Raw genomic sequence first — 64542 nt, 5'->3', positions numbered from 1 at the left:
AATATGCTAGGATATCATTCAAATTTATTTACTACCATATATTTAGCAGTTATCCCAAAGTACCTACAGGTACACTCCCCTTGAATGATGATGATCATACGCCAAAAGAGTTTGATTCAACGTTGGAACCCAAGTGGCAAAACATGTTGCAATACTATTTAATCAATGTTTAATCAACGCTCGTTGAACATTCAATAAACGTTGGATCAATGATGAGCGTCATTTGCCCGTAGCAGGGAGGTATAGTTACTTTGATCCAAAAGTGGTCCATTAGAGTCCAAGTAACGCTTATAATATTAACATTATCAACTTTTATTCATTATTGCATCAAGGTCGTTTACCCAGCTTTACCCTCGGAAGGGAGAGGGAGAGAGGAAGTGTGTGTCTAGCTTTTAATAACTGGGTAGCCCTGAAATAATTGGGTCGTATAATATTACTGGCAGTAATCGAGATGCAACACGAGTATAACCAATACAAACCACGAGTATAACCAATATACAGCCACGGGTATAACCAATACCAAGACCAGTAACACCGCCACACGCGTTGCGCGGTAGTTGCCAGTGAGCGTTTAATGATGAGTTTAGTTCAATTATACAAACAAACATTTGTTATGCACCCCGTATGCGGTCCGTGAGCGGTGATGGAAAGACTACAGACATAAATTTACCCGAGGGCCACCATCTCTAGTTGCGTTGACGGGGAAAAGAAACTTCAATTGCAGTTGCTAGTAAATTTCAACCTCGGTTGCTTTTAATTTCCAACTGCATTTGCAGCATATGGTGTGTATGTGCGGAGATACATGTGTTAATTGACCTTAATAACTATACGTGTTATTCTACTTATTCTACGTAAGTAGGGGCACTTGCACCCGAACATAGCAAATAAATAAAGTATACAAGGTTAGAGAATTCATACTAAAATTATAAATGGTACACTTAGCAAGAAAACCGAAGGATGCATATCGCTTATGCACGAGTAAGTAAAGCCTAACTAATTAACATTAATAATTACCCATAATTTGAGACTTCTATAGGTGTCTAGCATTACATTACGTCTAAATTATAATGAGTACCAGATCCATGCATACAGAAACATTGACAGAGTATGCATGATGAATGTGTGTACACATGCGTATAAAGTTCCAAATTAAAAGAAATCGTGGCAAGCAAATAAAAGCATACATAAGCCTATATAAGTTGAATATACAAAATAAAGTTGTCTGGCGCGAGGCTACAGTTCCGAGGCTACAGTTCCGAGGCTACAGTTCCGAGGCTACAGTTCCGGCCTTGCCATGGAGCTCAATAATCTACTCTTAGAACAATGTTATCTTTGATAGTTAATGTGGCTCTGTCACTTTATCTGATAAGTGTGATTTTCTTCCCTCTTGTCATACACTACAGTACATTACGCAACAATCATACACTACACTGAACTCCGAATTTTACCTTATACACGAAGATAAAGTAATTATCAGGGTGAAAGCGCCAAGCCAGTATGACCATATAGCACTCTAAGGGATAAGAGGAACGTTCAAAAGTGGGGATAGAACAAAGTTATGACATATAACCAAACATACCACCATACGCCACACTATACACCAAACATACCACCCCCCCCTAATGTTGTACATAAGAACATAACAAATATAAGAACATACTATGCTGCAATTGGAGGACATCAATTGTAACGCCACATACGAGTCAAGTAGGTATTGATGTGTGCAAGATCAACACACATTCTCTGAAGACTATTAGAAACGCTGTGTACAGGGATCAATGACCGAACGCGTGGACATTGCCTATCGACTATACATAACATAGCCATACGCAAATGTATAATATAATACGAGAGAGAAAGAGAGAAAGAAAGAGAGAGAAAAGGAAGGGGTAGGTGTGAAAGGAGGGATGCTCGAAGGGAAGGAGGTATGTTTTAAGACAGGGAAGGAGAAAGGGTGATAGGGAGAGAGGGGGGGGGGACAGGGGAGAGGAGAGAGATGGGAAAGATGGTGGAGAAGGGTGAGAAGGTGTGATGTTAAGGGCGAGCGGGGATAGAAAGGTGGAGAATATGGGAAAGGGGAGAATATTGAGAGAAAGTGGAGGGAAGAGGAAAAGTGGAGAGAGAGGGATGTTGGTGAGAAAGGTGGATGGGAGGAGGGGAAATGAGGAAGGGAGAAAGAAAAGCGCAGATTAGAAAGGAGAGAAGAAAGGGGAAGTTGGGAGAGAGACCCGGGCACACCCGGGTATTCCCTATAATATAATATACAAGTTCATAATTTATATTCCATATCACTTACAACCCTAATTCTGTCTTACTATTTTATTTAACACTAAATTATACGAATGAGGCTGAGCCAATCCATTGACTCCCCGCTTAGCCTATTACTCGTTACTTTTTAACTGCCTGAAATAGAGCTAGAGTTAGGACACACTCTTCAACACTATATTTGTACTGTGTTTGAGGGGGTTGAAGTTCGGGTCTTTGGTCCCGCCTTTCAATAAATTGTCAATCAACTGGTGTATAAGTTCCTGAGCCTATTGGGCTTTATGATATCTACATTTGAAACTATGGAGTCTGCCTCCACCACATCACTGCCTAATGCATTCCATTTGTTAACTACCCAGACACTGAAAAGTTCTTTCTAGTGTCTCTGTGGCTCATTTGAGTACTAAGTTTCCACCTGTGGTCCCTTAATTCGTGTTCGCCCATGCTAAAAAGTTTGTCTTTATCAACCCTTGTAAATTTCTCTAAGAATTTTGTAGATGTGATCATGACTCCCCTAACTATTCTGACTTCCAGGGACGTCAGGCCTAATTCCCGTAGCCTTTCCTCATAACTCATACCTCTCACCTCTGGGACTAGTCTGGTGGCATACCTCTGAATATTCTCTAACTTTTACTTGTGTTTAACTTGGTATGGATTCCACGCTGAAGCTGCATACTCCAGGATTAGTCTAACATATGTGGAATACAATGTTCTGAATAATTCCTTACACAAATTTATAAAGGCATGTCTTATGTTGGACAACCTAGCATACGCTACTGATGATATCCTTTTGATGTGGGCTTCTGGGGACAGGTTCGGTGTATTATCAATCAGATCTTTCTCCCTACTTGACTCATGAAAGATTTCACCTCCCAGATAGTACCTTGTGTTCAGCCTCCTGCTTCCTTCACTTAATTTCATTAATTTACAGTTACTTGAGTTAAACTTTAGTTGCCATTTTCTAGATCATTCCTCAAGTTTGTCTTGGTCGTCTTGTATAGTCTCTTTCTATCTTCCCCTTCTTGATCCTCATAATTTTAGCATTATCAGTAAACAATGAGAGGAATGGGTCTATACTCTCTGGAAGATTGTTTACATGTACAGTATCAGAAACAGGATGGGTTCAAGTACAGAGTTCTGTGGGACTCTACTGGTGAATCTCGCCACTCTAATATCTCCACCACCCATCATGGTAACTCGCATGGTATGTTGTTTGTGCTCTACCTAGAGTTTGCTAGTGTAAGCTAGAAGCCTGGAATCCCATCTTTTTATTTATTTATTTATATATACAAGAGTTCTTACATTCTTGTAAAGCCACTAGCACGCATAGTGTTTCGGGCAGGTTCTTAATTCTAATTTTTCCGCAGCATATGACCCGCCAAATTGAAGGTACCTGTTCACTGCTGGGTGAACAGAGGCTAAACAGTTAAGGATTGGCGTCCAGTCAATCCTCCCCGGCTAGGATACGAACCCAGGCCAAAGCGCCGAGCGAGTGTTTTACCACTGCGCCACGGGAACTGCATTTCGATAATTTTCTTTCCCGATTCCATGTATAGCTACTGTTCAACCATCCTGAGAGATGGGAATTTTAGATGAACTTGAGCTATACTCTGCAATCCTTCATATAGGGTAGCAGCACATTAATTGTTGTGTGTACCTATAATGACGCTTACTCCTGATAGTTCCCTTTCCTTCCTTTATCTCTACCCTCATATCCCAGATCCTTGCCCTCATATCCCTTCCTTAAATGCTATTTAGTGGCAGTGGTTTAATTAGTGCTGTCTCTTGATAATTACCTAACCTTGTCTCAGTTTACTTAAGTCATCCTTTAGATCCTTTTTTTTTCAGTTTCTGTAATAGTTACATCCAGTTGGCCAACATTGACATGCAAAGGACGTGAGTCAGCTGGACTGGGATGTACGGTACGCCTGTGCATGGAAACAGGTTCCAGCAGGGGCCGGAAACTTGGGAAGTGTCACAGCTGGCCTGGCGTTGTGCTGCAGCAGGTGCCAGGAGCCAGATGTATAGGGTGTGTTAGGGACGGAAGCGAGAGGTGTAGTGCACGCTGGAAGCAGGCATCAGAGTGTGAGGTGGGGGGGAGTGTGTCAAAGGTGAGGGAGTGTGGTGTGCCGAAGCCCGTGCCAGGCAGGAGCCGGAGGCGTGTAGAGGGTGTCACAAGTGTGCGGATGTGGTGAGGTGGAGGCCGCTGACTGGAGCACCTTCATCACGCTATTCTTCACTACCACCACCATGCTCCTCGCCCTCGCCACTCTAGGCATGTGGTCTGGTAGATCGTGAAGTTAATACGCTGCATTTAATTTAAAGTTTAAGGTAAGCTGTGCTTGTAATGACGGGAAATAAACATTGCATGCTTAGTTTTACAAGTTGACATTGGTAAGTTATACATACAGTAAATTCTACTGCATCTCTTACTGTCAAACGTTGACTGAGGTATGTTTGGAGTGGTTCACTCAGCAGGCACGTCTTTGTGAAGGCCATTTTGCAGTCTGGTGATTCAGTTTGCAGTTATGTTGCTTTTATGTCATGGTGGGGCAGGCAGCCAATTTATGTACCTTATTTACCTGAGGGTCAGTAACACTAGTGGCCTCGACGAGGACAGGAAGCCGACAGCTTGTTGCAGGTCCCCCCATTTGCTTTGATAATCATTTTCCAGTTTATAAAATTCAACAGTTGGCATGTATAATTTCAACAGGTAGGCGGTTCCATGGGTTTATTACCATGTGGATGAAAAAGCATCTCGTGTTCTCAGTCCTACAATGTGAATTGTTGAGCTTGAAATCGTTGTTCTTTATTTGTGTTACATCTGACCTTTTTTTGAAGGCGTTTTCTGGATCAACAGCTGCCAAATTGTTCAGTATTTTAAGTTTCAATGAGATCTGCCCTGTCATGTCTGGTTTGCAGTGTTGTTAGCCCTGTGGGCCTCGACCGTTCCTAATACGAGTTTACTTTTCTCTGGAATGATTTTTGTTGCCCGGTGTTGCACTTTCTCCAGAGCAGCTATGTAGTCCTGAAGATGTCTCCATGCTTGGATACAGTAATCCAAACGGGGCCGCACAAGAGATTTATTCAGTTAAATCACCCTCATCCTTTTCTTAAAGTCAAAGATATGCTTGATTATTCCAAGGGATTAGTTAGATTTTTTTGACTGCTGCTCCTACCTGTTGTGCAACTTCTAGCAAGTGGTGGATTTTGACTCCAAAGTCTTTTACAGTAATTCATTAATCTGCTGTAATATGGAATGTTATTAATTTTATAGTTGTGGCGTTGGTTATTATGCCCCGCATGGGAGGTCTTGCATTTGTCAATATTAAAAAGCATTTGCCAGTCTTCTGACCATTGGTGTAGTTCATGTAGATTTTTTTGTAGGGCACCAATATCATTATTTCCCACTTCACCATATATCTTTGTGTCATCTGCTAATTTGATGTGGTTTGTAATATTCTCATATATATGATTAATGAAATTACAAAAAAGGGTTGGCCCCAAAATGGACTCTTGAGGTACATTTCATCATTTATACATTTACATCTTATTACATTTCTTTAGTCCAGATTTGGACTCATTTAATTAATACAACTTTGTTTTCTTTGTTTCAGCCATTGTTTTATCCATTCTAGTATTCTACCATTTATTCCATGAGCCTGTAATTTCCTTGTCAGTCTTTTATGTGGTACCTTATCAAAGGCTTTAGCAAAATCCATGTAAAGTAGAGTAGTTAACCAAGAAAAAATTCTTGATCGAAAAATGGGGCGTGAGACCTTTTGACGATCAGTTGGCTTCCTGTCTATGTCATGGCCACTAGATAGATGATTACCCTCTGGTAAATTCAAGGAAAAAGAACTTTGATAATAATTTAATAATAATTAATAATAATAATAATTCATTGTGTCTGGGAACAAGCGGCCAGAGTATATTCATACACGTTAGATTTATATCGAGGATTCCCCCTCGAAGTTGAATTTCTGACCCTGCCCAGGATGCAACCCCACAAGAAGCTGACTAACTCCTAGGTACCTATTTACTTATTACTAGATGAACAGATGCATTATGTGAAAAGAAATGTACCTAACCCTGTTCTGTATGGGATCCAAACCCATGCCCATAAAGCTTGGGAAATGTAGTCTGGAGGTATCTCTAGTTGTAACGAATTAGTCACTGCAATGAATTGGGATGGGTCCCATATGGTTAATTAAATCATGGTTGTATTCTAAAAGAGTGTCTGTCTTTTTCCGAGGTCAGATGCTCAGGGCTAGCCTCATTAAACATTACAGATCTTATTTAGGCATAAAGCCCATAAATGTAAAATATTCTGCCTCGAATCAATGGACTTTAAATTTAGTTTAAATAATAGTGAATTCAGATATTGACTGAAGGGAGGGTAGACCAAGGTTTAGTTAAGGGTGCTGTCTATACTTTTGATGTCTGATCCTAGAATGAAAGGTTAAATGTTAAGTGTTCTAGATTTTATGCCGTGTGACTCATTATGCCCATCATATTTTCTGATAATTTTTATTTTTCCAGATAAACTATCTGTCTGGTATCAAAAATGGATCTCATTACTCTTCTTGGTTATTTAATTGTCATTGCTGTCACAGCAGCTTTAATTGTAAGTATCCCTGTACAGTATTGTACAATACTTTTTTTTCTATGCAATAGTCATTGTCAGAGTTACAGATGAGTACTGTACTGTACTTTTTACTTGGAGTAAAACATTGTACAATATTGCACATTGTACACTAGAATTAAAAATATAAGGAATGGAAATAGGTTTTAAAATATTGTATCTATAGTGTACAAAATATAAAATATTGTACTGTATTTGTATTGTACAGTACTACAGTATTTCCAAGGTACAATACAGTATTTGCAGTTTTGCATATGTCTATACCATTTTCAAATACTGTACAGACACCCACATCCTTTCCGAACCCCTTCTGGACCGAGACTTAAAAGATAACCTGTTGGATTCAGATAAGTGGTTAGTCATCCCGAAAACCTGGGGGGGAGGAATAGTTTCATTAGAAGTACAAAAATGAATGCGTCTTCATCATGACATTTTTGGGGATGATAAGACCTTGACATGGCTTTTTAAGATCACCCTATAGCCATGAGTAGGTGCACCTTCGTTAGCTAATGACTGACATGCTATCATCCATCCAGTTTTTGGTAAGACCCAATGGGGCTTAACCTGATTAGTGATACACAGGTCATCCATAATGTCATACTAATTGAATGTAGAAAAGTAAAGCATTGACTTTGAAGCATAACCAATAAGAGGTAATGATAAAGTAATCTTAGTGTAATGATTTTAAGGATGATTGTGGTTAAACCTGATTGCATTTCTTAATTTTTTTTATATTTCAGCTGTGTATGGCAATATATGTTACCAGTGAGACCTATCCAGCTAATAAAGTTTACAAGTCGGAAAAAAATTATATTGACGCCTCAACTGGTAAACAGCATGAGTTTCCATCAATTATAGATGCACCGACAAAATCACTCTCGGTTGTTATTCCAGCATACAATGAAGAAAAAAGATGTAAGTAATTCTTTGTGTGGAATAAAAATATTAATTTCATATTATAATTTCATGCTACAATACTGAATTCTGTAATAATAGTTCATAAATTTTGTTTTTCTGTAAAAGGTTTGTGTAGGTTTGAATAACCTCTTATAAAACCAATATTTTGGTGTCACTTTTTTCCTTGTAGAAAGCCAATTTATTACTATAAATATACATGCTCAGATTTAAAACATTTCACTAAATAATGGTAAAAACTACATATTTTTTCTCTAAAGCTAGAGAGCCAGTGGGGTAAACTGATACTTGTCTGCACTATAACTTAATGCTGACCAAACCACACACTAGAAAATGAAGAGATGATAATGTTTCGGTCCGTCCTGGACCATTATCAAATCCTGGACCACAATCAAATTGAGAATGGTCCAGGACGGACCAAAACGTCATTGTCTTTTCACTTTCTAGTGTGTGGTTTGGTCAACATTTTTCAGCCACGTTATTGTGACTCTTCATCTGCAACATAACATAATCATCAAATCCTTTAGTGTATCATTGAAACTTGATTAAAGTTCAGATTTTCCCTCTAGCAGCTTAGCAACCTATTGCACTACAATGATCAGTTTTTATGACCAATGATAGTATTATATAGTGTTATATTTCAGTGCATGAACATTAAAACTGGTGCCATTAAAATTGGTATGTATTATAATGTATAATCGAACCCAGTCTTAGGCCGGGCTCGGGGAGTAGATCTACTCCTGAGACCCTCTCCAGGTATGCTCCAGGTATCATGGTTACTGTATTGTATTAAAAAACATTAAATATTGATATTGAAGGTATTAGTGTTGTATTTATGCTATTAAATTTGAATACGTTTTATTATTAGTTTAATAGTATTAAATAAAATTATTAAGTGTTGCTGCCAGCAGAAAGTTTATTGTGCACCCCATAATTCTTATGCTTTGAGAACGTGCTTTTTTTCTATCATTCATAAAATAAAAGTTTGATTTAACACTAGATTTCTTGGACTCCATTATCACATAGATAGCCAGGGCAGTCTGCTTTCCCTTCTCCTCAAGTATGGACCTTTATAGTAGAAAACTCTTAAATGTATTTGAACCCATAGATATTACTACAGTACTGGTAAGATGCTTTGAAAATGTTTGTCAGACTAATTCTTAAGTTGCTATATATTGAAGGATTTCACAAGACCATAATCATTTGAGACACACCAAACTATACATGCATTATCACTGGGAAACATAGAAATCTTGTTTATGCACAATAAGTTGTTAATGTTTGCATATCTTTGCCACTTTAGTACAAAAATATGTTGATACAAGATCTCATTTTGGATATTAAATTTCATCCATATCCCCCCAAAGGTCATCTCACTCGTGAGCTACTTTAAAGTAATATTTCTAAGCAATTCAGGAGACAGTACAGTTAGATATACTTCTTCTTTATAATTCTGAAATTAGTGATTACCCAGTATTGTAAATTTTACTACTGTACTGTATTCTCATTTTTGTTCTATTCGTAGTACCTGTGATGTTGGACGAATGCTTGAATTACTTGGAAGAGAGAACAAAACAAGTTAAATCTTTTACTTATGAAGTAATCCTTGTGGATGATGGAAGCAAAGACAAAACAACACAAGTTGGAATAAACTACGCCAAGGATTATGGCTGTGATAAAATACGTGTTCTCACACTGGAAAAGAACAGGGGAAAAGGTGGAGCCGTAAAAATGGTGAGATTGTCTGAAATATTTATTTTTCTTAAGTACTAGTTAGGCATTGTAAGGTTGACATATCAAATTAAGAGTTGACTTACTTGGTGGATAACATTTTACCAAGGAGTGCTCGATGAAGTCTTATCTCCTAATAAAGTATACTTCTAATCTTGTTGAAGGCTTTTGGCTCTTCATTGTTGTAAATAATTAATGCTTTCTTCATATTAAGTACTGTACAGTAGAAAGTATAATAGTCCATTAAATAGCTGAAATATCTTCAGAGATATTTTCATGGCTTCACCAAAAATGAGAATTTCATGAAATATACCTGAATTTAACCAAGGGCTACTATCTCTAGTGGCCTTGAGGGGGAGACAGACTGCTTGTAATGTAAGTGTTCAAAGTTTCCCTTATTATTGTTAATTTGCTTGTTGCAAGCTTCGGTGTTGTTCTGCTGGAACAATTTGCACATGGCATCCACCATGCACTCGATAAGATTTCCTTCTGCATTGTGTTTTCCAGTGGATGCCTTTGGTTTTTCTCCTGAATTTTCAAGCACGACTTATGTTCTTGGGTAAGCTGGCTGTTGCATTGCTATGGCATTTTCATCAGATTTTGCCTTCAGCTGGACTTGCACCTAGGGTGTGATTTGTACTCTTGCTTACTACTTTCTATGTGGTGAAGACTAAACTACAAACCAGAAGATGAGGAGACTATGATGTTTCGGTCCGTCCTGGACCATTATAAAGTCAATTATCGCAATTGACTTGATAATGGTCCATGACAGACCAAAACGTTGTCGTCTCCTCATTTTCTGGTGTGTGGTTTAGTCTTCATATCTTCAGCCATGTTATTGTGACTCATTTCCTGCATTTGTATGTGGGTTCCCCAGTCATTCAGCCAGAAGTGATCCCTGGTCCACCAGAGGCATTCTGTCTCTGTAACATTTGCCAGAGAATGCCCTGGTCTACTGGGAGGGGCAAGCCCAGTTTGAAAGTGTTTGCTCTAAGTGGGCAAAGACTGTCACAGTGCCACTGAGGCAACCTCTTTTTGTAACCTTTCAGGAGTGCCATACAGTATTTGCATGAAATTGGATAAATTATACATTGCATATTGGCCAATTTATCAAACTCGGTCCTTTGGCACTTTCAGGGAATGCTCCGTTCACGTGGAGAATTGCTTCTATTTGCTGATGCCGATGGTGCTACCACATTCTTGGAATACAGTAAATTAGAGGCAAGCATAAGAAATCTTTGCCGTGGTACGTATTGATATTTAGTTTTTATAAACATGTTGCAAGTACTGGTAATTACATCTTATTATTTGTATTCGTCTGCTGCTTTATCAACATCACGTGGCACAGGGAAGGGCTTGAGCTGCTTCAGCAGTCTTGAGAGCCAGTTAAGTGTTGGTTGTCAAGTCTGCTTCTGGCTGAAGATGAGTGAAATGAAATTGGATTTGTTTCTTTTTGTGGTTCCCCCTCATCTTATGCCAATGGAAAACATAGGGCACTGTGATCATGCCTGGCTCCCAGTGGCATTCTTGGCACAACAATATAAATTATATTATAAGCATTTTTTCCAACTGTCCAGTCTGCTCCATGTGGCTGGGAAGCGGGTAGGGACTAGAGATAAGTCATCCAAAATAAAGGGAAATACTGTACTGTAATAAATCACTCTATCTTCCTTCAAGTTAAAAAGAAAAACTATAACACTTATGAATCCACTGAAACCCAACTGCCCCAGGGAAGCAGCCCAAGTTAAATGAGGGTAAGGGCCAGAATGCCCTCTTACATTCACTTGGCAAACATGTTATTATGCATTGGGCATTCTGCTGAGATCAACATTGCTTCTCTAAGCCAAGTTGACTGCTATTTCTTAATTTTGTTGTACTCACGGGGGAGCTCTTGAGGTATGATTTGACCATGTTGGTCTAATTTTATCCACTACTAGATGTTCCCGGCCACACGTTGCTGTGACTCAGCCATAGCAACCCTTCCCTTGTTCTCTCGTCCTCACCACCATACCCAACTCCCCCGTCCCCTTATCCATCCTACCATTCCCCCCCTTCCCAGTCCTCTTGTTCTCCCCATCATCCTCCACTCCAGTGTCCCCTTGTCTCCCTCACCATTCTCCATTACCCCATCTCCTCACCCTCCTCACCATGTCACACTCCCCCGTCCCCTTGTCTTCCCCACCATCCCCAACCCTTTTCATCCCCACCATTCTCCACTTTCCCGTCCCCTTGTCGTACTTACCATTACCCCCACCCCCGTCCTCTCGTCCTCCCCACCATTCCCCACTCTCGACCCCTCATCCTCCCCACCATTCCCCACACCCGTCCCCTCGTCCTTCCCCACTATTCCCTACTCCCTCGTCTGATGCGTTCCCAAATGATCTGATGTTCCCATCACAAAAATGGGAACATCAAATGATCTGATATTCTCATCACTGAAAAATAAGCAGAAGTTAAAAAAAATAAAATAAAAAACAATGAAAGAAATAAAAAAATAAACTATACTCACAAAATGAGCAGTATAGTAAACAAGACAACTCAATTCCAATGCAATGTCACACAAAATAATTAAATAAAAATAAAAATAAATAAAAATCTATGAAAATTAAATTTATCAATGCAATCGGAAACATTGAAATGGAATCGTAACAAATTTAGCATAGCGTGTGTTGCTATTACATGCAACAGATGGCGCTGTTTTTCAAAAAAGCCTGTTTTTACCTGTCACAGGTGTGGCATTTATATAGTAGGTATTTAAAAACATGCGTGTATTCGAATGGAAAGTTGTGTCCAAATTTCAAAGCAATCAGTGAATTCAAAAAAGCATGTTTTTTCCTGTCACAGGTGAAGCATGTATATAGTATGTATATAAAAACACGCGCGCCTATTCGAATGCAACGTTGTCAAAATTTCAAGCAATCGGTAAAGAGGTTTCGAAGATTTCCTTCACATGGAAAAAGTTAAAAAAAAAAATGTTTTTCCAGTCACAGACGTGACATCTATATAGTATGCATATAAAAATCCGCTCGAATGTGAAAGGAACGTTGTCAAAATTTCAAGGCAATTGGTGAAGAATTTTCAGAGATTAGCAATTTTGAACAAACGAACATTTACATTTTTATTTATATAGATTGAGGGTTGGGTTGTGCACATTTTTGAGGCCAGTATAGCCAATTTGTATTTTGGTTTTGAAAGCAGATCAGGGATTTGCTCTTGGGGCAGGGCTGGTTTTAACCAAAATTAGTCTCGGCTTCCTGAGGTTGAATTAAGGATGCGTGTTCTATGGTTCCTCAAGTTGGGTGGCACTATAAATGCATGTCATTTGTCTGAGGGGTTCATTCTCATGTCTGAAAGAGGTTGTACAGATGGTGCAGGATGTTATATTATGGCAAGATGAAGCAGTGGTTGAAGTTCACCATGCTGAAGCTTCTTTTGGGTAGATGGATTGGAAAACATGGCGACTGCTTTATTCTTCTCTTTGAGGGGGATGTATGCCCTCTACTACTACGTGGTGCCCCAGGGAATTCATCTTGGGCACAATCCTTGCACCACTGCTTTTTTTTTTTTCATTCTTTTATCTGATACTGTATAGACAGAAATACAAGTCATGGCTTCATGTCATCCTTTTGCGGATGATACAAAAATCAGCATGAAAATTACTTCTGTGAAAGACATTGGAAAACTACAAGCTGATATTAGTAAAGTCTTTGATTTAGCAATGGAAAATAACATGTTTAACAGTGATGATTCCAAATACTTGAGTATGTAAAGGATCTGGGAATAGTGTCGGATGACTAAATATTTAAGGTGGAGTATCAGAACCTTAAAATCCAGAGTTCCACTAAAATACTACTATTCTAGTCACTTGGGCTTTGCTCTTTCAAAGCAGGAAAGACTTGAAATAGAGGGAGTACAGAGAGCACACATGTGACATGAATGGATATGATAAAGTACCTAAAATTTTGGGACTGTGTCAAAGCTCACAAAATGAACTCTAGAAAGGAGACAAGAGAGGCATCACATAATGTATACATGGATGATACTGGAAGGCCAGGTCCCAAATTTGCAGAGTAACATAGCAATATACAAGAGTGGAAGATATGGTATATATATTGCAGAATAGACCTGGTAAAGAGTAGATGTGCCATGTCAGTCTCTAGTCTCTGTCATGAACACTGCATGAACATCAAAGATCCATGGCTGTTCATTATCCTCCCAGATAATGTAAGAAATATTGCCAGTATAAGGTTGGACGTGTTCAAGAGAAAATTACATTCCTGCAAGAAGTGCCGAACCAACCAGGTTGAAGTGGGTAATGGGTTTGTGGGCCTGCTGGCTGCTCCAACCAAACCAGGACGTTGGGTTTATTATTTAAAGTAGGAAGTAATATTTTTGCCCGTCAATATTGACTAACTCCATCTAGACATTTTTTTCTACAGTGTTCTGCCTCTCACCCTATGTGTCTTGTCAATATTATTGGCACGCTAACACAATAGCCAAGGTTGCCACACTGAACTCGGGTGAACTGTACTGCTGCCCCTGGCATACAGAAAGTAAGCAGAGACCTTGAACCAAACCTCCCACATAAACTGGAGAAGAGAAAAGTCTAACAACCCCCCTTCCCCCGTCCTGCCCAAGTCTTGTTCACAAATGAAGCTAAATCTAAAAGTTATAGGTTGCACTGACTTGATTATCTTGTAACACTAAACAGAAAAAGGCAGATGACCAGACCTGGTGAACTGACAAAAAGGAAACTACAGGAATCTCCTAGTTGAACCAAATCAGAGTACTTTGCATTACACAAAACAAACTTGAATTGTAAAAGTCACAACTGGTCACCAACTGCCTACTGCCACCGAGAGAAACTGAGAAAGGCCAGTGGGAAAATAAGGGACACTTGAAAACCTCTAAACACCACTAGTTAGTATACTGACCACAGCTTACTCAATTGAAGTGCACTGATTGTATTCAAAGATCTAAGCTAAATAGAAAAATGGATATTCTACTGTAAACGTATTTTAACTGGTTTTCACCTACTGACCGACATCACACACAGGAAGTTTGTAGGGTGATTTGGACGTGAAGCACTGGTAGTAGTGCTTGGTGATAGGTGGATAGGCCGGCTTAAACAAACTCTTGTTATTTGTGATCACACAGTTTGGTTATGGGAGGGAGTCTTTGGTTTATAACACTGTCGTGGCTGTCATAATTGGTTATATTGATACTTAATCCAGTCTCATTAGAAGCTTGTATGAACTTGCTGGTCATTTAGAAAATGATCCATACAGCACTGACACCATATCTATCCCGTTTGAATAATCACTTAACATGACTTGCAGATGATCACGCTTATTCTGCCACGCCCAAAAAACATAAGCAAATAAGTGTTTTGATGAATTTTAAAAGCTAATTTTGGCACTTGATTTTGATTCAATAAATGTGTGGGCCACATTTTTATGGTGTTTTTGTCCATTGCATTAAATTTTTCAAATCTAAAGTCTGAACAGAATCTTCTTCTTGCATCCCAAGTTTTTTTGACTAGGTTCTGTTTGGGTGGGGTCATACCATTGTATATTATGTATGTATTAATAATTTTTCTATATGTATATTGAACTAAAAATGTACATGGCCATCCTTAACATTAATGCATATTATTTCTTTAATATTAAGAGGAAAGTGATCTTGGTGAAGCCCTTGCAGTATCGTGTGGATCTCGTGCCCATCTGGAGGAGGACTCTGTTGCAACACGCTCAGTCTTTCGCACCATACTGATGTACGGCTTTCATGCCTTGGTATGGCTATTTGCCGTGCGTGGCATTCGTGACACGCAGTGTGGATTTAAGCTACTGACACGGAGGACTTCTCGCATTCTGTTTAACAGCTTGCATGTAGAAAGATGGTAAGTAACATTATTCGATTTGTGAGTTGCATTTGTGTCTCATTATTACAGTACTGTATTGAAATATAGTTCAAAAGTATTTAAAAACAAATACGGTAATTGTGCAACGTGAAAGAGAATTATTGGAGAGGATGGTTGTCCAGTATACTAAATATATAGAGAATAATATTTAACAAAATTTTCTAGTATATAATTATACCTGCACTTTAAAGGCATTACACTTAAAAGACATCATGGAAGTCAGCCATTTACTTCCTTTTGTGGTGTGAGCACACATTCAGTTTGTTGGGCACCAGGTCATGCCTTGATGGCTTTTCTTTTGTTTAAGAGCACCAATAAAGTTGCATGTATGTGCTCTGAATAGTCAACACTGGCAAGTGTTGATCCTGGCTTTATCAATTTTCTGATATCATTCCCTCTATTTATGGGAAATTTGGCCATTTCAACTTTCAAGTCTCGAGGTCAATATGGTTTTTGAGCAGTTTTGATCAGATAAACATGCTTAAATTGAAAAAATGCACCAAGGTTAAATGACCTGGTCAGAATCAAGCAGTTATTTATATAATAAAATGTAGTGTATTTACAAATTAAGTAAGAAATTAGATTACAGGTATTTTCTATACAATGACACAGTACAGTATTGCACTAATTTTTTCGTTTCCTGTCAATGCAAGGAAAATTATGCCCAATTATTTAACTATTAATCACTGTGATGTGCCGCGTTTATTGTGAAATTCCCCCTGTGCGCATGAAATAGTGTTCCCAAAAAATTCTTTTTTCTTTGTAAAATGATAAATTCCCTTCCCTGAACCTGTCTATGTAGAAATAAATACCAAATTCCACTTACTTTGGCTGTGGGGACGTGGACAAGGTGCACTGTGACGTCATCAGGGGCTGGTCGCCCGTGCGTGAAGCTCCCAACAGTCACACGGGCCATTCAAGCACCGCAAATTGTCACAAATATAAGGGGGGGGGGGGAACTGAGAGAAATACTTGTGAATATGGGAATAATGAAATGCTAGAATTGATCAATAAATTTAAATGCCTATGCCTAAAATGTTTAACTTTTTTGTTTTTGGTGTGTGTGTAATTACCTAGGTAATTATTAACTAGTAATTAGTACTAGTGTAAATATGTAATTAAAAATTAGTGCTATTATTAGTAATTAGTGTAATTACCTACTGTGTGTGTGTAATACCAGGTCTTTTTTTCATGTTTATTAGTCTAAAAGGCTTGCACTCTCCCCAGCTTCTGGTTAGCTATGAAAATTCTTGTGACCAAATGGAAAATCGCTCTACATGTCCTAAAATGTTTCCCATAATTCCAGGGCTTTTGATGTGGAAATGCTGCATTTAGCTCAACATCTTGGAATTCCAATTGATGAAGTTGCTGTTGAATGGAATGAGATAGAAGGTATGTAAACCAGATATATACCAGTATGTGATACAGTCAGTGATATATTATTCATAAACAAATATCTGTCACAGCCAAGACAGAAAATTTGTCAGATAATGACCTAAAACAGAAACAAAATAACAGAATGGCTACATATTCATAATTTTGTTAAGGTAACTCACCTTGATGCACAGGATATAATGTTTCATAACTCGTTAAAAATTTCAAAACTTATATAGTATTAATTTTTAGATATTTCATAAATTTGTTTTTCTTTGGGAGCCCCACTTTACATTTAATTATCTTGCCATCGACCAGGGAAACGCCCAGAAAGGTAGGCAAAAAAACAGACAATTGCCTGGTTGAAAAATGTGACCTATGCCCTCAAAATATTAAAAATTCCCCAACAAAAAAAAAAATAAGCAAACTTTGTCCAACTAATCCCCTGCTTGTTAGTGCCACCCCCCCCCCCCCCCTCCTGCTGGGGGAGAGGAAGAGAGGCCGCCATCAATTCTTGATTGATGAGCCTGGGGGCTCTGCCGGACGTATGGGTGCCCAGAGGTGGACTTCTTTGTGTCGGTTTGATCTCTGTGACTTCCTCTGTACGTGGCACTGTTCCCCCAATTGTGAGGCCTTCATGGTGGATGCTTCCCGGCAATACTGGTTGCAGTGGGGTACCTGTACCTTTTTTCCTAGTCCAGCTGTTGCTCCGGGTTCTAGCTTGGCTGGAATCCTAATGTGGAAGAGTGATTTTCCAGGCCCCATGGTGGCCGGCCCAGCCTTGGTTTCAGGCACTGCTTGCTCGGTGTCTGAACCCAGGTGCTGGTTCGGCCTTCTCTTCCACCTTACACGTTTGGACTTTGTAATGTGCTTATCACCATCTGTATAGTGATCATGTGGCTAGCTTGATGGTATCCCACCTGCAATCTTCTCGGCGACAGTACGAGGGTTCTTGATAGGCTTTTCGCCATTTACCTTCTCTTCGTCGGGTATCAACTTCGGGGGTTTTGGTAGCTGGTATAATGAAACACCAGATTTTGGGTAAGCCCTCAGGCTCTCTTACACCCTCCCTCTGGTCGGTGACTTTTATCATTCAAGAGCCGACTGGTGGCAGACCGGCTTCCCTTTCTTTCCCTGATGGCGCTAACAAGCGGGGTGGGGGGGGGGGGAGTAATTCAACGAAGTTTTGCTTGTTTTTGTTTGTGGGGATTTTTTTTTTTTTTTTAGGGCATAGGTCACATTTTTCAACCAGGCAGTTGTTCATTTTGCTTTGCCTACCTTACTGGATGCTTCCCTGGTTAATGGCAAGATGATTAAATGTAAAGTGTTCATAGGTCATTGCTTCCTTCGTCTCTGTGAAGGGGGGGGTCAGGTTCTTGCTTGTGGTCCCCGGTAGGCATACAGGAACTCTGTGACTGATGGCCCCAAGTAGTGTGGCACTTAATCAGTATGCTAGCTTCAGTGAGCCTCCTTGGTAACTGGTGTTTCATTACATTCGCCACTAGTTTTTTGGTCGAGACCCAAAAAATAATATCCATTTCTAGTCAGCTTTCCTAGCCCTTTTTGTTCCATCAACCAAACATCTGAGCTCTTACATTCTGCTGCTTCCTCATTTAAGGTTACAATGTGTAATAATGTGTATTTGAATATCATGTAGTGCAATCTGCCAGGGATAATATACCACATAATACTACAAGGAATTTTTAAGCATTACTAAGGGTCATATTGTTCTAAGAAATTCCCCAGCCTAGAAATGATCATCAGAGGTCTATCCGTAAAAAAAACTAAAGTCCTTCAAGACCTTACTTGTCAATGTTGAACTGTTGATTGCCAAACAGTCTCACTAACTACCTGATGGGCTGCATGATCAATCCAAATGTTCACTTTCTCAGCTAGCTCAAATACAGTTAGAGTACAGGACTAGTACTTCCCAACTGTTAACTAGTGTGTGTGTTGGTAGGCTGGGATCCGTTTTCATTTAAGTTGGTTTGTCTTTTTATCCCGAAACCTTTATGCATTGTGAGTCGTGTGTATCCATTTCATTCCAATATACTGTACTGTAGTTCTCATATAGCTATGTGTGTGTGGGGTTAGTCTCTGAATATCCTTGAATATCTAGCTTGTTTAATATACACAGAAATCACAATAGTGTGATACATTAAATGAACTTTGTTCATTTGACACATTTAGCTTTTTATTAAGGCTGGTGCAAATGTGTATCAGTGGCTTAGCTCTGTGTTCCCACTTCATTTACATTCATGGTTTTTAACCCTTGGTCATAGGAGTCTATAGCTGTGCACTAGGTACAGTCGGCCACTTGCTTCCTTTTGTGGTGGGGGGGTATATATATATTCAGTTTGTTGGGCACCAGGTCATACTTTGGCAGCTTCTCTTCTGTTTATGAGCCCCAACAAAGTTTCATGCATGTGCTCTGAAGTGTCAACACTGGCAAGTGCTGCTCCTGGCTTTACCAATTTCCCGAGATCATTTCCTCTACTTTGGGGAAATTTGGCTAATTTGGCCATTTCAACTTTAAAGTCTTAAGGACAATATGGTTCTAGCTCTGGCTTCTGCTCTAGACTTTGACAAATGGGGTTTTCTCTTCTATCTGATGATAAATGCTGAGTTTACCATCCTACCATTCTAGTACTATAGCAGGTGTTTGAAGGCATAATTGGAAAGTTTGAAACACAACAGAGGGGAAGTGACCTAAGGAAATACCATTTGAGTTTGGCATGGTATATTACAGGTGTAATTTTTTTCAGGTAAGTGTCAGTAGGACACAAAGTAAACAAGTAATTAATTGGCCAAAATTTCAACATTTTAAACTTTTCTTCACAATAATACTGACTGTTTTCTCCACTGTCACCTTTGCCAAAAGTCTGACTATTAGCATAGAGATATTCAATGCTACTTAATATTGCATTTTAATAATTGACTACCTTCCCAGGAACCAAGATGACTCCCGTGCTGAGTTGGCTATTAGCATAGAGATATTCAATGCTACTTAATATTGCATTTTAATAATTGACTACCTTCCCAGGAACCAAGATGACTCCCGTGCTGAGTTGGCTAGAGATGGGTCTTGACCTTATCGTCATCTGGCTACGTTATACTTTAGGAGCATGGAAGATTAAAGGTGATATAAAATCAAGGTGAAAGTGACTGTGCAAAGTCCCAGGGCTAAAATAAAAGATACATACAGTACCCACTATTTTAGTTTAAAGAATTATTTGGCCTCGGTAACCTATAGAGGCACTGCCAAAAGAAAGATAACATTCGTAATTATTATTTTTTTTACAATATTCAGCATGCAGCTGTCATGATATGGTACTTAAAGTATTTTTTTCACTACTGTGTTTGTTGTGTTGGTGAGTGGTAATGATGGCTATTATTTCCAACTCAATAGTTACAAAACTTGACCATTATGGCTTTTTTATATAGTACAAAAATAAGTGAATTTTGAATCATTTGTTTTAAATATGCCATTAATGATAAAATAAAAATTTTGGAAGCAAGCATTCTTGTCAGTGATATATTATTAATTTCAATGCACCATTCATTTCTTTAGATGAAAGATTTTATATCAATGATGGCCAGAAGTTAACAAAAATACTTTGATGTCTATAATTTAAACCTCTAAAATGAGTCTGCAAACAAATTTGGGAACATTTTGTAGTAGATCCATCACTTTCCATGTCCTATATACTACAGTACATAAGCTATTTTAAATATTTTTGTAAAGGCGGCTGTACATTTACTGTGAACACTTTTTACTGATATGTCTTTAAATAATATATATTACTATGAGTCTAATTTTAACACCCTTCTTCAGACCTACTTGTGTGTTATAACGCATAATGAATATACATAATTTTGTATATAATGTGCAAAACCTACTAAAACTTCGAAAATAATACTGTACTATTTGGCCCCGAGTGTGTGCCAAAAACAAAAACTTTATTACTGACCGATAAATTTATATTTAAAAGCATAGACAATAAAAAAAAATTGTATTTTATTATTTTGGGCTGGGCAGTCAGTGTTCCTTCTGGCACCTTGTCAGTATGACATGCTAATGGGAGCCAGGGTCAAACAAAAAATATATACAGTATTTTTTCATACAATATATTCCAAATAAGAAATCTCTCCACAAAAGTTAAAAATATTACAGAAAATATGTGCAGTGACGTAAGTAATTATCAATAGAAGGCACCAAACCGGGAAGGCCATGTAGCACCATCAAATGTCCGGGATAATCAGAGGGCGCTAAATATCACCAAGGATGCCATATGTGCAGTGAAGATCATTATGCTAGCCAGGAAAGTGCTGTCATTTATGTTGATGGTGGGAAGCTGGAGAGGAAGTGTGTTGACTCCAAATTATTGTGTGGTCCCGCCTGTGATTGTTGGGAGAGACCATTGGTATATTGGAATCGTATGAGCAACGTTTGTACAGTATTTAGACATTGACACAATTGTAGATCTTTGTGGTAACTGCATTGCACTAGACTAAACAATCAACACGTGAGGATAATTGCACTTTGAGCACTAAAGGTATGAACATAGGGAGTATGATGAAATAAGCAAATTATGAAAATCTAGCAATAACAAATGCAGAAAAAACACTTAAGTTTCCAAGTAGTGTACTGTATATATATATATTTTTTTTTTTTAACCCACCTGAAGGTCATCCATACCTAGCTTGCTCAAAACCATTGGAGTCAAGCAGGCTTTCTGTTGCTAAATCATCTGTTGCATCCTCTTGGCCACAATTCTTGCAGAACCATCTTGTCTGACGTACACTACTGAAGTGATTCCAATGTCTACCTGATATGCTTACATCAGAAACGCTAATAGGATGGTACAGTATTGTAGTTGTCGTCCATGTTTAACTGGAAGCAGCATCTCTTGTAATTTTATTTGTAGCCTTCAGAATCTTCCCAAGCAGAGATGACATCACAAGCTCTACATCACCAGCCAAAAACTAGTGAAAATGTCACAGATGATCTGTTACCATCATACTTCACCAACCTGTTGTACATATAAAGTAGATAACATCTTCTCTTACTCTCATTTCTATTCCTGATGCACCTATGATAACCTGCAAACTCATATTTACAAAAGTCAGGCTTTGGGGTTATGTAGTAATTTATGCTTGCAAGATGAGTTAGTGAAAACAGCTAAATGGCCTGGTCACCCATCATTACTACAATAGCTCTATAGCCTCCATAGCCTGGTCCTTCAACCAGGCTATGGAGGCCTGGTCGAGGACAGTGCCCGCGGGGATGCTAAGCCCCGAAATCACCGAAAGGTAAGGCAGATGAAAGGAAACTAGCCAAACCATTTCTGTCCCTCCCGGGAATCTAATTCATCATCCCAGATTATAGGATTTAGCAGTCCCCGTGGCGCAGTGGTAAAACACTCGCCTGGCGATTTGGCCTGTTTTCGTATCCTGACCAAGGAGGATTGACTGGGCGCCAATCTTTAACTGTAGCCTGTGTTAACCCAACAGTGAATGGGTACGTTGTTAAACGATTTGGCGGGTCAAATACAGAGGAAAATTTGGGATTAAGGACCTGCCCGAAACGCTATGCGTGCTAGTGGCTTTACAAGACCGTAGGAACTGTTGTTATAGATTTAGCTACTCGAAACAAGTTCCAAGTAGCATGGGCTATGGTGAGCCCGTAACTTGCCTGGCACAGGAGCGTTCAGTATATATATACTGTACTCTTGTACGGTATATATAAATAAATTGCTTCTAGAACGACGCCAACTGTACTAAGAAACCTTTAACTACCGATGAAACTGAAAAATATTAATCTAGACCACATCTTCAAAACGTTTTATTAATACTACACACAAGGGGCGACAGATATGGCTGCAGCCTCAAAACGTAAGAGAATCAACATTATATATTGTTGAGGGGCGACGACCATCCAGGGATCAGACCAAGATTCACGAAGCTCCATGTATTTCTTCGTAAGTAGGTTGCCTACGAAGGTTCCTAAGTATGCCCTAAGATGATGCTTAGGTGCAATTCAGCATAAAGAGCGCGTCTGTAGCGTAGCAGTCTGCGCAATCCGTTTACAACCGAAAGGTTCCGGATTCGATTCCCGTGCCTAAACTGCTACTGAAGGGTTACTCAATGGTAAATACAGTACAGCATATTAATTAGTCTGGCTCTAGAGTTAGCCTGGGAGCTATTTGTGAGCAAAGCTATAGCCGGGGGCCCAGACAGCCAATCACAGCTCACCAGCTGGATTATTTAGAAAATATAATCAACTTTGAAATTGTATTTCCTGTAACTTTGACATTCTAAGAGTGTTTTTTTATCATTAACTATAAGTGTTTAACATGGGTGTGAGCCTTGAGCGACTCGCTCTAAATTATTTTATATACTCGAATGCTGCGTGTTTACGGCCTTGGTTTAATGTTCCGTGTTACAATATTAAGTTTGTTATAACTTCCTAGCTCAATATACAAGACTGTTGTGTGATATAATAAAATATTTTTTATTATAATTAATTATTATTGTATTTTTAAAGAAAATCAAATGCTTGAAATGTTTGTAATATAAGTTGTTGATATTGTATATACGAGGTGTACATATGAGCCACTTGACAACTGTCATAACAACTCAGCAGCGACGACCATGACTATGTTCTCACTTTTACTGTATTTTCAAGTATGTTTTTTAATGTCATTTTCAACTGGGATGACTGACCGTGAGAGAATTAAATTAAGGTAAGTTGCTGTATATTGCACACTTAATAATTTTACCAATAATGAGTTTCTACTCTCGCGTGGGGGTCGAGCAGTATCATCCCATTCCAGCTGACCATTGTTTCTGGACGAATAAACTTAAGCTTAGGAACAAATCCACAAGGGCCGTGACGAGGATTCGAACCTGTGTCCGAGAGCATCCCAGACGCTGCCTTAATCGACTGAGCTACAACATGGTCAAAAGGATTTGTGTGTAATAAACTTAAGCTTAGTTGGTTAGGTGTTGCCAACTCTTGCAGTGGTCTCCCACACTTAAACTCTTAGTTAATATGTAACTTTGGTCTGATCTCCAGTGAAAGTTTTCTAACATGTTTGTTAGAATGTTTGTTTGTTAGAACTAAATGTACTCAGCATTGGGTAACAGTTTTCTACTCTTGGATTTTGTTTCTTCAGGATTAGCCCCTAATGCTTTCACAGTCAATAGTCTAGTACTGGTAGTATAGGAATTTTAAGAGAAAAGAGGGGTAAAAGAAATGGTCATCATTTGTAATAGTTTATCATTAATGGTGAAAAAACAAGACATCAAATATTTGTATACTGTACTGATATTTGAATACTGATATATCATAAACACATGCAAATGTTAGTAAATATATTATTGGCACCCAGACTGTACTGGATTTTGTCTCCACGTAGATTATAACAAAATATGGCACAATTTTCATTCAACCAACATCTCCCTCCGGGAAACTGTGATACTACAGTTATGAGCTCTGGATAACAATTCTGTATATTCTTTACTCATTTGTTAAATAATAAATGAACTAAGTCTAAATTATATTTAGGTATTACTTAAGAATAAGTGATATGTATCAGGAATAAAATGACAGTCAGACTTGGTTTTATTAAGGAGTGAGCTAAACACTGAGCTAAACCTCGGTGTAAATTCACATTATTATTATACAACTTAGGAATATGGTTACAAATCATTCAGAACATGTCACATTAGTGACTAAATACTTTGATACACAAACATGCAAGAGAATAACTCCCCTCTCCATACTGGCAGTCACCTTGTTTTAAACATAAATGCTTGGAAATAGGGCACTTCATAATTGTTATTTCTATTTAAAAAATATTCAGCAGAAGAACATGTTACAGTTGTAGCTTATTTGTTATATAAAGATGCAGATGCATATTTAATAAAGCCACTAGTATACAAAGTGTTTTTGACCATAACTTAAAATAATTAAGTTAAATTATTGATAGGTTTAATGGGGTAAACAATACAGTACCAAATAAGAAGTAAAGCTAACATATATGACTTGTTCAAATAAATTAGCAATTGACATGCAATATTTAGGTGACAGTAATGAAGAAAGGTGTATATGTTGTGACAACATTTAATGTATAAATCATGCTTGATTATATAGTATGGTTGTTGAAATGGTAATCATTGGATTAAATGCTTCAACTCTTGCTAGAGCGGTAGAGCGACAGTCTTGCTTCATGCAAGTCGGCACTCAATCCCCAACCCTCCAAGTGGTTGGGCACCATTCCTTTCCTCTGTCCCATCCCAACGTCCTTATTCTGACCCGTTCCATGTGCTATATAGTCGTGATGGCTTGGCGCTTTCCCCCTGATAATTCCCTCCCTCCCTCCTGCTGTGTTAATAAAGTTTAATTTGATAAGTACAGTACACAGTATTGCAGACTGTATACAGTACCAGTCTTATGGGTGGTGGCAGAGAGGTTAGTCACATAGTGGGTTTGGGAACTGGGCCCCATTGTTCTTTAAGCTAAGCAGTTTACACTTGTGGTGAAGTACATTACAAACTGTTTTCATTTCCCTCAAATTTCTGATCAATACAATGGTCATGAGGTGAACAGGTAAGATGCTTGTAGGCCTCATGAACTTACACATAAATACTGTAGTTCAGTACTGTATAGGCATTATTTACAATAAGCAAACTCTAAAGATTAATCAAATCAAATAAATATTTGAGCGAGGGAGAGGAAAATGACAGTGCCAACTCGGCTGTATTGTGCTTGACCATCCCATACCTAATTTAACCTTACTTTGACTTAACACAAATTATATTTTTAAGAGTATACTAGCACAAAAAGTAAATGAAGACATTTGCTTAATGTATGGTGAGGTCAACCCGTGTATAAGTTCTCGACTCACTGTAGAGATATATAGTAGTCATAAGTCCTGCATGTGTTGTGAAATTGTACTGGAGGGCTAATGTTGTGATGTCTTGTTATAGTAATATAACTACACTGAAATTAATGGAAATATTATACAGTTCATATTTACTTTTTCAGGGAGGATGTTCGTGGTATGTTTTATCATGCTTATGAGGGGTACATGAAGTATGCTTACCCCTATGATGAATTACGACCACTGTCATGTGATGGTCATGACACTTGGGGCAGGTGAGGAGACAATATTTGCATACATTTTTTCTAACACATTATTATTATCTGGGGGACTTCAATAAACCATGCACTGGCTTCCTGTCCTTGACTGGTTATATGCTTATACTATACACTCGTGTCTTTGAAGTCAGGAATGTTAGAGATGGCATGAGGTTGGATAAATTGGTTAAAAATACTGTAAAGCTAAGTTTTTTTTATATAATATTTATGTCAAGATGCAAAGGATTGCTGGCTGGTAGTCAATCTGAATGGTATATCTATCACTATCATATCTACTGTACCTTATTATCATCCTAACATTGCATGTATCTGGCTTGGGCAGTGCATGTGATGCTAACAGCAAGTTGTTAGGGTTGGGCCCAACCCCATTGATAGATGGGGTTGGGCTGCCACACAGTCAGCTTGTCAGTGCATAAAACTGGTTACAGTGTAGATATTTAGTTTGTTTATACTTTTCTTTTGCATTTTGCATACAAATTAATCATTTTACACACTAACACCCTGCATTTCATATCATACACAAATACCTGCATTTCATTGTCTTTTGCCACTTCATTAACAGGTATACTTCCTCCTCCTCCTCTTTTTCAGTTTCTTATAACTTTATTGCATTCTATTCTTCATTATCATCTTTGCCTCTTGTAATCCTAGCATATTGAACCTTCTTTTAAAAAATTTGCCATGTGTAATTTCCAAAATGTGATTTTTGTCCTTGCTAAATAGTATAAAACTGAAAAAATCTCCATGCAGCAGAAAACTTTATCAAATTGATGGGCTGCAGTTCATATTGACTTGAGGGATATTTGACTGTACAGTGTTCATATCAAATACAGTACTGTATATATGAACTCCTTAACCATCTTAAACCCTTTACCTAGTTATATTCGTTCAATGTCTTAAAATGCTAAATGAATGTAAATACAAAATACTATTATATATATATACTGTACGTGTATATAATGTTAATTTTTAATATTTTCTTTTCACAGCTATTCTCTAACATTAATTGATGCCCTAGATACTCTGGGTGTCATGGGAAACAAAACAGAATTTCGAAGAGTGGTAGAGCTGATTATAGAAAAGGCAAACTTTGATGTAAACATCAATGTTTCTGTATTTGAAACAAACATAAGAATACTTGGTGGGCTTCTGAGTGGCCATCTCATGTCTAAAAAGTGAGTATACAGTACTATACATCTAATTTATATTTTCATCTCATTATACTGTAGTCTAGGAAATTAATTTCTATTAAAGCATATTTATTACTTTGTACTGGTTGTTGCTTCTGAAAATGTAATACCCTAATCCAAGATACAGTAGAGTTATCATTTCTAAGTGTTAAAAAATTATACACACTTACAATTTACAAGAATTGCAGCTGTGTAAATACTGCAATTCTTTGTAATTTGTAGCTGCTTTGTGCTATTTTTTTTTTCATTCAGTGATGTTGATTGGGGTTAATGTCTGCTTTACCTAAATCTTTTGTTGCACTCAGCACACCTGCCTATCTGTGTGACAATCTAGGAAGCTGGTGTCTCTCGAATGTTGACAAATTAGCTCACGAGATGTAGGGCGAGTATGCTTGGTCCCCACAGGGACTATATGCATGTAACAATCTAAACAAATATATTTATTTCAGAAAATAATACTGTATAGAATTTTTTTTCACTTTTCAGAATGGGCATTGAAGTGGAAGATGGCTGGCCCTGTGCAGGACCTCTTCTGAGGATATCAAAAGATGTTGCTGATAGACTTCTTCCTGCTTTTGATACTCCAACAGGTTAGAAATTGAGCTTATCAGTAGCATATGACGTGCATGATATGATTGTTGAAGTGTGATGGTGCAAGTTTATCCAAGAAACAATGTACTGTAGTATCAATGATATAATGAATGATCGAAGTATATTTTTTATTCTTCAGTAGTTATAACCTCCTTTCACTATATTTGTTTTTTTTATTATTCTAGGCTGAGTCCTTTTCACCCTGTGAAAGTGAGGAGGGAGTATTGTAATTACTGCATAATGAATGAATATGTATTGATTGCATTTGTTTGAAAGTTCAACATTGTACATTGCATTAAATTTCACATTATTCTCAACAGGAATGCCATATGGCACGGTGAACCTAAGAGATGGCGTTCCAGAGGGAGAGACGCCAATTACCTGTACAGCTGGTGTAGGCACATACATTATAGAATTTGGTACTCTCTCTAGACTTACTGGTGATCCAGTCTATGAAGAGGTAAGACTAAGTTGGGTTGGAAATTTAATTCTTAACAAAATATTTTTTCTACGCATTTTATTCTTAACCCTTAACATGCTCGGGGTCTAATATCCTGCTATCCACACAGGCGCATGTCATTTTGAAAAAAAAAAAAATTTTTTTTTTTTTTGCTAATCTGTTAAGTTCTGTTCACTGATCACGGGAAAAATAAAAAAAAAATTCTATTGTACTTACTTTTGTTGCAATAGAGCCGAGAAGCTCTGCGATGACGTCACAATCTGCATGGTCGCTCATGCAGTACACGCCCGGGAGATGTTGCGCGCGGTCCTCAAACAGCCAGAGTTGCCACAAATATATTTTCGCGCTATTTATTTACAATGTCTAAGCGCATTTTATCTAATTTTTTTTCACTAATTGTGTTTCAAATACTGTTTGAACATATTTTGTATCAATAATTGTTGCATATTTGAGTATACACAGGCGCACACAAATGTTTTCAATTACGGCAATATAATATGTCATTACAGTCTATTATATTATATGTTCTGCTTATATGTTTACATATTTACACACTCGCACACGCTATACACACTTTGAAGCACACTTAGAAGATTTCTAGACTGTGGTAGTCATTGAAGCAGTCGACAGCACATAATGGGATACCACACGTTTCACACCATGTTTGCACAAGCTTCCGTTTCTTGTCTCTACGTGTCGTTGTTTTACACACCAAGCAATCACGTTGGGCTATTGCACGCTTCACACCAGGTGGCAAATACTTAAGTTTGTGTGCTAGGAAGCCTTCAGTGTGAGCGAGGCGTGGAGTACCAGCATGCTGCAACAGTGGGTTTATGATGGGCCGCTGAATACCTGGGACATCTTTTGCAAACTTTCCTAATAACTGTATTGCAGCATCAAATACAAAGTCACGGAAAGTGGGCTTACGTCCAGTTCTCACAAGGTACATGTTGAAACAGTTCAGCATGCTCATGTCCACAAGATGGAAGAACACTTTTTTCGTCCACCTACATGTCTTCCGCACACACTCTGCAGTGCCAATCATCATGTCTGATTTATTAATCAACCGCATGTTGATATTATAGTCTAAAACACAGTCTGGCTTATATAGTGGTGCGTTTGTTTTATGGGTCACTTTCCCACTGTTCACCATTGTTCCATCATGAATTGTTGTCAACAAGTTCACCTCTCTTTTGTCTTTCCACCGAACTGACAGAATGTTATCACTTTTCCTTCTCTGACACTCACCAACTGCAATGTCGTTGTCAAACACAGGCATTTCCCTTCGTTGTGGCTTTACTGTACCAACCAATCCGGTTCTATTTTCTAGCAAGAACCGAGCTAGCAAGGGACTTGTATAGTAATTATCTGTGTATAAAATGTGTCCCTTGTTCATCCACGGAGCGATGATGGTCTTCACTACACTCCCCGAGAATCCATGTTCGTCGTTACCGGGAATGTCTACATCACTAGCCGAGTACAGAATCATGTGTAACACGTATCCTGTCTCACAATCACAAAGAACAAAAAATTTCAGGCCAAATCGGTTTCGTTTTGAGGGAATGTACTGTTTGAATGGAACACGTCCCTTGAAAAGTATGAGAGATTCATCAACCACCAGCTTCTGTGCTGGTACGTAAAAATCTCTGAATTTTCCAATAACATCGTTCATGTAGTGCCTCACTCGCCACAGTCTATCATCAGGTGTTCGGTCCTGAACACTTCCAAAATGTAGACACCTGAGGAGTATCTGAAACCTGTCTCGTGACATATATTTCCCGAATAAAGGTGTTGGTATTGTCTTGTCCTTGCTCCAATAGTCATTTATTGCATGTTTGTGACAGTGCTTCATCAACAAACAGAGTGCCAAAAACACATACATTTCCGCCACTGTGGTATTTTTCCAACGCTGCAGTCGTGAAAATTCTGTGATTTCCCTCTCAATCAGGTAAGCAGCATGCAGGTTCGTTTGGTGTACAATGTATTCCATGAGTGGTTCATCATAGAATGCTGTAAAATATTCCATCTCAGCCATGTCCTCACCTTGATTAGGGAAAAGGTTTGTAATCCCTACATCTTTATCGTCAAAGTGAGGAATATTAGGAATAAAATCGTCACCATTACTCCACTCAAGTACACCAGGCTGTAACAAACTAGGCTGTTGTAAGAATTATCCAGAGTGGTTTATCGACAAAAGAGAATGGGAAGCTGAGCCGCATGGTGACCTGACCCCCAGGGGAATTCGCGGTGGAAATAACCAACGCTTTGTTCATAGCTGCGTAAAATGAATCATCCTATAGTATTCAGTAATTTAGAGAAAATTAGCCTTTATTCATTTTGCATTAAAATTGTATTGTATAATAGTACTGGATACAATATCAAGAGTATTCTAATTATTGAGTTTAAGTCACCATCAGTGACGTCACGAATCAGATCTAACTTTTGAGGCGGAGTGACCGGCGGTCATAGGTCATCAGGGGTTGACAGGTCTACTATTTCTCAAAGTTTTAATAACCATTTTTGTGATCGGGAACAGCTCTGCCGTTAGATGTTTGTAATTTAATTCAGTAAAATAATTCAACCAGTCTGGATCAATTAAGTACAACAGAGTTTAATTGTTATAACTTAACCTTGCTAAAGTAACTGGGTAAGCGCGCCTAGTTTGTTACAAGGCGTCCTGCGAGATGCAGAGGAAAGATGGCGAGGAAGCGATGCATACCGGCGACCAGGAGCTGAATACCGTCTGCGAGAAGCACGGCGGCTACGTGCACGTGAGGTGGGTGCACGTGAACACGAGGGTCTTGGTGCCATGCGGTGGCGCTTGGCTGGGCGAGATGCTGCTGACGCGACAATTTCTCGCCCAGTTACACCACTGGTACCAGCCACAGGCTCAATAAAACTTTGATCTGAGTCACTAAACCCAGAAAAGGAGTCACCTCCCTCTGACTCGTCAACCTCAAACAGAAAATATCCACAGGAACTGTGAGGTCGTGGTAGAATTGGGGTAGAAAATGGGCGAGGAGGCATGGGAGAGCGTATAGGCCTCGCCATGGCATGGCGGTCATTCTCACTTTCACTGCTGCTGCTACTATCTCCCGACAACTGTGTATAATCCTCATCGTTGTCTGAATCGTCAAACACACTTTCTTCACCTTCAGAGAATAATTCGTGGGCTATTTGCTCTGGGGTGAGGGACTGAGTGATGCGTGCTCGTGAGGCGTTTGACCGTGCGCTCGCCATGGTGACTCTCGCTAAACTGAGGCCTCCCATGCCATCGGAGCGTGAGCTGGATTTTTTTTCAAAATGGCCGCTGTTTACTAGAGCCCCTGGGCAGCGTATGGGACCCCCAGCTACACCGCAGGCCATTCAAATCGTGCGCGGTACCCATACACTTCATATGAAGTGAAGCGCAGTTGACTGGTAAAACGATTTACACTTCATATGAAGTGATGCGCACTTTAAGGGTTAATACAGAAGAGCAAAGATTAGTCTATACAAGGTACAACACTGTACTGTAATTGGTTCTAGAGGTTTCTCAGAACATAATGATTTAGATTGCTCAAACAGTACATGTATCAGGCCAGCAAATATAAACTAAAGTGTTTATATGAATGCCTCTATGTATACAAGGTATTTTTGTGTATACATAGGTTTAGATGTATGGGATATGGATGTTGAGTACATGTTTACAAATAAGGATGTTTGTAGCTCAAGTATTTGGACCTCGAGAACCCCTATGGTTTGCATATGTATTGGACTGATAAAAGCTTGTTATATTGCTTGTGAGTCATATAGTCCCGTGTAACCACTCCAGAAATAAATATTTCTTGAAATTGATGTTTTTCAGACAATTAACTTAGTTTTTCCACTGAAAAGATTTACTGAACAAAAAATTGTACCACTTACGGGCTATTTATGCCCGTGCCACCTCTTGGGTGGCTTAATCTTTATCAATCAATCAATCTTAGTTTTCCCCTTCAGTATATTATGAAGTATGGCTTGTATGGTATATATCACATGCATAAAATATAATAAGCTGTGATGTATATTCCTAATATAACAAGATAATAAACATAAAATATTTTGTTTTGTATGCCATACTATATGTTGATTCCTACATTGATTTGTCAACTCGAAAATTTGTGTCCTAAAATTTTCTTTACCAAATTTGCCTCCGTTATTAATATTTTTATTCTTAGGTGGCTATGCGTGCTCTGCATGGTGTCTGGGATCACCGTTCTTCAATAAATCTTGTTGGCAATCATATTGATGTCTTAACAGGAAGATGGGCAGCTCAGGATTCTGGAATAGGTATGTTTATAGTCATACAAATGAATTATATCCCCCTCCAAAGACGTTCTCCCACTTAAATACTGTACAGTGTTCCAAGGGACCTGCCACGTTCTGAGGAACATCTGAAATTGAAATATCCACTTTTTGAAATACCTGTCATCTACAATGATGTGCTGCAAATAACTGTAATGTCTCTCCATTCATGCCACACTTTCAGTTTGTGGAAAAAGTAAAAGTCTGGTAAAGAAGGTCGAAGGTCAAGAGCAGCAGTGTTGTACTTTGACCGAAACATTTGTGCAGACAGTGCCATCATGAGATGACCCTAACTGAGATACTGTACATCATATTGCAAAATCTCCAGAAATAATTGTGTGATATGAGCTGTCAGCTCCCGTAATAATTACTGTACTCTCGTGGAAATCTTTGACATCCACCAATGTCGACTAAGGTTTATACATCTGAGAACCTTGCAAACTATTCAGATATTCTGCCACAACTTAATGCTTTATCACCAAAGCCATATTTTAGGCAGCTACTGAATTTTGGTGGTTGATTATTCATTAACATAGATTCTGATGCACAATCGCTGCTTATGCATGTCTGCTAGCCAAGCATTGTCCATAAAGCCTGTGATATAAGTGTTATATATATATTCCAACCTGACTGCCAGTTGATCCTTAAGAAGCTTAGTGGATCAGTATATTTCTGGGAGCAGCAAAAAGAATTTACTCACAAAAAATCTTTTCACAAGCTCATAGCCTATTTTTTTTTTTTTTTTTTTACAATGCTTTTATTATAAAGTCCAATGCCAATAAATGACACAGTAAACAAAAGAGGTCCACTATATATTTTTCCTGTATTTCAGGTGCTGGTATTGACTCTTATTTTGAATATCTTGTAAAAGGAGCCGCTCTTCTGCAAAAACCTGAGCTAATGAGGATATTTAATCAAGCTAGAACTGCTATTGATAAATACCTCCGCCACGAAGACTGGTACTTATGGGCTACGATGACTAAAGGATATGTCACAATGGCAGTTTTCCAATCACTGGAAGCATATTGGCCTGGAGTACTTGCTCTTCTAGGTATGTCTGAGTTTATCATTACATATAGGTTTCTTGTATCTTTCTTGTTATATAAAAGTCATCTTTCTCTTCTGTTATATAGGTATATATATACAGATATATACAGTACTGTGTACTAAAGTACTACTGTACACTAATTGTGGAGGATGTGAGTAGAAATTGACATCTTATATAATTAGGGCTTAGGTATTTAAATAGTCATATAGAATTGGCAGTGGGATTCTATTTTATGAGCTACATTACTTTGTGTCCTAGAGGTACCGTATATTGATTTGCTGCATATTAACTGATCAACAATGGTCAGACAACAATAACATACAGGCACCAATTCCATAGGCTGAAAAGTCTCTGTAGGGCCTTAAAAGAAAACCTTCCTGACTCTCTGGATGATGATGATACAGTATTTAGTTAACATATTCAGAATGGTTTGTTTTCAGCCTAAATAACATAACACCTGTGACATGGACCACAATACCGTGCAGTGAGCCGAGGCTAGTGACTTCCCTTTGTTACCTAGGAGTCCCAAGTTTTCCTCAAGCGTTTGCTTGTTATCTTGTGCTTGGGCTAAGGTGCATCTTTCCCAGTTGTGTCGTATATTTCAGTCCCTGCTTCCCTCTCCTTGTTGAGTGAGCCAGACTCTAATCCTAGATCCCAGTAGGCTATGGAAGGGTTTTAGAGGCCTAGTATGTTTGGCTAAGGTTTTATGGTACCAGAGTTTAGCTCGGTTAGCCAATGGGGGACTCATCAGAAAAGGCATTTCATTACATTCATAGCTTGATTTTTCAAAATGTAGTTCTTTGTATACAATGTTATGCAGTAGATAAATCATTTGCAGACATTTACAGTACATAAAACAATCTTTATGAACAAAAATGACCAAGTTGTTCAAATGTTTATAAACTTTTGTTGATGCCTATCATAAACCTAAATGCCTGTTCAATTTTTTCTGTCTATACTAACGACTATTTATTTGCAAACATTTTGAAACCAAATCAAAGTTTTAAGACAATAAATAGCTTCACAAACGTTGAATAAACACAACCATCCTTAGTGTGGCTAGCTAAGAAGGGTGGAAGACTTTACACCATGAAATCTGCTCTAACTCCTGAATATAAGTGTTAACAGCTTACTTCTGAGCCCATAATTATTTGGCTGCTCATAATACCCCATAAATTGTCCCCCCAAGCTTCTTTGTGCAGAGCTTTCTTTCATTCATTCTTTCATTCATTTGTTCAAACATTCTTAGTAAGTTTGTGGTCTAGTTCGTGTCAATAGACTCTGGCCTGGGAAATTACTGTAGTAACCAACTGGTGGGGTCTGATAAGGATGACCGTGCAGCTAAGCTGGAGGTTAGTGCACTCGTTTGACAATTACTTTTGATGCCAAGCAAGGTCTTGGAAAGGCTTTGATTTTTCTTTGCATTGACTGCTGGAGATTATTTCCTGGCTGAATTTATTTATTTCACTAGTGACTTGTTCAAAATATTATAACTACTGTATGCAGATATGCTTCAGCATTCCCTATAGTACAAGGGTGTTTGTCTTCCCTGCCTGACTGAATATCACATATGCAAGACACATTGAGATTTTAACAGAGGGAGCAGCTGAATGATACAGATCAGAAGGGAGATTTCAAATTAACTCGCCTATTTTGAATTGCACAAATGCTAAAACACTATTTGTTCCTAATTTGATGATAAAATACAACGAGGAAAAATATTTTCAATATAAAAGCAATGCCAATTAAAGCAATATGACAAACAATTTTCAGCTCAAATTTTTTAGAGACTTGTGTTGAAAGGTCTATTTGAGGAAGAACTTGTAGTATTCATAAATCTTAAAATGTATGAAAGTAACTGCGGTAATTCTGAATTCTTAATGAAATTGGAAACTGGGTTAATGATCATGATGATGGAATTCCCTAATACTGAAATGCACTTGCAGGTGATATTAATTCTGCACAGAAGATAATTTTCAATTATCATCAGGTGTGGAAGCAATTTGGGTTCACTCCAGAATTTTACAGCATTCCACAGGTGAGAAATATGTAAGTTTACTATAGTGAAGTAACAGATTCAATACTTTCAAATTTATAAAATACTTTAATCCATACAACAGCCTTTTTAAAATGGTCAGTGACTGTTTTTTTTCCGCAGAGTATTTGGACTCGCTCCGTTCCTTATTTAGTCCGATGCTTAGATATGTTATCCTTATTTCAGTGTCCTACCTTGAGCTGCTCTTAATATACAGGCGATGTGTCACAATAACGTGGCTAAATTAAGTTGACCAGACCACACACTAGGAGGTGAAGGGACGACGACGTTTCGGTCTGTCCTGGACCATTCTCAAGTCAATCGACTTGAGAATGGTCCAGGACGGACCGAAACGTCGTCGTCCCTTCACCTCATAGTGTGTGGTCTGCTCTTAATATATCTCCACAATTCTGGCCTTACATTAGAATCTCTGTGGATACTAAATTCAACTACTGTACTTGACACTTTTAAGTTTCACTCTTGATAGATCCAAGTAAGGTGAGCTTTTTTTCCTAGCAATAGGAGTAAATTTGCATAATTTTTTATCTCTTGGGTTATCTGGTGTACATATTTTAACCTGGCTATATTGTTTAAGTGTTTGTACTATAATTGCCGTAGTTTATCCGTAGTTTAAGTTTAGCCGTAGTTTAAGTCTGGTGCCCTTGAGGAGATACCAACTTTAATTTACAAAAAAGCCTCCAGATCTTTAGCCCCTGCTATTGCTTTGCTCTTCAACAAGTCACTTGAACTCCAAACCTTTCCAGATATTCTAAAAAAAGCGAGAGTAACGCCTGTCCACAAATGTGGTGACCCCACAGATGTTAATAACTACAGACCTATATCAATCCTGCCAAACTTGTCAAAAATTTTTGAAAAACTTATATACAAGCAGCTTTACTCATATCTAGCCAAACTCAATATACTTAGCCCTTGCCAATATGGCTTCAGACCCAAAAAAAGCACTAACGATGCACTTATTAGTATGCTTAACTCGATTCATACAGCTCTTGATAAAAAGGAGTTCCCTGTTGGGTTATTTGTGGACCTGCGTAAAGCTTTTGATACTGTCAACCACCATAACCTTCTTCTTAAATTACATCATTATGGAGTCAGAGGACACTCCCTACAATACCTCGAGTCCTACCTTACTGACAGGCTCCAATATGTTTCTGTGAATAATACAATTTCTCCCACCCTACCCATCAACATTGGTGTTCCTCAGGGCAGCATACTTGGCCCTCTCCTCTTTCTCATCTACATTAATGACCTTCCAAATGCCTCCCAACACCTCAAACCAATTCTATTTGCTGACGACACAACCTTCATTTACTCCAGTCCTGACCCTCTTGCTCTAAATGCCACAGTAAATACTGAGCTAAATAAAGTCCATCTTTGGCTAACTGCCAACAAACTCACCCTTAACATTGACAAAACCTTCTATATTCTGTTTGGCAATAAATCCTCTAGTCTTATAAATCTCAAAATAAACAATACCCAAATTTGTAACAAATTAGATGGCAAATTCCTTGGCATTCTCATTGACCACAAGCTGAATTTCCAGGGACACATTCTAAATATATCTAAAAAAGTTTCAAAAACTGTGGGCATTCTTTCTAAGATCAGATATTATGTACCACGCCCTGCCCTGGTGACTCTCTATTACTCCCTTATCTATCCTTATCTCAACTATGGTATTTGTGCTTGGGGTTCTACTACCCAAAATCACTTACGTCCTCTAATTACCCAACACAAAGCCGCTATTAGAACAATATCCAACTCTGGCCCCAGACATCACTCGGTACCCCTACTCAAATCTCTTAATATGTTAGATATCAAGTCTCTGCACATTCTCTCATGTGTATTATACATATATAAAACGCTAAACTATAATGCCAATCCTGATCTTAAAAGCTTCATAGTAGGTTGTAACAGAACCCATGAGCACCACACCAGAAATAAATACAGTTTTGATATTCCTAGAGTACGTCTTAATCAAACTAGAAATGCTCTGCAAATCAAGGGGCCCAGAATGTGGAATGACCTTCCCAACCATGTTAAAGACTGTACCTCTCTCAACCAGTTTAAGATAAAAACTAAACACTACCTAATAAATTCCCTGTAATCTACCTCACTCCTCTATTGTCAACCCATGTCTGTTATTTTCTTTTTTTTTTTTTTTTTTTTTTTTTAATCAACACTGTTTGTCAACCTATTGTATTTGTGCTGCTTTTTCAGTCATGTTTCCCCCTTTTTTTTATCTTTATTTGTATTTGTTCTCAACATCTTTTATTCTTTATGCTCAATTAGTATTAAGTTCTAGATATTAATGTTTTCTTGCCCGAAACGCATTGCGTAATAGTGGCTTTAGGCATTGTATGTACTAGATCTATCTATATATCAATCCATTAATGTAACATCACTTGTATGTATATACCTTACCTGAATAAACATCTGAGTTTATGATCATAATATACATTGACAGTTTGCATTGACAGTTTTCATGGCCATAGTTTATATAAAGTACTTATAGGTTATATGGTTATGGTTTATATTGTTATATTTTATATACCCATGTTTATATATCCATAGTTTTGCAGTCTGGGTGATTTTTATCTCCAACTAATTTTTGTCTATTCGTCTGTCTCGCTTTAAATACAGTGGTCTCACTTTGTGTGGGCCTCTTTCTGCCTTGTATTGCACTATCAGTTTTTTCCTATTGGAAGTATTTACTGTACTCTTAGTTTTTTTATTATTATGTATTACCAAAGGTATTTTATTTAATTAATTTGTAATTATATTATAATGGGATAAGATAATGATCTTTAGAAGTGCTCTGAACATGACATAGCAGACATTTATCAACTTCTATTACAAGAATAATTCAAGTTCCTTGTAACCTTGCTTTCTAATGTCATAATAGATGTAATCTTGCTGCTTGTATTTTTGTGAGAGTGATGGATAAGAATGGTATCAGACTTGGTGACTTGGCAAGCGTTCAGTAGTTTGAAATCCAGCATTTTTCATATATTTCCTTTTTTTTGTAATTTACTTGCAGGCTGAAGCTCCAGTGAATCGTGAAGGCTACCCATTGCGACCAGAGCTTATAGAGAGTCTGATGTATCTCTTCCAAGCTACCAATGATGATACATTTTTGGAGATGGGTGCTGATATTCTGACTAGCATACAGCATACAGCTAAAACTGAATGTGGTTATGCCACAGTAAGAAGATACTTTTGTTTGTATAATATTGTTATAGAACTTAATCAGTCAACAGCTAAACAGTGATACATCCTTAAGTTAATTACATAAATCCATGTATATATTAGTACCTTTATCATTTAACACTTTGTTTCCATCAGAATTTTCATATCTTGCAGGAAGTGATTATATATAGGATGTTAACTAAACTTTTACTAAAGAACTCTGCTACCTGGTTTGGTTATCATATAGGTGAAACAGTTGCCACTTGGTTGAAGTGAGAAACAAGAATGTGTGGAGTGGCTTCAGAAAGCATAAGCTGTACTGTACTCCTGCATTCACTTGAAGACAAACTTTTTTTCTCAAGTGAATGCAGATAAAATTTTATTTTAAAATTGAACACTGATTTTGCTTAAAGGAGAAAAAGAATACTTAATGTATTATGTTGCGTGTAATAATACGGTAGGTTTCAAGTTAGGGGCTCTTGTGTATATAACATTAAACATCTTGATAAAATGATTGAAATTTTTATTTTCAGTCAGTGTTTAGTACAGTATCTTAGAAGTGGCAAAATTTAGACAGTAAGAAGCTGGAAAAGCAGAATACTATACACATACAGTACTTTACTCATAATGGAAAAAGATTAATATATTTATAAAACAGAATGTTTTTAAGGTTCTTTTCATGTATCTCAAGTAAAAGCATTTTTCCCTTTCAGGTAAAGAATGTGAATGACCATACTTTAGAGAACAGGATGGAAAGTTTTTTCTTGGCAGAAACAACAAAGTACCTGTTTTTGCTCTTTGACTCTGAAAACTGGATGCATAACACTGGGGTGACAGGACAAGTTCATAAAGTTGGCAATAGAGAGTGTATCATTGAAGCTGGTGGATATATTTATAACTCAGGTAAGATATACTAATACTGTACTGGGTCCCCATAATTTACACAAAATATGGGTTCCTGGAAAAGACTCATTCAGAGGAAAATTAACCTTATAGGCTATTGTAAGAAATAGGGTTAAATTTCAGAGACTTAATAAGCTTGTTTTTTCCTTCTTTACATTGTAACTATGAAGTACCTGTTCTGTTTCTGTGTATCAAAGATTATGTATTCAGTGGTATGCAGGTAAGCACTTATATGCCAAATTTTAAGCAGTGCAGGTGAATTTTAATGGAAGAAGGCTTGAATGTGCTTAATCAAAACTGATTTGTGGATTTACAGCATTTTCAGCGTTGTGTTGGGCTCCCACACATGTCATGTTCTTGTATTTTGTGGAACTTTTGGATTATATTTTGTTCATTACTACACATCTCAAACATTCTGAATTTGTGGCTGGGGGGGGGGGGGTAGAGGGAATATTAAATATTAATATTCGAATAGGTATTCAGTAAAGAGTGGAAAAATAATTAGTTGAATTTAAATAAAATGCTCCTTAGCACTTGCTTCCGTAGGTAATCTCCCACATTTTCTGGTACATGTGACCTCCAGCTTGGATCAGTGTGATATTCCGTCTTTGTACACCTCTCTGGAATGACAGTCAGAGAGTACTTAACTCTTTACTCAAAAGGTTCTGGTAAGCAATAAATGAAATCAAAGAGGCTGCCAACTGCAAGATATTGTTCACGTACTAACAACCAGTAACTAGTTTTCTGTCTGGTCACCACCTGCTACCAGGTGACAACACCAATAGTATACAGCATAGTATGCAATAGATAACATACATACGGTATGTTATCTACAGTTGTTATCAACAATACATACAGCAATAGTATGTATACAGCCAGTGATTGCACTTCTCTTCCAAGATCACAGTCATTCAGTGAGGAAGATTATTCAATTCATGCTGAGACTGTCTCTGTGTGCTGTGGGCTTGTGCATTGTTGAATTTTTTGTGTGTGTATGTATTCACTGTCATTTCTCATTTTATGCTTACCGTACTGACAAGGGCTGAGTTTTCCTCTGTTAGGTATTGCATTCAACAGAAGTTTCTGCTCTAGAGGTGCCCCTTCCTGTTGCAGAGTCTCAGGGATCTGATTCCAGGCCTAAACTGTTCAGATACGCACTGGTTTAGATTCATTTAGTCACAACATTACTTCTAAGCATTTGTATGTCGATCGACCTCACCAGTATTTTTTCATTTTTTTCTGTCACTGGCAGGCTTTTGCCTTTCTTTGACTTTCGTGACAGTGAAGTTAGGATTTTGCTGAGAATGCAAAGTCTTTTGACTAGGTGTGTACACACTTCAGGTGGATGTATACTGTGTACACTGCCATTTAGTGTATATTGCCCATTTTATAGATGTAAAGTATAATGTATACACTTCCTATCAGTATATACTTTGTGGGTATCAATATTTATATGGGTATACACTTCCAATGCTTATACAGTACTCTACACTGTATATGGGTATACATTATACAAGTATATACAGTACAGTACTTCATATGAGTATTCACTTCCTGTGGACAAACACTTCCACTGTATATACATGTTAGATGTAAACTCCCAGTGACACCTCGGCTTACGAATGTCCCTTTTTACGAACTTTTTGGGTTACGAGCCCAATTTCTTCGTAAAATCCGAATTGGGTTATGAACTTTGCCTCGGGAAACGAAGTATGTGGGTACGCATATCGCCGACCTGGCACGTGGTGGTACAATGACTGTGCCTCAGTTTACCAGCGCCTCCCGACTAGTGACAATCGCGCCTGAATTCTTTGTAAAGAATATCAGTGTTGTTCGGATTTTTGGGTATTTCAACATAAAATTTATTATATATCTCGCCATGGGTCCCATGAAAGCCAGTGGTTCAATGCTTAAATTGTGGCCTGAATGTGTTTTAGAACTAGACTATGAGGGGGTTTGAGCCTGAACCTGAAGTGCCTATTGTTGAGGAAATTGTTACTCTGGGCCGGAAATTAGGTTTGGAGTTGGATAGGGCTGATGTAGAGTTGGTGGAGGAACACAGTGAAGAACTGACCACTGAAGAACTCCTAGCCCTTCACAAGGAGCAGCTGAGGAGAGGTCTTTAGGGAGGAGGAGGCAGTACAGAATGTCCCTTTCTCAACAATTAGGAAGTGGTGTAGACTGTTGGAAGAAATGCAAACTTTTGTTGAAATGACTCACCCAGAGCAAGCTGTAGTAGGCCGTTGCCTTAACCTTTATAATGACACTGTGATGCCTCACTACAGACAAGTGTTACAACGAAGGGAAAAACAATCCTCTATAGGTAGATTTTTAGTGAGAAAATTAGGCAGTGAGCCACAAGCACGTCCTAGTGATATACAGGCAAAATATGCCAGTGTGTGTACCCCAGAGAAGTCATCACTGCCTGATGTTATAATGGAAGGGGACTCCCCTTCCAAACACTAACACCTCTCCTCCTCCCCCCATTCTCACCATCTTCCATACGCCAACAAATTCGTCAGTAAAGGTAAGCAATAACGTGTACATACAGTACTTTAATACTGAATATTTATGTGAATTAGGTATAAAATTTACTTTGAAGTTAATTTTGTGGGGAGTGTGGAACGGATTAATTCAATTTACATTATTTCTTATGGGAAAATTTGCTCTGGTTTATGAATTTTTGGCTTATGAACTGTCTCTGGGAACGGATTAAATTTGTAAGCTTAGGTACCATTATACTTTGTATGGATGTGTACAACCTGTGGGTGTTCACTTCCTATGGAGATACACCATCTATAGGTGTACAGTTCCCCCAAAAAACTGTTTTATCTGCATTATAAATCTTTAAAGCAGCTCACCAAAGAATACAGTATTGGAAAGGTTTGATATTGTGCATTACTTTTAATTCCATTTACATACCCTCCCTAGCTTGGTGCCTTCTTTTGATAATTACTTACTTTTAATTCCACTTTATTAGGTATTAGAAATGTGAATTGAAGGAAATTTTCATGGTTTTTATTTATACAGTGTATGATAAATTTGTATTTTCCAGAGGCTCATCCTGTGGACCCAGGAGCCTTAGCGTGCTGTTACACAAAGGATGATGACTGGTCGCTGCCTGTGTCTGACCAAGTAAGCCTTATTTTGGATCCTACAGCACCCTGGGTACAGCACAAAGGAAACAAGATTAAAAAAGAAAATCCAGTTCCAATTGTAGAGGACTGTGAGGAGGGAAAGACTAAGCCTCCGTCACCAGATCAACAGAGTAAGTTGACAGTCAATGAGGCTATAATTGAAGATAGCATTAATACATTAAAGGAACATGGAAATATTTTAACAATCCATCAGCCTCTTAGCCATGTTATTGGAAATAAAGATAACACACAAAATGTGAAGTCTGGAGATGTTGAAAAGCAAAATCTAAAATCTGAAAGAACAGATACTTCAGATACTTTCACAAAAGAAAAGGACATAAATCCTAACAATATCTTGGACTATGAAGCAAGTACAGTTAACAGCAATAAAGATATTGCTGCAGGAAGTGCTTTTAACAAATTTGAATCCGGAGGTAACGATAGTGATGATGAGGAGCCAAAGATGAAAGTAGTTAATCAGCACAATGAGATAAAACAGGAAGATTCTTCTCAGGGAGAAATAATGGTAGAAAACGATGCAAGCCCTAAAGTAATTAAAAAAGATGGCGGGCCTCGATTTTCATCTCTGAGCGAGAGTGCTGAAAGAGGACTTGGTGGCAATACATCTGGCATGGAAGCTGCCAGTATAACTCCCAGTGTATCCAGTTCCAAGTACAGTACCAGCTCTCCAAGTACACCTACCATTGTTTCCGAGCCCAAGGAAACCAAGGTTACGAAACCTGTGAAGAAAGTTTTTGTATTGTCAGAACTCAAAGAAAGATTAATTACTGACCTCGCAAATTATAAGAATTTCACATTATCTGCCAGTTACTTACTACTATCATGTGCACATCCACCTTTTTCTCAATTGTTAAATTTTAAAGGGCAGATGATTAATCCATAACATATATTGGTTTATAGAAATGTGTTTAGATATATTTAATCAGTGTGTTTTAGTGTGCCTGTGGGTTTGAAGGGTTTTGTGGATAAAGACAGTGTATATGAAACTTGTAAATGTCAAATTGTCATGGAAATGCATTTTCTTCCTCACCACTAGCTAATCAGCATGGACATTATCCTAAAGATTGGATTTGCAATTTTTGGGAAACTTAACTGTTGAACAAGGGAAGAGACGAACAAGGGATAAAACGGCGCCAAATCATTACGACTATATAACTGTTGAACAAGTGGACAAGAACGAAGCATGCACTTATGGCAACAGTGATTGTGACCTTTGACCTGTTTGTCTGGAATATATTCATGAGTTTTCTCTTTGCAAATTAAACATGCATGCAGAAAAACCAAATGTAAGTGTGATCAGCATCATAAATCATTTCATGCATTAAATGTGTGAATGATATATTTTGCAAATTCGTTGGATGCTTGCAGTCTGTCTCGATTGATTTTTCCTGCATCCATAAGAGTTTTAAATAATTGTCAATTTACTCCTGTAATTAACTTATCCATATTAGAAATATGGAAGGTATCAGGTAAGCTTTTTGCATTCTTTTGCTTTCTTTCATTTTACAGCATGATTTTGATGGCATTCATTTTAAAAGTTGTAAAACTTGATTACCATGGTTTCTTGTTCAAGTTTTTCTTATACCAATAATATCTGTGCCTTACTACAAATTTACATTTACACTATCTGTGGTCTTTTGTACTAAACCTTCCCAGTGATTCTAGAGTGCAAAACAGATGAGAAAAATATGTATCATGATTATATTAGTTCATGTAAAATAATCTTTATATTATTATTATTTGTTTTCCTAAAATTTCACTTGATTAGGAGTTGGGAATCTTTGTTTGGTTCAGAGAAAAAATTTCATTTTTTTAAGTGAGGCAATCTAGAGAACACTTGACTTTAGTTATTCATGGTACTATAGTACATTTGTGCGGGATGCAAAATGGCTTCCTCCTTTCTCAACCCCTGTTCCTTAGTTCAACTTTTGTTTGTCTACACTACAGTGATCCTGTAGTGAAACATATTACAGTGGAAAACCCTGTGCAGTGATACACTGCAGTCATACACATATAATGGTAATACTCCAGTCATACACACACGTCATTTATTACCTATCAGCACTCGTCTATTAGTGACTATGAGGAAGTGATGTCTAGGTCTTTGTGTCCTGCCTACTAGCCATGTTGTACCTAGTGCATGATAAAGACACTATGGTAATACTCTGTATTGATTCACATTACTGTGTTGCAGTGATACATATATTGCAATGACATACTAAAGTAATAACATTGCAGTGATGCAATAGTGATAACTGCAATGATACACATATACAGCTTTGCACTATACATTCACTACAGTTTTACATCACAGGGATAGATACACTACAGTGACATGGCAGTGGTTCACACTGTACAGTGATGCACTGCAGTGATTCTTTGGAATCTTAGGACGGATGCTTTCCAAGTCCATATACACTGCCTATGCATGGAACCTGCACCTTGTGAAGCACAAAAAGAAATGTGAGGTTTGAGTTCAGAGGTTTGCGTTTGCAGATAAATTAATACTGAAATTAAGGGTGCTTAGATATGAGAGCAAGTTGAGGGAACTCAAACTCACAGCCATAGTGGAGAATAAGAAATGGAGGGGATATGATCACAACATACTGGATCTTGAGTAGTCAAAATGAACAAGGGCAACTTATTTCAACTTAAATTAGGCAAGACAAGGGGACATCAGTGCAAGCTGGATACACACACACACACTGGAGTCAGAGAGAGAGATAATTACTAATAGTGCAGCAGGAATGGTTGAGGGTAATATTACAAACCACACATGACAGCTGAACTTATTGAGACCTTTAAAATAGTCTGAACATGTTAGAGGCTATTAATCCAGACCACTTATTTAAGAGGTCAAATGTAATGCATACTAGGTGCAACAGCTTTAAGCTCAAGCCACAATGTAGGACAGAAAACAGGAGATGCATTTTTGCCCATTTTTTCACTTATAGTACAGTCGAGTTCGATAACTCACAATCGGGAATTTGGGTGAATCCCCTGGCTTCCTGTCCCTGTCAAATCCACTAGGGAGATAGTGGCCCTCAGGTATATGGCTAGGAGCCAGGGCATCAAGAGCTAGATCTCGCTCCCCCCCCCCCTCCCTGTAGTCATTGATAAGTTAGCTCTGGGATACACTAAAGTCATAATTTGTGCAGTGATACACTGTAGTGGCTACTATGCAGTAATATTGCAGTGTGTCACTACAGTGTATTACTATAGTGCATCACTGCAGTGTATTAATGTAGTGCATTAATACAGTGTAATAAACTGCTGTGGTGCATTACAGTAATAAACTGCATTGATACACACTGCATCACCAGTTACCAATCTGGTGTACAGTACTTTATGCACCTCTGCATTACCTTACTAATTAATACCAGTTTTCCCATGGTGTAATTTTCCCGACTTGTGTGTTTCTATTTACAGGTATTTATATAATTTAGACTTGTATATGCTTTCTAGCTAGGGTAATCCTTGTTCTTTCCATAAATTATTTTTTAATTCGAGCACTTGTTAATTAAAAAAGTTATGTAATTTATTATCAAATGTATACAATATTTGTTAAATGTCTTAGATTATTTAAGACATTTTTCAAAGTTCAATAATTCTGCACATTGACCATTCATGGAAGGGTGGGTCCAGAGAGAGAGAGAGAATGAAACAGTGAAGAAATCCAATTATAAGGGTATACATTATAACAATACGTTTAAAAACAAAATGTGAATAAACATAAATATTGTATTTATGTTTGCATGGAACATTACAGAATTGGGTTCATACATAGTGTGATGATGGATTTGGGGAGTTATTTTTATAGTCGATAAATGTACGGTGCAAAGTTATCACAATCTGAAATTGGAATATGAAATATTTGTTTTATCATCTTTAACAAGAAATTATATTTAATGCTCTTAAATTACATTGGTTTAAAATAACTACTTAAAATTTTATTAAAATAAACATTGATGCATATTAAAATATTAATTTCAGGTATGATAACGATTGTCATTCATGCTCTCTACATATATACATATACTGTACAGTTGTTCAATATCCTCCCAGCAAGTATAACAAATATTGCTGGAGAAAAAGTGAAAGTATTCATTAAAAAAATGGACACTTTTCAGCAAGAAGTGCCGAATCAACTGGGCTGTGGTGGATGTGGGCCTGCTGGCTGTTCAAAGTAACAGCCTGTTGGACCAAGCTCTCACAAGTCAAGCCTGGCCCTGGGCTGGGCTTGACTTGTGAGTAGTTAAGTTTTCATGTATTATGTGATTAAGAGCGGTGTATTTCATGTATCGGGTGCCTGACAGCTGGGTGGACAGCACTTCGGATTCATAGTCCTGAGGTTCCGGGTTCGATCCCCGGTAGAGGCGGAGACAAATGGGCAAAATGTTTCTTTCACCCTGATGCCCCTGTAACCTAGCAGTAAATAGGTACCTGGGAGTTAGACAGCTGCTACGGGCTGCTTCCCGGGGGGTGTGTAACAAAAAGGAGGCCTGGTCGAGGACCGGGCCACGAGGACGCTAAGCCCCGAAATCATCTCAAGATCATATGATTGGTAGTCCACCTTATTCTTTAATAGTGGGACTAGTGATAACATTTTGTGTGCATCATGTACTCTGATGATACCAAGTTCGATTCCCAAGCAGAATGAGACGTCTAGGTACATTTCCGCATACTTGTTGCCTCTGGTCACATAGAAGTCGGTCAACTGTTGTGAATTGCATTCCTGGGAAAGGATTAGACGTTGGTGAGGGGTATATCTCTTGATAAGAATAACAGGCTTCCTGTCCCTGAAAATTGAAAACTAATATGCATGGGAATTGATGGCCATTTCATGGTTTTCCCCTAAGGATACCATCTCTCTAGTAGCCTTGATGGGGACAGGAAGAAGGTGGCTTGTCAATGGTACCACAATTCATTTGTTATATCTATGTATAATTGTTTGTTATATTGTTTGCATTATGTACCTGAAATATAGAATATTTAATGTTTTCATAGTGTTATGTATGTATGTAATTTGCTCAGTGTGTTTGTGAGATTATATTTAATTAAACTGCCTGTAAGTATTTTATAAGACATGCATGATCTTGAGGTGCAAGGCCAAAGGCTTAAAGTTCTGTATGTTGTTGTTGTTGTTATTGTTGTTGTGGAGAGATAGGACTGGTGATGTGAAGGACCCAGCTAGTTTATACGAAAAGGTTAGATATACTGTACAGTACAAATCTTTATATATCACAAAGTGATATACACTACTAGTGTACAGTAAATAGAAGTAGGTACAGAAATACATTTTGATCTTGGACGGACATATGGGCAGAACTGTATTGTACAGGTATGTCAAAATATTATATAGAACTACAGTACTGTATTACTTACTCATGGAGAGGCTTGCAAGGGTCCTATTGAATGCAGGCAGGATAATTAGCTGTTATTATAAACTCTAGCTACAATATTACATTGCTTCATAAAAACTGTCTTTATTTTGTATGACTATTTTACAGAGAGAACATCTGCATTAGACATCATAATATTGAATCTGTAATGAACTTTTCTGTGTTTTTAAATTTTTCCATATTTATATCAGTGCCTTATTATGCTAATGAATTATACCAAAAATTATTACTAAGTTGCTAAGATTTATACTGTATGCAAATAAAATTGGCATCATAAATTCAGCATTACAGAATTTATACATATCGGGTCTAGAATGCTTCTACAAAAATATTTAGAGAAATGTTACTTGTTGATACAGTATACAGTACTAATGTTGCAAGTGATACTGTATAATGTAATATAGTAATGCTAGGAACATGATCATAATAAAAACTAAAGAAAAGCATGACTGTGCAATTATTCCCTGAAAGTTCTACAAGCCATATGTGATGGGTGGATGCAATATTATTTTAGCAGTTTTTACTTTGAAAATGATCAAAGTACAATATGGGTTTCATAATGCCCAATCTGTCGGTCTCTTACCATGCTCTCGCTGCACAAAAAAGTCAATATGAGAGATATTTGTCATCATATCAAACATCAATAAGGTAAATTATCACCAGAGTTCTCAAAAAAGGAAGAAATGGGGGAAAAAGTAAAAGAGACTTTGACCTTTGAAACAGCAGCACAAGCAGACTACAATAGGGTATTTACTGCCAGACCTTTTTTTTTCAGCATTACCTAGAAGTAAGCCAACAGCAAAAAGAACAGATACCATACATACTTTATTTAAGACAGTGTCTACATCTCTGCTCCTCAATGTCTACATCTTAACTGTCACCTCCTACCCCTCTCTCATCACATTAGCAATTCTTCTCTTGTAGTGTCAACGGAGATACACCCACCTCTACACTCCTGTTCCCTTCACTCTGAAGCAATTGGTGATACAGTATTCCCCTAACTGACTACATCAACTCCAAAAACTAATACATAACAAACTACTGTACACATCTATCAGGCAACTAATAGGAGCAACAATTATAAGGTTAGTGATACCCACCCGTATCTTCTTATTCTGATACAGTATGATAAGCTTTTAATACAACCTAATATGTCACCGAGTGTGATCGGCTCTTTATTCCTTACAATATTATCAAGGATTGTCACTATAGTGCCATATACTCTCACTAATCCTGGGGTTACAGTCTCTCTGCTTCTTCCTGCCTTGCACACCACAACCTTCCATAGAGGGACTTTTGACGAGCTGCTGGCTTCCTATCCTTGTTGGGGCCACTAGTGGTCCTCAGGTATATTAGGGCCAACTATGTGGATACAATTGTTATATTTATTATACTGTTATATTTATATCCAACTACAGTATGTGGATACAATTTATATATATATATATATATATATATATATATATATATATATATATATATATATAATTTATATATATATATAATATAATATACCTGTACAGTACTATATATATCCAGATGAATGCAATAGTGAATGAGCACTTCTCGCACCCTATCTTGTCACTGGAGACAGGACCTTCAAGATTCCATAAGGATTTTGACTATACTAGAATGCCAAGAGGGCATTCCATTGTCCACTTGGAAACATATACGTTTAACAGTCAATGCTCCCCAGCCAGGATTCGAACCCAGGCCAAACCCTTCACAAAGCGCCGGATAAGTGCTTTACCACTGCGCCACCGTAACTAGCGCAGTGATAAGGCAGTGAATACTTTTTTGGATGCACTGTATGAGTGTTCAAATTGAAATTATGCTAATCACTTTATCTAAAACACATAAATTGCTTGTAAATGTGTAATTTGGTTTTGAACAGTAGCGCTAATATTGGCTATATCCATGGTGAGGTGGGCAGCGAGCGCTAATGTTAGCAGATATCCATGGTGAGGAAGGCAACGAGCGCTAATGTTAGCTGATATCCATGGTGAGGTGGGCAGCGAGCGCTAATGTTAGCTGATATCCATGGAGAGGTGGGCAGTTAGCGCTAATGTTAGCTAATATCCGTAGTGAGGTGGGCAGCGAGCGCTAATGTCAGCAACTGCTCCTGGGTAACAGCTTAGGACAGGCGAAGCTAACTTCTCAAGTGTACAAACACAGATAATATACTTTAGTCCTGGACTGTCCTCAGGACTAAAGTGTATTTAGTTATAGTCAATAAGTTAGTATAGGTGCCATAACGCGCGTGCCGGGAGTGGTAAGCCAGGAGGCGAGGAGAGAGGAGGTTAGCGTGTGGCGGAGGGCAGGCAGGCAGGCAGGCAGGTGGGAGCAGTGCTCGGGGTGGACGCTGACAGGACGGCCAGGATCATCAGCACGTTATTCCTCCCACACAAGCCGCCATAATAGGTAGAGAGGTGATGATAGAGGCGGCGTGTGGGCCCCAGAGGTGTGTGGTGGCTGCCTCTACCACCACTACCACACACACCCGGGGCCACCACGCTCCTACACAACTGTGACTTGTCACAGGTGTGTTTGGCACTATATATGTGTAGACCACATGTGACAGTTACGGCATTGTTTGCTATACGCTATTTATTACCATTCTTCTAACATGTCGCACAAGATTATGATGAACGGTTGTTAGGGATAACGTGTTTATAATTCTCTAAATATTCAGTATGTGAGCAAAGTTGGGTACAACAACACGATGCCTTCCTAAACATGTTAGTTGTATTATAAAGAAGAAAGTGAGCAGTTGGCTTGTTAACGTTGTCTGAGGTGTAATGAACCTTAGTGATGCATTACTTGTTCTTTGGGCAGGAAACTTGCTTAAACTTAAGCTAGAAAAAATCATCAGGGCAAAAATGTGGGGAACTTTGACAAGCCGCTGGCTTTCTGTCCTCATTGAGGCTACTGGTATTAGTGGCGCTTGGATAAATTCGGGTAAATTTTTATAGAGTTGCCTATGGCAGCGACCACCCTTGCCTTGGAGGCAACTATGGAGGGTCTCCCAACTCGCCATAATACTTGCTGCTAGGTGAACAGAGGCATCAGGTGTGAGGAAACCTTTCCCCCACAATGTGTCCAATTGATACACAAAAGTTCGTTGTGCTTTCTGATGAACTTGTAGCACGTTTGTTATTGAACTTTCTTGTTGTAAAAACCAATAAGTGCAGAATATTTAAAGGAAACCTGATGTTGAGGAAATATATTTTAAGTCCCACAAGAGCATCTGGTTGGACAGGGAAGGTAATTTGATGCTGTGAAATCTTTCCTGGCATCTATATGCAGTAGCCTTACATGCTTTTGAACCTAACCTTAGCTAATCTAACCATACCAAGCTTAGACAAATGTGAATGAGCCTATAATGATCAAACCATCAGAAGATCAGACCATCAGAAGGTGGTGAAACCTGATTTACCCAATTTACCTAAGGGCCACTAACACTAGTCGCCTCGACGAGGATAGGAAGTTGGCGGCTTGTCGAAGGCCCCCCCCCCATTTGCCTTGATCATCTCCGGTTGGATTTTAAAACCTAACAGATACCTGGTTGATGGGGTTCTGGGAGTTCTTCTACTCCCCAAGCCCGGCCTGAGGCCAGGCTCGACTTGAGAGTTTGGTCCACCAGGCTGTTGCTTGGAGCGGCCTGCAGGCCCACATACCCACCACAGCCCGGCTGATCCGGAACTTCTCTTAGAAAACAGTCCAGGCTTTTGGCGTTTGTGGTTTTGACAGGTAGGCAGTTCCATGGGTTTATTACCATGTGGGTGAAAAAGCATCTCTTGTTCTCAGTTCTATATTGTTGCTTGAAACCATTGCTCCTTGTTTGTGTTATGTCCGACAGTCGAAAGGCGGGACCAAAGAGCCAAAGTTCAACTCACACAAGTGCAACTAGACGAGTATCTGGACTTTTGAAGAAATTGTCAGAATCAACATCCTCCAACTTGTTTAGTATTTTAAAAGTTTCAATGAGTTTCACCCTGTCATGCCTGGTTTGCAGTGTTGTTAGCCCTGTGGCCCTCAACCGTTTCTGATATGAGAGTTGACTTATCTCTGGAATTACTTTTGTTGCCCGGTGCTGCACCTTCTCCAGAGCAGCTATGTCCTTCTGAAAGTAAGGTCTCCACGCTTGGCTTCAATAATCCAAATGACATGCAGCACCAGATATTTATACAGTTGAATTACCATCTTCTTTTCCTTAAATTCAGAAGTATGCTTGATTATTCTAAGGGTTTGATTAGTTTTTCTGATAGCGGCTCCTACTTGTTGTACAACTTTTAATGAGTGGTAGATTTTGACTCCTAGGGCCTTTCCTTCATCAGGCTGCTGTTATGTAATGGCATTGATTTCGAAGGTGTGGCATGGGTTGCTATGCCCCAATGTAAGGTTTTGCATTTGTTGATATTAAAAAGCATTTACCAGTCATCTGACCATTTGTGGAGTTCATGTAGATCTCTTTGCAAGGCACCAATATCATTATCATTTCCCACTTTACCATAAATATTTATCATCTGCAAATTTGATGATGTGGTTTGTAACGATGACTCCCAAGGAAGCCTATCCTGACCTAACCACAAAGGATCATCTATTATGGGACAAATCTTTTAATATCTAGAAGTACAGTACACTGTAGAAGTTACATTGCTGCTCACCTAGTTTTATAGTTTAGTTCACTTATTATACACCCCATACCCATCCTGTGGGCGGTTGTGGAAAAGGTTACAGAGGCATACAATGGGCTCAGGAAATTACCCCAAAAATTCATTTAGCTAAGCAAGTTATAGTCTTGCAAGTCTTTGTGGCGCAGTGGTAAGACACTCGTCCGGCGCTTTGCGAACGCTTTGGCCTGGGTTCGTATCCTGGCCAGGGAGGATTGACTGAGCGCCAAGGGAAAAAATTAGGATTAAGAACCTGCCTGATACTATGCATGCTAGTGGCTGTACAAGAATGTAAGAACTCTTGTATACTGTATATATAAAAAAAAAAAAATCTTAAAGCTAGTTACACAGTTTAATGTACTGTACATTGTTTTTGTCATCAATGGGTTCGAGAACTATCACAAGTTATTGTGCACTACAAGTACAGTCTAAGCTAAACTTGCATTTGTGGTGAGCTCGTTTCATAATTTGAAATATTTATCATTCACACCATCCTCCTCCTCTTCCAGTGGGTGGAATGGTTTGCTTGTCTTAAGACTTTTTTTTTTTTTAAAGGTTTAAAGTAAAGTATCTGGTCTCTGGACATTAGTATACAAATGTGCATATTGCATCTGCTTCAGTTCATACAACAAAAAACAAAAGTGACAAGAACTATTTAAATATACTCCAGAAACATAGAATGTATCTTGAGAGGTTATCTTGAGATGATTTCGGGGCTTTAGTGTCCCCGCGGCCCGGTCCTCGACCAGCCCTCCACCCCCAGGAAGCAGCCCGTGACAGATGACTAACACCCAGGTACCTATTTTACTGCTAGGTAACAGGGGCATAGGGTGAAAGAAACTCTGCCCATTGTTTCTCACTGGCGCCCGGGATCGAACCCGGGACTGCAGGATCACAAGTCCAGCGTGCTGTCCACTCGGCCGACCGGCTCCCTAAATGGAAAATGAAGGTTATTTGAAAGACTCCTGTTAAAATAAATACTGTACAGTATAACATTTGTCCAGGATTTGATGTACAAGTACAGTATAGTTAAAAAGTTTTTTTTTATGAAATTATAGGGGTTATATTTAATTTAATGTAATTTTGTTCTCTTCTTTTTAGGATGTATGATCCTTAAACTGCTGACTGACATGGGGTTAGACACCTAGAAAGGTGCATTTGAGCAATAAATTGTTTCCGAGACTGGTACTGAAATCGGCCTTATTTCCAGCTCCTGGACACCAAAATCAAGTACGATATTGTAGGAAACTATTTTATTTATAAGTATTAGTTAGGTAATTATACAAGGATTTGTATAGTTTTGATAAATGTGCATTTTTTGTCATAATATATTTTGCTATAAAATAAATTCACTAATACAGTGGCACCTCGACTTATGATTGCCCCAACTTGCGATAATTTAGAGTCAAGATATAAACTTGATCGGAAAATGCGACTCGACTTAAGATAGTGTCGTTGACTAACGATATTCATTGATACACGTTTGGGTCGACCGAGCGCATGGTTCATGGTCGCGCTGGCTGACCTGCCTCAGTTTATTAGTCGCCCACTTAGTGACGATCATGCTTATAAGAAATTCCATTTTTTTTTTTTGCTTTTTGAACATAAAACTGATTATTATATATATGCCATGGGTCCCAAGAAAGTCAGTGGTAAGGTTCAACATATGAAAACACATGTGAGAATGACCATAGAGGCAGATGAGCAAATTTCTTCAGGGAAAGAGGCAGAACAGAATGTCCTTTCCTCAACAATTAGGAAGTGGTGTAGACTGGGGAGAAATGCAAACTTTTATTGAAACAACTCATCCAGAGCAAGCTGTAGTAGGCTGTTGCCATAGCCTTTTTAATGATACTGTGATGCCTCACTATAGACAAATGTTAAAACGAAGGGAAAAAAAAGTTTCGCTAGAAAAATTTTTAGTGAGGCAAAGAAGCAGTGAACCACAACCAGGTCCTAATGGTAAGCAGGGAAAATGTAGGAGAGTGTGCCCCAGAGAAATCATCACTGCCTGATGTTATAATGGAAGGGGACTTCCCTTCCAAACAGTAACACTTCTCCTCCTCCCCCCTCATCACCATCTTCCATACGCCATCATGAGTCCTCCATAAAGTAAGATAAACATATGTACTGTATTGTAGTTAGAGAAAAAAATTGTATTCAGTATAAAATGTATTTTTAAATTAATATTTTTGGGGGTGTGGAACGGATTAATTCAATTCCCTTTATTTCTTATGGGAAAAATCGCTTCGACTTACGATATTTTGACTTACGATAGGACGCTGGGAGCAGATTACCATCGTAAATCGAGGCCCCCACTGTATTTCCAAATTTTATTAGGTTTGATCACATTTTATTTTCATTAGCATTAACACTTTCGCGCTTTATATTAGAGATAACTCGTCGCCGTTTTCTCTTACGATTCCGCATAACTGCCTACTTTTCTCGTCCATCAAAAAAATATTTCTATAAATTCCATTTTTTAACCGAAATGGATGGGGATACTTTTGTTTTGTAGAGAATTTATTTGCGAATGTTTTGGTACCAGAATGAATATTATATCACATAAACTTCTATGAGTAAAAAAAAAAATACACAAAGTATGTTTGGGGGTGTGGCGAGCGTGTGGCAGTGGGTTCCCTATAGCCGTTGATATATCCAACACGTGGGAAATATTTGTATGTGTTATGTATATGTCTGTGTAGGGAATTTTACTGCGATCACTGTCATACAAATTATAAAATGTTTCAACAAGTATAAACATGACAAACATCAAACGAACGAAAACAATGCGTTCGTTTCTGCCGCGAACGCATACTGAGCGACGTGGTTCTATATTTGGCGCTTCTCTTACACATGCTTTGTACAAATGTTATACAGTTCATCTTATAGAAAATTTTATTGCGAACACATTGGTATAAAAAAGAAATACGTACATAGAAAAGTAGGGTCAGGAAACGTATAAACTTTCCAAGCATGATTTCCCCCCTGTGTTTTCGCCAGTGCGCTCGCGGCTAACTACTCTCCACTTCACACACTCTTGCGGGTGGGCAATTACCTATATTAAACATTCATATGCATATGTCCGCGTAGAGAATTTTATTGCGATTCCAATGATATCAAAATTAGCGATGTAGGACAAATGTAGGCTTCGCAACCATTAAGAGAGTGGAAACATTTTGTTGCTGTTTGGCGCTCTCGGCGAGTGATCTGCATAGTTTTTTATTTGGTGTTGATACTCCTTATGCTTGGGCGGCATTTTATAGGTATGCTCTTATAGACAATTTCATTGCGAACACAGTGATACCAAATTTAAATACGTGCGCCTTCAATTATTGTCAGGACAGTCAAAAGAGTGTACACTTTTCGGTCTTACCGCGTAGGCGCGCGAAGTGCCGAAAGCATCTGGGGTATTATTTTTTTTTGAGCGCCGAGAGCGCGAAAGTGTTAATACTGTAGTAATATTTATTATTTATATTATTGGCATAATTATAGAGATTTTGGTAAATGTAAGTTTTTTATTTTTGGTCATACTGTATATCATTATAAAATGAGTATTTCCATTTTCAATTACTTTTCAACTGTGCAATCTTGTCCTATTTTCCTTGGCAATACTGTAGGAAAATGTTTTATCTGTATCATTAACATAGCTGTACATATTAGTATACACTACAAGAACTTTGATCGTTACTTTTTTGGGGTCATGTCATTTTATAATGAATATACAGTACTGTATTGCATTTTTGTCATCCCTGCAGTGACTGTTTCGAACACATCAATTAAATCTTAATCTCTTCACACTTGTATATTCAGTACAGTACTGTGAAGCATTGCAATACGTTAGTATATACAGGTACTATATGGTACCAGCTAATATATATCCTTTTATATTTTGTCATTCTCATCTTGCTTTGTCACTACCACCCCCTGAACTTTAAGTATTTATATCATTTAAATATAGTACTCTATTCACCTAATGTATTTTAATAATTTACCTTTATGATAATTGAACAAAATATGTAATATCTTGTGTATTATAACTGCTATTTTATTTTCCCAAATGCCTTCTTGCTGTATATACAACTTTTGCAGGGTGTAAAAACTGGTGATAATGGGTGGTGAGGAACCAGATAAAATTAAAATTGATCTCTCACCCAACCAAGATGGCGGCATTATAAAGGAGGTGAGTACTATACAGTATGTTGGTTAAGGTGCATTTACGGCGGCGCACGGAGGGAACAATATCTCTTAAAGCACTGATTATTAAAGAAAAGGTGGCATGGAAAAGATTAACATAATGGTCAAGCCGTCTTTAAAACAAATCCTGCATCTATCCTCGCCCCGTAGGTGAGGATAGGTGCAGAAGCAATGAGCACTAGAAGGGTAATCTGCTGCGCTGAACGCTGGCAAGTCCTTTTTATATGGGCTGTGATGTCATTTTGGCGCAAATGCTGGAGTTGTAGACGAGGAACCGGCAATATAACGACCATCGTGATAGTTTGTTTGGTGTCGGGTGAGCTGGTGAGACGGCAGGTGCACTGTCTCTCGTGGGAGGTAGGGTGGAGGGGGGTGGGGAAGGCGTGTCGACAATATATTCTGGCATGTATTGTTGTTGTTTTTTGATGTTGGAGCATGCTGATATGGAGGTGGTGAGGAACAGGCAGAATCTACTGCTATGCAGGAGATAACTGTAACACCAGCGTTGAATGTAATGAAACGCCATTTTCTGGGTAGAGCCCCGGAGGCTCCCTGGCACCCTCCCTACCTCCAGTCGGTGGTTTTTGTTCCATTTAGTCAGTCTCCGAACTAATGGTCTGGCAGCTGGCTCAGTGGGTTGGGACCCTCCAGGGGGTGCAAATGAGAGGTGAGTGGTGTGATGACATGTTCCTTGTTTGTTTTGGGGGGGAAGTTTCTAGCCTTTGTTCGGTCTCTGGCTGCAGTTTTTCTACCAGTTGGGGTCTGTTTTGGGGAGCCTACCTCTCTGGGTGCCTAACCCCAGTCAATGGCAGACATGAAAACTTTCTTGCAAGGGAGTTTCATGGGCCATTGCTCCCTGCACCTCTGAGGGGACCATGTTCTGGCTATTGGTCTCCGGTAGCTATGACAACTCCATATGACTGAAGCTCCGTACTAATATTAGTTAATCAGTCCAATAGCTTCAGGGAGCCTCCAGGGCTCTACCCAGAAAATGGCATTTCATTACATTCAATGCTGTTTCTTTTCTTTTTTCTTTTTTTTTTCTTTTTTGTTCTTCAGTCTAGATTTTGTCCAACTTTACAGGTGGTTCTTGACAGAGTAGAAGGTGAACAATTATTGACAAGTAGGTGCTGCCACCTGTTGATGGTGTTGCAGGTGTGTAGATCAGCTAGCGATTAGCAGGGTCTCTTGCTGGTACCAAGTAGCACTGGAAAGGGCCTTGAGTGTAGCTGAACAAGGTCATTCTAGGTTGAATCGAGTTCCCTGTTGCATTTGCTTGACATGCTGACTTGCTTTCTGTTTGCAGTCCTGTCCATGACAACAATATAACTTTTCTTAAGGAAGTACAGTAAATGAGTACATTGCTCATGAAGCTTTTAATTTATGCGCAAAGCCTTTTGTTTAAAGTTCCTTCTCTGCTTTTAAAAAAGTGATTAAATCATAGTATGTCATGTACAGCTCTGGATATTATAATCTTTATATTATTTATGTAATTGACTAATATTTTGGGAAAATAAGGACTTCGGTCACCTTTAGTAGTATAAATACAAGAGCTCTATTTTCATTTTATAGTAAATGGCCACAAAGTTAGTTATTAGAGGCACCTTTCATTTACTTGTCAAAATGGAGGTGGTAATGGATTGTTTCTCAAAAATAAATATGATCTAATATGAATAATTCCTGTTGTATTAATGTCTACAGATTATAAAATTGGGAGAAGGAGACGAAGGGCCCTTGCAAGGTGATCGTGTATCTGTCCACTATGTGGGCACTCTTGAAGATGGAACAAAATTTGACTCTAGTCGTGACAGGGGGGAACGCTTTGATTTCACTCTTGGCAAAGGTAGAGAATATTGTTATGAATTGGATTATTGATAAACATTATGTAAAGTACAGTCAAATTATGCATTTTTGACCAAAGAGGGTCAGATGGCAATTATCTGCCTTTAGCACCTGTAAAGTGTACAGTACCAGCTCCTAATTGTATTATAACCAGTGTAATGCACATCACTGTGAACTGTGTGAAGGAGGAATGTATATGTTTATCTCTCAGAATGTTTGGTAATATGTTTATTGTTTGTGATGTGTGTCTATGTATGTATTAACACGATGTACTGAACGGGGTGAGAATAGCTTGAGCTACCTCATCCCTTTGTGTGTATTTTACCTCAATAAACTTATTTCAATTTCACTGTGAACTATGCTGTTGGCTCAGTTTGAACAGTATTAGAGGAAGAATGGACATGTCACTGTTTCCCTCTGTGGTAAACCTGATCTTGGGAATTACAAAAATGCTATGCCATACAGAAGTCCTCAACTGATGTATGGAATGAATTCCCAAAATGGCTTTCATAAGTAAGCTGTTTGTGTATCAGAATGGGAAGATGTGTTACTGTATCACCATAAATGAACAGACAAAATCCCATAACAAAATCAAAACTCTAAATTGACGATAGGGATAAGTGATGTGACGAGGAAAGCTTGTACTGTATATCGATGAACGATAATGATAGCATATGCTACAATAGTATTTTCTTATGTGTAGTGATTTGCACTCAAAAAAAAATAATACTTTTTTTCAGGTGAAGTTATCAAGGCTTGGGATTTGGGTGTGGCTAGTATGAAGAAAGAAGAAATAAGTAGACTAACATGCAAAAGTGAATATGCGTATGGGGAGCGAGGCAGTCCACCAAAAATTCCACCCAATGCTACTTTGGTGTTTGAGGTTAGTTGGCATCATATTGCATGGTGTCTTTTTTTGGGGGGGGGGGCAGTAATTGAAGTGAGTTAATTTCATATCACACAGTATGAACATTTGCATTTGCAATAGTGAGGAAAATATGATTATTTTTATTTAAAAATTGTTTATCGTGGTGTTCTCGCAGGAGAGATTTTGGCCCTCGGGTTAATTTGTTGGAGCTTGCTACATTGTAAAGCTAAAATGCATAATTACATTTTTCTCTCCTATGGATCTCGCTAAAACTAACGTTTGAGACAGTTTAGTTTGAAATTTTATAAGAGGCTTTACCTTTAAACATCTCAAGGTAACCTCAATGTAGGGGGCTTTGAGCTTCTCAATGCCTTGATACAAAAAAATGTGCTGATGGACAAAATTCAATCATATGGTAAGCACTTACAACTTGGATCTCAATATTGGCTACTATTCTTTTTGGGCTTTGGATCTCTTAAGATGACTTGCATAAGCTTATTTTTCAGTTTCAAAAGATTTCAGTTCTACCTGGATACAGTATGAGATGCATTATAATTACTCACAAAGTGGATAAATGCTATGTAGAACATTCCATCATAATTCCATAATTGGCACCAACAAGAACCCACCAGTTCCTTAATCTCTCCCAGTTTCTTCCTGGGAGAAGAAAATTACCCAGAGTCCCTAAGGAAACTCAGAGCTCCAAAATATCTAGGTTTCATAGTTGTCTAGAGCATTCCCGTCTATATGTTATGTGGGGTTATGGTATACGGGGTAGCACGGGTAGCACATCGACTGACAGTGTTTTATGTATAAAGATAGTAGTTCACATTCAAGCAGGACTTGCATATTAGACCTGGTAGCAGCTCATAAACAACTATCGGTATAACAAAGGACCATATCATCATCATCATTATGGCATTCTCATTAAACAGTACATAAGCTGCTCAGTTCAACAAATAACCCTTATTCATTTCAGAAATTAACCGCTGTATTCACAGCTCATCAAGCTGCTTTAGGTATGATTTCCCTTCTTTGCAGTATTCAAGGCTGCTATGTCAATAAAAACTGCTTGAGGAAAGTTTAAATATGAGCAAAACATTCAGCAAAACAGTGTTGTGTACTGAGTCCAATCATTAATCTAAATAGTTGGAGTGAGAGTTGCCCTTGAAAACTAAATGTGAATCTGTTAGACAATGCGTTCAAGAATTTCCCAAGAGATCTGTTTCAAAATTAATTGGTAGTAATTTTGTCAACTAGGTCCTAATTTTTATCATTGAGGGAAGATGTTATCTTCCCTCAATGATAAAAATCAACCTGTCCTCTTACAAATTACATCTGAATTTGGCCATTTGCCCATATGGTCGAAAATGGACATAATTTAAAAATAAAAAATTTAAAATAAATTTTGGATTTTTTTTTCCAAACTGCAAGGTAAGGGTCCTCTGGTAGGTTAGGAGGGCAGAAAGTTCTAAGGTTTCAAAACGTCTTGAAACCCATTAATTGAAAAGTTCCTCTCCTAACCTAATCGAGTAAGCCAGAGGACTCAAAACGGAAAACAGGACAGTACGTCACTTTCGTGAGCCGATTTCATTTTAAATTATGTCCATTTTTGGCCATACGGACAAACGAGCAAAAGCGACGTAATTTTAAGAGGATGGGTTGAATTAATAGTGGTACTGCAGTCTCTGTGGTATATTTATTTTCTGTCTAATATCTTACCATGTAGGAAGCATTAATTCTAAAATAATAGCTAACCAAGTGATTTACATGTGAGCAATCTAAAATATCTTGTACAAGGTTCCTCCATATTACATAATCAAGTCTGCCTTCCATAAGAAAGGTTATTCATAATATACAGTATCAACATACATATTTTATAAATTTGCATATGTTCTTATTGTCAATACATAATATCTTTTAACATATTGTCTATCATTAAGATCTCCTGTGTATATTGTCCCATTATTGTCTAGATCAGGGAGCAGCATTTCATTTGAATTCTCAACTTCTGGTATAGACATTAAGGAACGAAGAGTGGCCTGCTGCAGAGTTCTTACCCTCTTATTACTGTAGTCGATAACTGTTGATGGATGAGAAATCGGAATTCTCTGTTATAATCTACTTGTATCCAGGTGCCTAGAAATATTTTTAAAATCATGTTATTTTCCACCAGTTCCTATGGCCGTTGAGTCTGGCACCTGGATACAATAAATGCTGCAATCTGGTGTCATCTCCAGGTATTAGCACTTAAAATGGCAAAGACTGCCTCCTTGGAACTTACACACCTACTTGTGCACACACAACCTTATCTGCCCATCTTCTCTGCTTTACTCACCTTTTCCTTCTCTCAAACTCACCAGTTTATCACCATTCATTTGTTCAGAATTACTAAGCCATCTAGAAACATTCTCTTCAATGACTTGACATTTACAGAGTTTTCCACAAAACTACTTTTAGTGTCAATTTCTAAAATTTATAGTTTTGTCCTGACACTTCATATCCTCATTGTTAATTTCTGTTGTTCTAGTTATTGTTATAATGCTCATGCCATGTCGGCTTCCATTTTGTGGAGTTAATGGGAATTTGTAACCATGTGGAGTAATTTTTTGTATATAATTAAAAAAGTTGGGTTGGTGGTTTTTATACATATAGCAGTTAACGTCGCTTAGCTTATGTGAACATATCACAGCATATAGTATCTAGTGCCAATTAAAAGTTTTGTGTAATCAAAATTCATGGCCCTGGAATGCATCCTATTTTCCAAGTTAAAAAAAAAAATATCCTTAACTAAATGTCTGTCATGTTGTCTTGGAATGCATCCCCACAAGATAGCCGAGTTGCCTGTACACTTGCTTATTTCCCCTACTTTTTGCCCTTATTGGATGTTTTAACATAAGCTATTTTGTTTCACGCTCGTGTGGTTAAACAAATTAAAAGACCAGGGCAGTCTTACTCGCAGTCAGTCTAACAGTCTAATATTACCCAATATTAAATTTATGATATTTGCTGTTTAAACCTCTCATAAGAAAGGTGTACGACATGCATATCTTCCATCCACTATCAAAGAGAGAACTTCAGAACCTTGGATGTTAACATTTAGAGCTTATTTATTCAATTTGCAATGGTCCAAATTGCAAATCCAAGGGATGAAAGTTGATGCTGAAATTGGTAACTTGGTTTGTTAGCAATGAATCGACCTTTTTTTGTGCAGTGAGTGAGCCATACCCCAAGGACCACAGACGTATGAGCAACTGGCATGGTGCTAATTCCCTTCTAGACTGAAACATTTGGGCTAGAACTGACTTAGCTACAAACTTCTGGGATCACTAAGGTCAGTGGTGTATTGCTAAAGAAACAAAAAAAAAAAAAAAAAGAGAGAAAATTGACAAGTGAAATTGAAATGAGAAATGCTGAGTTTTCAACTGCCTGGTGGATCAACTTGCATAGGTGTGTTTGAAAAATGTAATCGTCTGTTAAGTTGATGAGAATTCTGTACATGGTGTTATTACCGAAATGTAGTTAGTGGATGAAAGGTATGCGCATGGTGTCCCACCTTCCCAGTACTGTACTGTCATGTTATGCTTTCAAACAATTGACAGTTTTGGCCTCCACCACCAACTCACTTGTTCCAACGTTGCTCCAACTTGTTCCAACTACCACTGTTTGCTAAAGAGAAATTTCTAATGTTTTTTTGGCAGCTTTGTTTCCTTAGCTTGAGTCCATGACCTTTTGTTCATGAAGATGAAGGTTTCAAGAATTCTTCTTCTGCCAATTTTGTCGATTCCTGTTATTCTTTTATATGTTGTGATCATATCACTGCTTTTTTTTCTGTCTTCTAGCTGTGATTTATTTAATACCTTTATCCTCTCTTCATAGCTCTTGTTTTACAGTTCCAGAAGCCATTTAGTTGAATGTCTTTTCACCTTTTCTATTTTATTGATGTGGTTCTTGAGATGTGGGCACCATACAACCATTGCATATTCCAATTTTGGCCTCAAGAAGGTCATGAACAGTTTCTTCAATATGTTGCCATCCATGTATGTAAAACGAATTCTGAAGTTAGAAAGTGTTGCATAAGCTACTCACGCGATGTTCTTTGTGATTCTCAGGTGACAGTTTTCTATCCAGGACCACCCATAGATCTTTTACTTTATCAAAATCCTTTAAAGCCTTGTCACCTAATTTGTATGTTGTGTGGGGCCTATTTTCTCCTTTTCAACATTCCATAACAATTCATTTATTCACAAAATAAAATTCCATCGGCAAAGTGTTGCTCCGTACACTTTTGTCCCGGTCACCTTGAAGGGCATGGCAGTAGTCGAGTTTATCACCCCCCCCCCCCTTCCCTAGTAGTTTAGCATCATTAGCAAACATGTTCATATAATTCTGCATTCCTTCTGGTAATCATTCATATAAATAATGAACTTTACTGGGGCTAGAACTGAACCCTGTGGTACACCACTCTTAACATTTTTTTTTTTAAGTCCAGATAAATGCAGTCAACTCAACCATACCTTTCTTGTAAAACCTGTGTGGCTTTGTCATAGAAACTAAGTAGATATGTTACACATGATCTTCCTTCAGTATTTGAAAACTGCTGTCTTTCTGTTATTATATCATTTCTTT

The 64542-nt window shown here is 38.1% G+C and overlaps 3 protein-coding genes across 10 annotated transcripts in view; all 3 read left to right on the top strand.

The window, feature by feature from the left end:
* Positions 1–4144: 4144 nt before the first annotated feature.
* wol (Dolichyl-phosphate beta-glucosyltransferase wollknaeuel) lies at positions 4145–20660 on the top strand. Of its 2 annotated transcripts, none has more exons than XM_045767604.2 (8): positions 4145–4596; positions 6808–6892; positions 7651–7825; positions 9351–9559; positions 10694–10802; positions 15227–15455; positions 16783–16868; positions 19801–19865. In XM_045767604.2, the coding sequence occupies exons 2-8, from the start codon at positions 6833–6835 to the stop codon at positions 19839–19841; spliced, it is 909 nt and encodes a 302-aa protein (XP_045623560.2). In that variant the 5' UTR covers positions 4145–4596; positions 6808–6832; the 3' UTR covers positions 19842–19865. The 2 variants fall into 2 exon arrangements, with proteins under 2 accessions (XP_045623560.2, XP_069168485.1); XM_069312384.1 differs by lacking the exon at positions 19801–19865 and adding an exon at positions 19894–20660 and having other exon boundaries at positions 4150–4596.
* A 2803-nt stretch (positions 20661–23463) lies between these two features.
* Edem1 (ER degradation-enhancing alpha-mannosidase-like protein 2) lies at positions 23464–48779 on the top strand. Its single transcript, XM_045767607.2, has 11 exons — positions 23464–23596; positions 25903–26013; positions 27006–27191; positions 27693–27796; positions 28118–28257; positions 32457–32568; positions 33416–33634; positions 35578–35669; positions 38722–38886; positions 39584–39773; positions 42829–48779. The coding sequence occupies exons 1-11, from the start codon at positions 23505–23507 to the stop codon at positions 43812–43814; spliced, it is 2397 nt and encodes a 798-aa protein (XP_045623563.2). The 5' UTR covers positions 23464–23504; the 3' UTR covers positions 43815–48779.
* A 1640-nt stretch (positions 48780–50419) lies between these two features.
* Positions 50420–64542, top strand: part of LOC123773735 (peptidyl-prolyl cis-trans isomerase FKBP4) — a 31738-nt gene continuing 17615 nt past the window's right edge. The window contains exons 1-5 of one of the 7 annotated variants that reach the window (XM_045767609.2): positions 50420–50754; positions 54108–54236; positions 57099–57189; positions 58905–59046; positions 59786–59928. In XM_045767609.2, the coding sequence (XP_045623565.2) occupies positions 57118–57189; positions 58905–59046; positions 59786–59928 (357 nt within the window). In that variant the 5' untranslated portion in view covers positions 50420–50754; positions 54108–54236; positions 57099–57117. Of the gene's footprint in view, positions 50755–53584; positions 53956–54107; positions 54237–57098; positions 57190–58904; positions 59047–59785; positions 59929–64542 lie in introns of those variants that run through there. The other 6 variants (XM_045767612.2, XM_045767610.2, XM_069312380.1 and 3 more) reach the window with 6 other exon arrangements.

The sequence above is a fragment of the Procambarus clarkii genome, chromosome 72 (genome assembly GCF_040958095.1).
Source record: "Procambarus clarkii isolate CNS0578487 chromosome 72, FALCON_Pclarkii_2.0, whole genome shotgun sequence".
Taxonomy (NCBI): domain Eukaryota; kingdom Metazoa; phylum Arthropoda; class Malacostraca; order Decapoda; family Cambaridae; genus Procambarus; species Procambarus clarkii.
Note: the sequence above shows the minus strand (reverse complement) of the source record. Positions and strands in the feature narration are given on the sequence as shown.

Excerpts from the sequence above, each read along its gene's own strand:
- wol (XM_069312384.1), top strand. The coding sequence starts at position 6,833 with ATGGATCTCATTACTCTTCTTGGTTATTTAATTGTCATTGCTGTCACA. Across the intron at positions 6,893-7,650 it reads CTGTCACAGCAGCTTTAATT|CTGTGTATGGCAATATATGT; the intron begins GTAAGTATCCCT and ends TTTATATTTCAG. Across the intron at positions 10,803-15,226 it reads CATAAGAAATCTTTGCCGTG|AGGAAAGTGATCTTGGTGAA; the intron begins GTACGTATTGAT and ends TTTAATATTAAG.
- Edem1 (XM_045767607.2), top strand. The coding sequence starts at position 23,505 with ATGACTATGTTCTCACTTTTACTGTATTTTCAAGTATGTTTTTTAATG. Across the intron at positions 27,797-28,117 it reads TGCTTTTGATACTCCAACAG|GAATGCCATATGGCACGGTG; the intron begins GTTAGAAATTGA and ends TATTCTCAACAG. Across the intron at positions 28,258-32,456 it reads GTGATCCAGTCTATGAAGAG|GTGGCTATGCGTGCTCTGCA; the intron begins GTAAGACTAAGT and ends TTTTATTCTTAG.